We start from the raw sequence: 72089 nt of genomic DNA, 5'->3' as shown, positions 1-72089 counted from the left end.
TGCACTAAGGACAACGACGGTGGTGAGGTGCTCAACCTCGGGGATATCCACGACGAGGGTGAAGGCGGGCTTGTCCTCAGCACCGGCCATGGCTCGTCCAGCTATAGTGACTCTTCTTTTAGCGACAGCTCCAGCAGCGGTGGCTACGACTCGCCACCACGCCGCCACGCCTGCGTCGAGGGTGGCAGCGGGTCGTCTCGTTGCCGTGCCCTAGCAAAGTGCGAGAGGGGTCTGGCTGAGCCCAGGAGAGCGCCATGGTCCCATCCTCGCAAACTTTTGCGGGAGCGCGCGCCACTTTTGTTTCGTTCTTCCTTTTCTTCCTGCATTAAGAGAGATACAAGTATGGGGCCCCGCAGGGGCGTGCAACGAACCATGATTTCCAAGTTGCTATGCTATGTTTATCATTCCTGTGTTGTGTTGCAGCATCGGCATTTTATGTAGATGCTTAGGATTAACTTAGCTTGACGTGCTCGGAGTAGTTTCCGCCTCGTGAGGCACGCACTTCCCAGTACCTGGCAAGGCCTCCTTGGCTTGGGAGGCACCTAGGAACTGCAAAAATTTGTTAGGAAACTCTTATTCTTCCGAGCCCTTCCGAGCCTTGGTCGCAAGCACAACCGGCCATGATCCAGCGCTTTGCATCACGGTACCCGAGGGGCACGGATTGAGAGAGGTGCGCCAGCTTGCGAGCTCGAGCAAGGGTGCCTCACGAAGAACAGGAAAAACGCTCCCGAGGGCACCTGTCCAGCCCCTCGCGAGGCATGCGAGGGAGAGTACGGGTCAAAACAAGGAACCAAGGGCAAAAATGGAGGCGAAAGGAGGTGGAACCAAGCCGGCAATGAACACTAGAAAGCAAATTTTCACTAAAGAGGGGCAAGCCAACTACGGAAAGCAAATGAAAAGCCACGTCTGGCACCTAGTCTAGTCTTCCCACCAGCGCGGAGCTAAGTGCTGCCACTAGGACGTGGGAGGGAGTCCCCGAGGCCCGAGGGCGGCACTCCTGAAACTCTGGGGCGTGTACAGCCCCACTCATTATTATGTGAGAGTGTCACGAGCTGAGACCTTCACAGGCACTGGGCCTTGCTTCAAAGGCGCCGGGCCTTGATTCATGGGTAGAACTTCCGGCGGAGCTGGATGTTCCAGGCGTTCTAGATGGGGACTCTGTCCTGCGTCTCCAAGCGCACGGCACTAGTCCTGGAGACGTGGGCGACCCTAAACGGGCCCTCCCACATGGGTGAAAGCTTATGCACCCCTTCCCTAGAGAGCACCCGCCTTAGGACGAGGTCACCCACCTCAAGCATCCTGGAGCGGACGCTGCGACAGTGATACCGTCGCAACGCCTGCTGGTATCTTGCCGCCCGAAGCGTGGCTTCGCGGCGGCGTTCCTCCCCCGGCACGAGGTCCATCCCCCGCACGTTGTCCTGTTGCACCTCATCAAACGCCAGGACCCGCACAGAGCGAAGCTTGACCTCGTGAGGGAGAACTGCTTCTGTTCCATAGACGAGGAAGAACGAGGTCTAGCCTGTTGGCTTGGTGGCGGTGGTGCGGATGGACCACAGCACAGACTGGAGCTCATCATGCCATCCCCTGCCGCAGGCCTCAAGCTTCTTCTTGAAGGTCCTGGTCTTGAGGCCTCTCAGGACCTCCGCGTTGGCGCGTTTGGCCTGACTATTGCTCCTGGGGTGTGCCACCGAGGCATAGCAGGTCTGCGTTCCAAGGTTAGCACAATATGTCTTGAAGATATTGCTAGTGAATTGCGAGCCGTTGTTGGTGATGATGCGATTAGGGACCCCGAATTGGCTCAGGAGACCCTTGATGAACTTGACCACAGATCCGGGTAGGATGGTGGGGATAGCTTCTACCTCCGCCCATTTGGTGAACTTGTCGATGGCGATGTAAAGGTAGCGGTAGCCCCCAGGAGCTCGAGGGAACAGGCCTAAGATATCAAGCCCCCAGACTGCAAATGGCCACGAGAGCAGGATGGTCTGGAGGCCCTGAGCTAGCTGATGGAACTGCTTGGCGAGGAACTGACAGGCCTCGCAGTACTTCACCAGCTTAGTCGCGTCGTTGAGCGCCGGAGGCCAGTAGAACCCACTGCGGAATGCCTTGCCGACGAGGGTTCGTGAAGGCGAGTGGTGTCCGCAGTCTCCATCGTGTATGTCAGCTAGCAACTCGTTCCCCTGTTCCCTGGAAATACAACGCAAGGAAACGTCATTCGGCCGCTTCCTGTATAACTCACCGTCCTGGATGCAGTACATCGTGGCCTGTTGGGCCACGCGCTTTGCGTCCTCCTCTTTCTCTGGCAGCGTCCCTTGCGTCAGGTATTCCTTGAACTCCTTGGTCCAGCACCCCTCCCGAGGCTCGAGCGCCAAGAGTAGGCGTGCTTCAGAGGTCAGGCCGCAGGACGGGGCTCCCGAGGTAGGTGGTTGGGAGAGCTCCTCCCGAGGCGGCGCCGACCCCGAAAGCGAAGGTGCTGCCGACGATTTGAAGAGACGCTCCTCGAAGATGCCAGGCTCTTGGGGTAGTCGCTTGGATGCTCTTTTTGCGATGTCATCGGCCTCCTTGTTGGTGCCACGGGGCACGTGCTACAATTCTAGACCCAGGAACTGCTTTTCCATTTTGCGTACCTTCGCGAGGTATGCCTCCATGTGCTTGTCCCTCGGTTCGTATACCTTATTGGAGAAGTTGATGAGGAGCTGCGAGTCACCCCTGATGGTGAGGCGCTTTACCCCTAGGGACACCGCAACCTTAAGGCCAACTATGAGGCCTTCGTACTCCATGATGTTGTTGGAGACCTTCTCACCCTACTGGAAGCATAGCTGCACGGCGTAGTAGAGCTTGTCTTAAGTGGGCGAGATGAGCATCGCTCCAGCCCCCACGCCCTAGCGTGCAAACGTGCCATCGAAATACATAGCCCAGTCGTCAAGCGCTTCACTTCCCGGCGAGAGGGCTCGGTCCTCGCCTGCTTCAAGCCTCGGGGCATCAGTCCATTCTGCCATGAAATCGGCGAGCGCAGCTCCCTTGATGACCCTGGTTGTGCTGAACTCCAGCTGGAATGCCTACAGCTCGATGTTCCATTCGGCGACCCTTCCAGTAGCGTTGGGGCTCCTGAGTACCCTCTCCAGCGGGTAGGCAGAGACGACCTTGATTGGATGACCTTGAAAGTAGTGTCATAGCTTATGCGAGGCCACCAAGAGCGTGAACAAGAGCTTCTGAGGCATGGGGTACCGTGCCCTTCCTAAACCGCCACCAGAGCTGCACTGGCTGAGTAAGGAGTGGAGGCAAGGTAGAGCACCAGGGGCTCGAGAGGGTGGGGCGCCACCATCACTGGAGGGCTGGTCAGGTATCTCTTGAGGTCTTGAAACGCTTGGTCAGCCTCCAGGATCCACTCAAATGGGCCCTTTTTCTTCATCAGCTTGAAGAATGGTTGGGTGTCGGTGTCAAAACCGGCGGATCTCGGGTAGGGGGTCCCGAACTGTGCGTCTAATGCTAATGGTAACAAGAGGCGGGGGACACGATGTTTACCCAGGTTTGGGCCCTCTCGATGGAGGTAATACCCTACTTCGTGCTTGATTGATCTTGATGATATGAGTATTACAAGAATTGATCTACCACGAGACCGTAGAGGCTAAACCCTAGAAGATAGCCTATGATTATGATTGTTGTTATCCTACGGACTAAACCCTCTGGTTTATATAGACACCGGAGGGGGCTAGGGTTACACAGAGTCGGTTATAGAGAAGGAAATCTACATATCTGAATTGCCAAGCTTGCCTTCCATGCAAAGGAGAGTCCCACCCAGACACAGGACGAAGTCTTCAATCTTGTATCTTCATAGTCCAACAGTCCGGCCAAAGTATATAGTTCGGCTGTCCGAGGACCCACTAATCCAGGACTCCCTCAGTGGCCCCTGAACCAGGCTTCAATGACGATAAGTCTGGTGCGCAAATTGTCTTCGGCATTGCAAGGCGGGTTCTTCTCCAAATCCAGAGTACCTGTTGTAACGAGTAGTGTCCGGCTTCCCATTAATGTTGCACTCCTCGGCTTCTGTGCCTTAATATGGCTACCTCCACGCGTCGAGCGAATGTGAGAAGTCGGGGCATTTTTACATTTGCCACCCTGACCATGTAAGTAAATCGTCTATTTAAAGAGACGGGGATCCTCAGATCCAAATCACACCATCTTCCCCCCAGCGAGTATCCATCAGAGCGCGCCCAGAAAGATCCATCCCATCATGGCCGGCCGTCGTGGCTCCTCCTCTCGCTCCCGTAGCACTAAGCCAGGCGATTGGGAGAAGTGTTCCGTCCCCCATAGCCGATTGGTAGAGCTGCAGACCCAGGGGTTTCTCCTGCCTGCGTACATGGTCCCCACCCGAGCCGTACTAGCCACTAACAATGGCGGGGAGCAAGTGGAGAGTTTTCCCAACCCGTCCAAGGGGGAGTGGGTATGCCTTGTCCCTTACTTGCTGAGGGGACTCGGATTTCCAATCCATTCATTCCTCCGCGGGCTCCTGGAGTTCTATGGCCTCCAGCTGCATAACTTCACTCCTGCCTCCATACTACACATCACAGGCTACGTTGCGTTCTGTGAGCTATTTCTGGGCTGTGAAGCTCATTTCGAGCTATGGAAGAGGCTATTATGCCTCGTACCCCATACTCAGGAGGGTTCGATATATCAAGTGGGCGGAGCCGAAATAAGGCACATCGCCGGGACCGGATACATGTCCGGTACTCCGAAGAAGACATCCGAAGACTGGCCTTCGGAGTGGTTTTACATGGAGGACGTCCCCCTTCTGGACCCTATTCGGATGGGCCTTCCTGAGTTTGAAAATGCCCCATTGAAGAAACGCCACAGCTGGCGCCCTCGGAGCCCCCAGGAGGAAGACAACAGACAGGTCCTTTACCTGATGGGCAGGATAAAGACGCTGGCCAGATCAGGACTGACTATAATCGAGGTTATGTCAATTTGTATAATGCGGGGGGGGGGGGGGTGCAACCACTTCAGTATCAGGGGAAACCAATGTGACACTTCAATGGAGAAGACGATGCCACCCGCTGCGGTCGTAAAGGTCCAGACTCCGTCGTGGCTCTGGCGAAAATTCCATCCGATTTGTACAAAGGAGAAGAAGAGGACTTCATCTGTATTAAGCCACGAGATGGATTCTCCATGTATAACCCTCCAAGCTGGGTGAGCTACTATCCTTTACTCCAGTCATTCCCGCACTTTTCATCATAAATATTTACCTTTCTAATTCATAGCAGGAGCTGCGAAAAGCTGTGAAGGAGGTCCACAGCCCGTCTCCACAGCTGGAGGACCCTGACCGGGCCCTCGACCCCAGACTCGAAGAGGATCCGGATGTATTTGTGGAGCTCGTTGACAGGACATTCTATCAGCTGAGCTGTGATGGTGCCTTGGTGGCCATCATAGCCGATTACCCAGGCCTACTCCCTACATCACATGTAAGTAAAACCAGAGTCCCAACTTCTGAGAAGGATCCCTTCTTTGCACCTTACCCACTGCACACATGTTGCGTCTTACAGGGAAGGCCAACGGGGCGCCGTGCCGAACCCGCAGTGACTCGTCAACAAGGAGCACCGAAGCCAGGTAGGCTCAAAAGGAAAGCGGTCAGGACTGAGACGCCGTCACAGAGGTACGATTAAAAACCTGCTCCGTGATTATCGTCTTTAAAATATAATAATGTCCTTGGTTCCTGGCAGAAAAAACACTCGCCCGATAGTGTCCGGAGAGCCTACCGGCCATGCCTCCACTAGCCGGACTCCAAAGCCGGACTTAGGGGCAGAGGCTAACGTGGGGACAACGCCGGATGGTCCTCCTACAGACGATGCGGATAGACTGTCTGCTATGAATTCCGAAGTGGAGAACGCCATGAATCACAGGCGTCGCCGGGCCCTACTCCGCGATCCTAGTTTCTACGAAGAGGCGTTCAATGCCTTCAACTCAGGAGAAGCATACATCCGAGCCGCTCAAGATGGACTTGCCAGAGCCACGGACCAGTATGTAAAGGATATACGGGTAAGAAAATCTGATAATTATGTATATCAGTAGCCCCTGAGACTTGAAACAGTTGGCACAACTGATTTAAGGATCTTTGTATGCATAGGTTCTTACGGAGAAAAATACCCAGTTGTCTAAAGAGCTGGAGGAGTGCAAAGCCCAGCTACGGGCCGCAGTTGCCGAAATGGAGGAGTCCAAGAAGGCCCCGTCTGGGAATACTTGTCTGAATCAAAAATAGAATGTAATGACCTGTACCAGCTAGTATTCGGCATGCATGCAAATCTAATAATAGATTCTGCAGACAATCCCGGAGGCAATCCGGAGATCGTATCGGTGGATGAGCAACATGCTCAACAACAGCGAGAGGCTGGTGAGAGCATGCTTACATGGGTTATTCAAGAGAATAATGATCTCGAGGACGCCAAGACCCGGTTGGACGTTGAATTAAAGCATGTTTGGGGCCAGCTTGCAGACTCCATGAAGGAGAATAAGAGGCTTCGACGTGGCATTTTTAGTAAGTGCTCGAACGGACCTTTATACAGTTCGGCAAAGTAACAGGCTAACAGAGTTATGTCTGTAGGTATGCTGATAGGTCATCCCAAAGAGGAGATGCCCGAATCTGCACGCGGTCTTCTGCAAGAACTCTCACAGCTGCACGAACAAGTTCGGCAGGTGATGCAGGGTATCACCCAGGCCTTGTGGCCATCCGCCTCCCTGCCAGGAGGCATGGGGGAGCTTGTAGAGATGCTCAAGGGAGCGCGGCGGTGCTTTTTATTATGGAAGATATCGGCCTGCCGACAAGGTGCAAGGGTAGCCTGGGCCATGGTGAAGACACGATACACCAAGGCTGACCCGAACCACATGGCCGAGGTCGGGCCCGTAGGGTCAGATTGGAAAGAGATCCCCGTTAGTCTGGTATATAACCTGGTAGCATTAGCCGCAAAGTATTCCCAATAGGTTTGTAGGCTAGACAGCCTGTTGGATAGTATAGAATAAGAATTTAGTCAGTCAAAGTGATTGTGTACTTCAGATGACATATTTTGTCCCTAGCCGGATTGTAAATCAGTTGTCATGGCGGACCTTTTCGCTTCAGCCTCTGGACCCGATAGTCTGGAGTGTATTCGAATACCCACTCAGTTATGTAAAACCGGGGTACGCGTGGAAACCAGGTGTAGGGGTCATAAGTGCTTGAACAGACAAGTACCCAACTAGCTATGTTATATTACAAGGATAGTAAGAAATATCTTCCAGGGGGAATAGTTCCGTTAAGGGTTCCTTTCCCTGGGTACGCATGCATTAATGTGCATGTCCGAGCTGCGCATAGAGACACATGATATAAAACATCTGGGGGTTTATATTGTAAGTAGGTAAGAAACATCTTTTGTTCACCGATCGAATATTCCCTTAAGAACGCTAGCTTTCGGCTATACCCAGTCTGACGTACACATCCGGCTGACCCGACAGTAACAATCGCAGAGGTGCTCCCCTTATGCCCTAGCCGAATTAATGGGGACGTAGGGCATAAACACAAGAGCCAGGCAACCCAGCTTGGCCAAAACTTAAGTCATATCGATGCATATAATGGCGAAAAAGGTACATATGGAGAAGTGACGCATATGTGGTGGGCATGAAGCCCAGAAGATAATTATATTAAGCTTCTGTTCAAGAAGCCCCCAGGTATATTGAGCGCGTATAGTGTGGCAGGAGTGTGCGGTCGAAGCACACTTGAAGCTTTTAAGGCTATATATATAAAAAGAAGAAAGAGATAAAGAGGATATAACTTAAAAAAGAAAGACAGAGATAAGGAGACGAACACAGAGTTCGGCACTAGGCATAGAATCTTCGGAGTCTGGCCGCCTTCCATGGGTTCGGCTCGAGTCGATTATCTGATGCATCACGCAGACGGTACGCTCCTCCGGTGAGAACTTTATCAATGATGAAGGGACCCTCCCACTTGGGCTTGAGCTTGTCCTTTTTCTTCTCTGGTAGGCGTAGAACGAGTCGCCAACGTTATAAGTTTTGGCCCCTACTTCTCTGCTTTGATACCTTCGAGCCTATTGCTGATAGAATGCAAAACGGGCCTTTGCGACGTCATGCTCCTCCTCCAGGGCATCTAAACTATCCTACCGATCAAGCTCGACTTCTCTCTCTTCGTACATGCGCACTCGAGGTGAGTCATGGATGATATCACAGGGTAGCACCGCCTCTGCGCCGTACACCATAAATAATGGTGTGTATCCGGTGGTGCGATTCGGCATGGTCCGCAGCCCCCATTGTACGAAGTCGAGGTCCTCGACCCAGTGCGTATCTAATTCCTTCAAGGATCGCACTAGTCTGGGTTTAATGCCGCTCATAATAAGACCATTTGCTCGTTCGACTTGACCGTTTGTTTGGGGATGATAGACAGAGGCATAATCGAGCTTAATGCCCATGTTGCCGCACCAAGTTTCCCCTTATTGGCTGTGAAGTTGGAGCCGTTATCAGTGATGATGCTATGGGGGACACCATAATGGTGTACGACCCCGGATATGAAGTCTATCACTGGTCCGGTTTGGCCGTCTTAACTGGTTTGGCCTCTATCCATTTGGTGAATTTATCTACCATGACCAACAAATATTTTTTTCTTATGGCTTCCTCCTTTAAGGGGTCCAACCATATCGAGCCCCCAGACCGCAAAGGGCCAAGTTATGGGGATTGTTTGGAGAGCAGTAGGTGGCATATGGCTTTGATTTGCAAAAAGCTGGCTACCGACGCAATGTTGGACAAGGTCCTGTGCATCTTCTCGGGCTGTCGGCTAGTAGAAACCTATACGGAAGGCCTTGCTTACAAGGGCCCAAGCTGCGGTGTGATGGCCGCCGAGTCCGGCATGAATTTTGGCCAGTAGCTGCCGTCCCTCCTCTTCGGAGATGCATCTTTGGAGCACTCCGGTCGTGCTTTTCTTATAAAGCTCTCCCTCGTGAACCTTGTAGGCTTTAGAGCACCGCACAATGCAACGCGCCTCATTTTGGTCCTTAGGGAGTTCTTGCCTATTTAGGTAGGCTAAGAAGGGTTCTATCCACGGGGCGATGACAACTGAGGGAGTCCTGGATTAGGGGGTGTCCGAATGGCCGGACTAAGACCTTTGGCCGGACTCCCGAACTATGAAGATACAAGATTGAAGACTCCGTCCCGTGTCCGGATGGGACTTTCCTTGGCATGGAAGGCAAGCTTGGCGATACGATATGAAGATCTCCTCCCATTGTAACCGACTCTGTGTAACCCTAGCCCTCTCCGGTGTCTATATAAACCGGAGAGTTTTAGTCCATAGGACGAACAACAATCATACCATAGGCTAGCTTCTAGGGTTTAGCCTCTCTGATCTCATGGTAGATCTACTCTTGTACTACCCATATCATCAATATTAATCAAGCAGGAGTAGGGTTTTACCTCCATCGAGAGGGCCCGAACCTGCGTAAAAACATCGTGTCCCTTGTCTCCTGTTACCATCCGCCTAGACGCACAGTTCGGGACCCCCTACCCGAGATTCGCCGGTTTTGACACTGACATTGGTGCTTTCATTGAGAGTTCCTCTGTGTCGTCGCCTTTAGGCCCGATGGCTTCTTCGCTCATCAATCGCGATGCGGTCCAGGATGAGCCTTTTCTTCCCGGACAGATCTTCGTATTCGGTGGCTTCGCACTGCGGGCCAACTCGTTTGGTCATCTGGAGCAGATCGAAAGCTACGCCCCTGGCCATCAGGTCAGGTTTGGAAGCTTAAACTACACGACCGACATCCGCGGGGACTTGATCTTCGATGGATTCAAGCCACGACCGGGCGCACCGCACTATCACGATGGGCATGATTTAACTCTCCCGCAGGACAACGCTCAGAGCGTCGCTCAGGTGTCCGCTCCGACCATTAGCTTGGAGCCCACTGCGCTAGTCGGGGATGGACGGTTGGACGCCGCCCCGGAAGCTGCAATCTCTACGGCGATAGAGCCGGATACCAGCCTGGTCCTTCGCAAGGCCCGTGACTCCAAGGTGCCGGACTCCGTATATCCCGCACCTCTTCCGATCAAGCCCGATTGGGCTCCAGTCATGGAGTTCACCGCCGCGGACGTCTTTCAGCACTCGCCTTTTGGCGATATCCTGAATTCACTAAAGTCTCTCTCTTTGTCAGGAGAGCCCTGGCCGAACTACGACCAGCATGGTTGGGATACGGACGACAAAGAAATTTGAGGCCCACCCACCACCCCTTCGTAGCCACTGTCAACGATTTAACCGACATGCTCAACTTTGACTCTGAAGACATCGACAACATGGACGCCGATGAAGGAGACGATCAAGAACCAGCACCTATAGGGAACTGGAAAGCCACCTCGTCATATGACATATACATGGTGGACACCCCTAAAGCGGGGGATGGCGAGCAAAAAAAACGGAGGATGATCCCTCCAAGAAGCAACGCAAGCACCGACGTCAGCAGCGCCGCTCTAGGTCCCGCCAAAGCAAAAACGGCGATGCCGACACCGGAGATAACAACACGCTGGACAGTGCCAAAGATAACCCCCTCCAGCAGGATTCCGTGCAGGAGGACGAAGGAGCCAGCCCTCATGAGAGAGCGGCCGACAGAGAGGTTGAGGACGACAATTATATGCCTCCCTCCGAAGACGAGGCAAGCCTCGACGACGACGAATTCGTCGTGCCAGAGGATCCCGTCGAACAAGAGCATTTCAAACGCAGGCTTGTGGCCACGACAAGCAGCCTCAAGAAGAAACAGCAGCAGCTTAGAGCTGACCAAGACTTGCTAGCCGACAGATGGACCGAAGTCCTGGCGGCCGAAGAGTATAAACTAGAACGCCCCTCCAAGAGCTACCCAAAGCGCAGGCTGCCACCCCAACTTGAGGAGGAAGCAACTAAACCTACATCACCAGCGTATGATGCGCCTGATCGGCCACCCCGTAGCCGCGATAGAGAGGCTTTCAGGCCCCCGACCCAAGCCGCACCCCGGCACCGCTCAAAACATACCAGAGTACGGGGAGATGCAACAGACCTGCGAGACATCTTGGAGAATAAGGCAAGGCAAACAAGATTGATCTACGGATCACATGGGCGCCCCGCTTCACGTGACGCTAACCGTCACGCCGGACATAATAAGTACGGCCCGGCCGAATACAACAGACCAAGCTCATCCGATCTGCGTCGTGATATAGCCCAGTACAGGGGCACCACACACCCACTATGCTTCATAGACGAAGTAATGGACCATCAAATCCCCGAGGGCTTCAAACCCGTAAACATCGAATCATACGATGGCACAACAGATCCCGCGGTATGGATCAAGGATTATCTCCTTCATATCCACATGGCCCGTGGTGATGATCTACACGCCATCAAATACCTCCTGCTCAAGCTTCAAGGACCAGCTCGACATTGGGTTAACAGCCTACCAGCAGAGTCAATTAGTTGTTGGGAGGACCTGGAATCAGCATTCCTTGACAACTTCCAGGGCACTTATGTGTGACCACCAGACGCCGATGACCTAAGCCACATAATCCAGCAGCCAGAGGAATCGGCCAGACAATTCTGGACACGGTTCCTAACCAAGAAAAACCAAATAGTCGACAGTCCGGACGCCGAGGCCCTTGCAGCCTTTAGGCACAACATCCGAGACAAATGGCTTGCCCGGCACCTAGGACAGGAAAAGCCCAAATCTATGGCAGCCCTCACGACACTCATGACCCGCTTTTGTGCGGGTGAAGACAGCTGGCTAGCTCGTAGCAATAACATAACCAAGAGCCCCGGCAATTCGGATACCAAGGACAACAATGGCAGGTCATGTCGCAACAAGCATAAGCGCCGCATCAACGGCGACAATACTGAAGATACGACAGTGAATGCCGGATTCAGAGGCTCTAAACCTGGTCAGCGGAAGAAGCCATTCAAAAGAAACCCTCCGGGCCCATCCAGCTTAGACCGGATACTCGACCGCTCGTGCCAGATACACGACACCCCCGAACAGCCAGCCAATCACACCAACAGGGATTGTTGGGTGTTCAAGCAGGCAGGCAAGTTAAGTGCCGAAACCAGAGACAAGGGGCTACATAGCGATGACGAGGAGGGGCCCCGGCCGCCGAACAACAAAGGACAGAAGGGATTCCCCCCGCAAGTTTGGACGGTGAACATGATATATGCCACCCACATCCTGAAAAGGGAGCGGAAGCGTGCTCTCAAGGACGTCTATGCATTGGAGCAAGTCGCCCCAACGTTCAACCCATAGTCCTCCTGCCCGATCACCTTCGATCGAAGGGACCACCCCACCAGCATCCGTCACGGCGGATTCGCCGCATTGGTCCTAGACCCAATTGTCGACGGATTTCACCTTACCAGAGTCCTAATGGACGGCGGCAGCAGCCTGCACCTACTTTATCAGGACACAGTGCGAAAAATGGGCATCGATCCTTCAAGGATTCAACCCACAAAGACAACCTTCAAAGGCGTCATACTCGGTGTAGAGGCCAGCTGTACAGGCTCGGTTACACTCGAAGTGGTCTTCGGATCCCCGGATAACTTCCGGAGCGAAGAGTTAATCTTCGACATAGTCCCATTCCGCAGCAGCTATCACGCCCTGCTTGGACGAACCGCATTTGCAAAATTCAATGCGGTACCGCACTACGCATATCTCAAGCTCAAGATGCCAGGACCTCGCGGAGTCATCACGGTAAACGGAAACACCGAACGCTCTCTCCGAACGGAGGAGCACATGGCGGCCCTGGCGGCGGAAGTACAGAGTAGCCTCTCAAGGCAGTTCTCCAATCCAGGTGTCAAACGTCCGGACAACATCAAGCGAGCCCGAAGTAACCTACAACAAATCCGGCTGGCACGTTCCGAGCAAGCATAGCAGTGCGGCCCCAACCCCAGCCCCCGCCAAATGGTGATAGAGATACCATGGGCATAAGGGGAGGGGCACAACTACGGCACGCCCAGAATGCGGCTCAACCGCACTAAGGGGCTCCCTATTTCGCTGTTTTCCTTTTTACACACTTTCAGGACCCAACTATTCGGAAGGCCTGTCCGGCAATACACTCGCCGAACACTCGATGCAACAGCCAGGGAGAGAGCAAGCCACGTCGAACGTCCAGGTGGTCTCTATAACGAGCTTAATACCTGTTTTACTTACAATCCCGCAGCTTGCCCCTAGAGGGGAACATGTCAAATAATCCCATCTCTTGCTTATCGCACTCCTTGTACCGTTCTGCTTTCACAGCAGCACTTTTTTAATAAACAATATATAGCTCTTATCTATTATTGTACTTATCTATTTTTTATATACATATATGTTCAGTCATGACATTCTGCAACCGTACACTTTGGTACGGACAATACACCAGGGGCTTAAAACACCCCATAACATGGTGTGAGAAGACCGAACACTCTCATGAGTGCGGCACCCCGAACTTATAGCACTATATGCATCGGCTCTGAATCATGTCTTTGGTCAATAGTTGGGTTTGCCCGGCTCCCATGTTTTGGTACCTTACGTTCCGCAATGTTGGCTAAGGTAGCGCTCGGAGAACTACTGCGATTGTGCCCCAGTTGAGCTGGCTTAACACCTCAGTAGAGAAAGCTAAAACTGACTGTCATGATAGTGCGAGAGACTGGTCGCTGTTCGCGAGGTTTTACGAGTCCTTAAAGACTTATGCCGCTTTGAGCGAGGAACCGGACTTATCCGGCCTAGGCGTGGATAGCGCCCCGAACTCGGTCTTCCGAATACTAGGGGCTTCGCCGAAATTTAAAATTATAGAATTCTATGGCTAAGTGAGAGTGATAAAGCATCATAAGTCCGACGGCCTGGTTCGTTGTGCTGAGCGCCTCCCTAGATGGACCCAAGAATGGGAACAAGAGCGCTCAGGTTTATCCCGAACACCCCAGCACTCGTGGCATGGGGGTCGAAGCCGACGACTTGCATCTCTCAGATTTGATAAACGGCCACACATAAGGTAATATTTTAAATTAACAAGCGTTGCTTAATGCACATGAACAAAGTTTTCAGGTACAGGATAACAAATGCGAGTCTACTAAAAAATTATATCTTTGGAGCACTCATCCGCTATATAGCGGGCACCCTTCAGGACGCCCTTATAATACATCTCGGGCGTACGGTACTCCTTGCCCGGCGGTGGCGCGTCCGTCAAAAGCTTCTCAGCGTCCAGCTTACCCCAGTGCACTTTAGCACGGGCAAGGGCCCGACAGGCACCTTCAATGCAGATGGAGCGCTTGATGACCTCAATCCACGGACAAGCGTCCACCAGCCGCCGCACCAGACCGAAGTAGCTCCCAGGCATGGCTTCCCCAGGCCATAGCTGAACTATGAGGCTCTTCATAGCCTGTTCGGCCACCTTGTGGAGCTCGACCAGCTGCTTCAGCTGGTCGCTCAGGGGCACCGGATGTCCGACCTCAGCATATTGAGACCAGAACACCTTCTCTGTCGAGCTCCTCTCTTCGGCTCGGTAGAATGCGGCAGCATCAGACACACTACGGGGCAGATCAGCAAACGCTCCTGGAGAGCTCCGGATTCGGGTAAGTAACAGATAATTTACTTTTATATTCTTGCTTTGCATAAAGAATGCCTTACCCGCCGCTATCTTCTTCATCGCCTCGATATCCTGAAGGTCCTTCTGGGCTTCGGCCTTAGCGGTCTTGGCACTCTCAAGAGCCAAGGCAAGCTCGGACTCTCGAGTCTTCGAGTCACGCTCCCAACTCTCGTGTTTTTCCACGAGAGCCTGGAGCTCTTGCTGCACCTCCGCCACCTGCGCCTCCTGCTTCTCTCGCTCGGTGCGCTCCAAGGCCGCACTCTTTTCGGCCTTGGAGACCGCCTCCTTCAGGGTCACCACCTCGGTCGTGGCTCCTGCAACATTTACGTTGGTCCTATCATTATTTGCAACCAAGTATTTCTATATACATTTTCAGGCGGTACTATGTACCCTTTTTCTCCTCGAGCTGCTTCTTGGCATGGCCGAGCTCGCTCTTGGACCGCTCGAGGCTTTCCTTCAATGCATTGACCTCCGCAGTTAGTGCGGTAGAGGTTAGCAGCGTAGCCTGCATTCCCATATTGACACATTTCTATTAGACTCCTGCGTATATCTTTTTAGATCCTTAGCTCGGCTTTTCTTTTCGAACACCGAACTGAGCATCAGGGGCTACTGTCTACTGAACCTTCCGAATCACTGCACTCATAATAGCACGGTGCTCCTCATCGATGGAGGCGCCCTTAAGCACCTCCAGCAAATCGTCCGGCACCTCTGGATGGACGGAGGTCGTCGGCGTCGTAGGCTTGCCCTTCTTATGAAGGTGCCGCCTGTCGGACTCTGGAACCATTGATGGTTCCAGAGCAGTGTCCGGCCTGGGTCCGGACTTGGATCCCTCCGGGGCTTTATCCCCTCTGGGCCTGGAGTCCGGGAGGTCGCCTTGAGGCACCCCCGGGACTACCTCCTCCTGGTTTAGTCCCTTTCGGGACTCCACCTCGGCGTCGTTCGTAGGGAGAGGGGAGGACGCCGTCGGAAGTGAAGCGCTATTCACGTCCGACGAACCCAAGGAGCCGCTCGTCGAATCATCGAGCTGAGCCCTAGGCGGCCTGCATGATCATATACGGCATCAGAAAATGCCAAATAATGGAGGGGCATCGCAAGTTATTCGGATAGCTGGACACTTAGGATCATGCCAGGGGCTTGACCCTGGACGACCATTCCTCCCCACCGCCTTCGGCACCGGAGGCGTAGTCCGGTAGAAGGGTTTTCCCCTTCTTGGACCCCCCCGGTTGCCCCAGTGGGGGCGGCCTTTCTTTTCCTTCCTCCCCCCGTCGGAGAAGGAGATGCTTCTTCTTCCTCCTCCTTGTCTTCAGAGGCGGAGGTTGCTTCGGGGTTGTTGGGCGGTGAACCCTACACCTCCAAGCGCTGGGAACTCTTCCGAGTCTCCGTGGCCTTCTTTTTGGCCCTCTTCTCCGGCACCACGTGAGGCGTCGGAATCAGCAGCCCTGTCAATTGGGCGTCCGCTGAGTCTTCTGGTAGGGGAGCCAGACAGATCATCCACCTGAATGTCTTCAGCCAGTCCTATCAAAGGAACAGGAGTTTAGATCCTGCATAGAGTCAAACTATGAAATTCGAGTGTCCCGTAAAGGACTGAAAGTAAGCTTACATCAGAGGCTTGGCGCTCGGCGTAGAATCCGCGATCCTCGGTGACGGGAGGGGAGACCTCGGAGCCTTTGAAAAGCACCTTCCAAGCATCCTCGTGTTTTGTTTCGAAGAGCCGGGACAGAGTCTGGTGCTGGGCCGGGTCGAACTCCCACAAATTGAAGTCACGTCGTTGACACGGGAGGATCCAGCGGAAGAGCATGACCTGGACTATGTTGACAAGCTTGACCTTCTTGGTCACCAGGTCTCGGACGCAGGTTTGGAGTCCTGTCACCTCTTCCGAATTGCCCCACAGCAGGCCCATCTCTTTCCAAGATGTGAGCCATGTGGGGATGCCAGATCAAAATTCAGGGGCCGCTGCCCATTCAAGGTCACGCGGCTCGGTGATATAGAACCACCCCGATTGCCACCCTTTGATGGTTTCCATGAAGGCGCCCTTGAGCCATGTGACGTTGGCCATCTTGCCCATCGTGGATCCTCCGCACTCTGTTTGTCGGCCTTTCACAACCTTCGGCTTGACGCTGAAGATCTTCAGCCATAGGCCAAAGTGAGGCTGGATGCGGAGGAAGGCCTCGCACACGACGATGAACGCCGAGATGTTGAGGATAAAGTTCGGGGCTAGATTGTGGAAGTCCAGTCTGTAGTAGAACATGAGCCCCCGGACGAACGGGTGAAGAGGAAAGCCTAGTCCGCAGAGGAAATGGGGAAGGAACACAACCCTCTCATGGGGCCCGGGGGTGGGGATGAGTTGCCCCCTGTCTGGAAGCCGGTGCGCGATGTCGTCAGACAAGTATCCGACCTTCCTTAGTTTTTTGATTTTCCCCCTCCGTGATGGAGGAGGCCATCCATCTACCTCCCGCTCTGGACATGATTGGAGAAGGTTGAGGTGGGAAGTGTGGGCTTGGGCGTTGGAGCTCGAGCGCACAGGGACGGATAAGCAGAGGAGGAAGAAGGCATGAATGGAAAGGGCGGATTCTTATCCCCTTATATGGGCGGCCGAAACTACGAGCCCCCACCGGCCTAGTAAAACTCGCTTATCTCCCAAGCGCCGTGGTTAATGACACGGTTGGGTTACCCCCGCCCGTATTGATGAGAATCCTGGAATAAGGGGACATGATCTCTGCTTTGACAAGACGTGCTAGGGAAACCGCCTCGCTAAACGCGCTGAGGTGGAATAGTAAAACGATTCGAATGAAGGCCTGGCCGTGACATCGTGCTACGGAATACGTCAGCAGATCCGATTGATGCAAATATTATTCTCTCTACGGTGGAATGTGGAACTTATTTTGCAGATCCGGACACTACCCTGGTGTTCAACATCTTCTATGAAATATTCGGAGGAGGAACCCGCCTTGCAATGCCAAAGACAACCTATGCGCCGGACTCGTCGTCATTGAAGCATGGTTCAGGGGGCTACTGAGGGAGTCCTGCATTAGGGGGTGTCCGGATGGACGGACTAAGACCTTTGGACGGACTCCTGGACTATGAAGATACAAGATTGAAGACTCCGTCCCGTGTATGGATGGGACTTTCCTTGGCGTGGAAGGCAAGCTTGCTCATTACAAGGAGGAATGAGATTGCGTCTTCCTCGCGACAGTCCTTAACCTTGCTCATTACAAGGAGGAATCTGGCCCAGAAGTGATGTACTGTCTCTTGGGGCTCTTGTCTAATGTGGGAAAGAACGCTTATATCTGGGTGGGTGGGTAGATTTAAGTCCAGACCCTGACCCGATCTGAGACCCCGGGGCAGAGGAGCTTCCGAGCTTGGCAGCTTGGGCTCCGGGATGTCGCCCAATATTTCTGGCCCGCTGTCCGATTCTTGGTTCGGAGCTTGGGCCATGTCCTCCCATAGACGGGTATCCGGCTCAGAGAGCTCGGGAATATGGACATAGTTCATCCTCAAAACAGAGGAGGAATCGATGCATTGCTCCTCCACTACCGCTATTTGATGGGTGACCGGCAGAGAGTTAATCTCCCTTTGGTCGGGTTTAAGCCTGATCCGATCATAGTCCGTAGCGACTCCCAGAGCGGCGATGCGATCCAAGAGCTCATTCAGGGAGGAGAGCTCCATTGGATCCTTCTGTTCGGTAAGTTCCAAGCTGACGTGGAGGCTGTTTTTGATGACCTGAGAAGTCATCGTCGGCGTGACGGCCGATCGAGCAGTCATGACGAAGCCGCCTAGTCGGAGAATTTGGCCTAAAGCCAGGGCTCCCCCAGAGGTGATGTTGTCCTTGACAACAAGGCGAGCCATCAAGCCTTACCGTGACGGCACAGTGGAACTCTCAATGAAAGCACCAATGTTGGTGTCAAAACTGGCGGATCTCGGGTAGGGGGTCCCGAACTGTGCATCTAAGGCTAATGGTAACAAGAGGCGGGGGACATGATGTTTACCCAGGTTCGGGCCCTCTCGATGGAGGTAATACCCTACTTCCTGCTTGATTGATCTTGATGATATGAGTATTACAAGAGTTGATCTACCACGAGATCATAGAGGCTAAACCCTAGAAGCTAGCCTATGATTATGATTGTTGTTGTCCTACGGACTAAAACCTCGGTTTATATAGACACCGGAGGGGGCTAGGGTTACACAGAGTCGGTTACGGAGAAGGAAATCTACATATCCGAATTGCCAAGCTTGCCTTCCACGCAAGGGAGAGTCCCACCCGGACACAGGACGAAGTCTTCAATCTTGTACCTTCATCGTCCAACAATCCGGCCAAAGTATATAGTCCGGCTGTCTGAGGACCCCCTAATCCAGGACTCCCTCATTGGGCGCGCTCTCCCAGCTTGAAGATGAAGCGCCCTAGAGAAGTCACGCAGCCGGCAATCTTATGCATCTCCTTGAGGGTTTGCGGTGGGCTCATGTCTTCTATCGCCTTGACCTTCTCCGGGTTGGCCTCGATCCCCCTGTGGGACACAAGGAAGCCCAACAGCTTGCTGGAAGGGATACCAAACATGCACTTCTCCGGGTTGAGCCGCAAGTCCACCTGGCGCAGGCTCGCGAAGGTCTCCTCCAGGTCCTGAATCAAAGTTCTCTCCTCCCGAGACATTACCACACTATCGTCGACATAGGCTTCAACGTTCCTCCCGAGCTGCTGACCCAGGGCGATGTGCATCAGCCATTGGAAGGTCGCCCTGCATTGCGTAGCCCGAACGACATGCATGTGTAGCAGTACACCCCGCACGGGGTTAGGAAGGTCGTCTTCTCCACATCATCTACCACCATCTTGATCTGATGGTAGCCTAAGAACACATCCAGGAAGCATAACAGGTCACACTCGACGGTGGAGTCAATGATCAGGTTGATGCGTGGAAGTGGGAACGGATCTTGGGGACATGCCTTGTTGAGGTTGGTGAAGTCGACACACATGCGCTCCTTCCCACCTTTCTTTGGCATGACGACGGGGTTCACCAGCAACTCGGTGTACCGAACCTCGCGAATGACACATGCCGCCTCCAGCTTGCGGGTTTCCTAGATGATGAAGGACTGCTTCTCCGTGGACTGTCGCCGCGTTTCTGCTTCACAGGGCGCACATTGGGGCACACCCTCAAGTGATGATTGATCACACCTCTTGGGACCCCTACCAGCTGCTTGGGTTACCATGCAAATACTTCCTTGTTTGCACGCAAGAACTTCACCAACGCCTCCTCTTGATCCGGGTCGAGGTTGGCAGCTATGGTGAAGGTGGCTCTAGAGAACCCATCTTCCTCGACCGGCACCTGCTTGGTCTCTACCTGATCTTGAGTGAACAACTGCTTCTTCTTAGCTGGTGCAGCCTCCTTGACTCCGGAGGTGACCTCGTCGGTCGGTCGTGCCGCTGCGGCGGTTTTGAGGGCAAGCCTGAGCGCTACCAGGGCTTCCTTGGTATCTCCAACTACGGTGAGGACGTCCTTGCTCCCGGGCATCTTCATGAGGTTGTAGGCTAGATGGGTTGCTGCCATAAACTGAGCCAGAGCTGGGTATCCGAGGATAGCATTGTACGGGATGCCAATACGGGCGATGTCAAAGTCGATCAACTCAGTGCGATAGTTGTCGCGGGTGCCGAAGGTCACTGGAAGATGGATCTGCCCCACGGGGCTGGCGGAGCCACCGCCGACCCCTGAGAAGGGCTTGCTAGGGCGGAGCCACTCGAGCGGCACGTGAAGGAGGCTAAAAGCCTCCACAGAGAGCATGTTGAGGCTGCCGCCGCCGTTGATGAGGGTCTTAGTGACAGCTACGCTGCAGATGGTGGGCATGCAAAGCATTGGGAGCACGACCAAGCCGACGGTGGTGACAGGGTGATCCCCCGAGTCGAAGGTCAGGTCGGCCTTGGGCGCCGCCCAACCCGGGGGAGATCCCCGCCGCGCGGAAGCGGCGCCGATCTGGCGAAGGAACAACTTGGTGTGATGGCCCGAGGGCGGCGCTTGCGAGCCGCCGAGGAGGGCCGCAACGGCGGGGGGCGCCGGTGCCACAAAGCGTGCAGTGAAGAGGTTGCACAGGTCCTCCCAAGATGCCACCATAGATCTTGGGAGGTTGAGCAGCCAGGCGCGCAGTGCACCAATGAGGGCCATGGGAAGCCAATTGCCCATGACCTTGTCGTAGCCCCCATCCTTCAGGACGGCCTCTTCATACGCCAGCAGGAAGGCCGACGGGTCCGTCGCGCCGTCGTAGCGCGGCGGCATCTCTGGCTTGAACTTGGGTGGCCACTGCACCCGCCGCAAGGCGGGGTCTAAGGCTCGGAGCCCTCGGGCCCCACCACGGGCATCCGTCATCGCAGCCGGAAGAGCAATGCCGACCATGGGGGCAAGGTGCGGTGATGGCGGAGTGTGGATCGACGGAGGGAAGGCTTCGGCGCACCCCTACCTGGTGCGCCAAATGTAGGATTTCGGGCTCCGGCAAAACCCTTGGGGTTCGAACACTGGGGTGCGCATGAAGATCTCTCCTCCCTTAGCGCTCTCCCTCACCGTGATCTCAAGGCTGAGCACGTCGAACTCACAGGACAAAGGGACACAAGATTTAAACTGGTTCGGGCCACCAATGTGGTGTAATACCCTACTCCAGTGTGGTGTGGTGGATTGCCTCTTGGGCTAAGGGAGAACTAGTACAAGGCAGGAACAGCCTCCTGAGAAGATGTGCTCTTGTGCTCGGTGAGCTGGTGAGGGGATGAGGATGATCCGAATCCCTCTGTCCCTGGCTATGGTGGTGGCTAGTCCTATTTATAGAGGCCCTGGTCCTCTTCCCAAATATTGAGCGGGAAGGGATCCAACAACAGCCAACTTTGAAGGGGGACAGGTAGTACAAGCTATCCTAACAAAAGTAGTCTTCGCCTACCAAAGGCTCTAGTGGTGACGCCGTCCTCCATGGTGACCTCTGTCCTGGCGCCCCACTGGTCCTGGTCTTGTTGCACTGATATGGAAACCTTTGCCTAATGCCTCGGGACTCCTCGCCTGTGCTTGCCTCTTTAGCACCAAAGAGGAAACGAGGACACTGTGTGCGCTGGCGCACGCCTGGCCCCGGTCGTCATGGCTTACATTACAGGAGCCTCGTGAGGTGCCCCTTGCCTTGATCTCGCTGCCCCTCGCGAGCCAGCCTGGTGAGGCCGCACCCGAGGAGGTCTTGCATCATCCGCCTTGCAAGGCTTGGCCTCTCGTGAGGGTCTTGAGTGTTTGCTGGTGAAGATGGGTCGTATAGGGCCGCTGGTGGAGCCATGCCGTGGGCCGTAGGTAGGCAAGTCTAGGGACCCCCTTTCCCAGGATGCCGACACTTTAAGTTTGTAGTATTAACGTACAATGTGAGTAAGAGCATCCTTTGAGGGCTTTGTGCGTTGATTAGCATGTGTGCCCATGTGCATTTTTTGCATTAAAGATTAGAAGATCACAAAACACATGGTTTCTATGCCATACATGTCTGCATTTTCTTGCGTTAATGACCCATAAGTCAGTTACCTGTGCGATGTTTCCTAATAAACCAGGCGTACATTAACCGTAAAAATCAAGTACACGTGTACATTTTTTTGGAGATGGGATCTGCCAACTTTATTTTTTCTCGCACACGAGTATTTTACGCGCTTCGTCTGCGTTGTGTGTTTCCCCCACCCAATTTTCAAGTTTCGCACCGAAATTTTCATTAGACGCGCGATATCAGAATTTATTCCTCCAACCACATCCCCTTCCCCTTAGCATCCCCCCTCCCTTGCGCCTCCCCCTACCGGCATATCAAACTGCCACTGCCGCAACCACAGCTTCAACCACATCTACGTTCTGCTCGGATCCAGTCAGGTAACCCACCGATCTCTATCACGTCCCTGGCCTGATTGCTTAAATGGCGCCTCTGAAACATCCTCATGCCTCCAAATCCCCCCCGCCAGGAGCTGATGGAGGTCCATGGCGTGATGGCCGCTGTGCGTGTTGACCCGGAGGAACACCTCGCCTCCGCTGCCGCCGCCGACATGGTGCAGGCTCTGGCCCAGATGAAGTCCCCCAGCGGCTACCCCCCAGGACTTAACAGGTAAGATCTGACCAGCTAAATCTTACCAATACCACTTGCAACGGCTATGATTTGTACGGTTGATGTATTAAGCATGTTCGTGCGTTGTTTATTCCAGTACTGCACACTGTGTGATGTTCAAATATTACCGTGTCCAGCTCAATTTCACCAATACCAGCAACAAACTTACAATACATGACTTAGGATATCACTAGAGATGCTGCCCATTTGCTATTTTTAGTGGATGCTAACCCTGTTGTACTTAACATGCCTGTCCATGTACTTACGCAGGGTCATAACGTTCGATGCTTTTGTTTGCCGTCGAGGTGAGCAGCATCCCATGTATTACAGTATTTTACATAATTTTTGCAATTGTAGTTTAACTTCTACCATTTACTGGTTGCCTGTAGGTACACATGTTAGTGGCACTAATCCACGTTTCGACCCGGAGGAACATCTTGCCTCCGCTATCGCTGACTTTGGGCGAGCTTTGGCCAAGATGAAGTGCCCCAGCAACTACCTCTCAGGACTTACCAAGTATGTACTCACCAGTTCAATCTTACCAATACCAGTTGCAATTAATGGCTATGTTCTGTACGGTCAATGTATTAAGCATGTTCTAGCAAACATGCCTAACACGTTTTTGCTACTTTCCCTACCTTTTTATATACATCTGGGCCATTCTCTGCTCTGGCAGCACCTGCCTTGTGATGTTTAACTATGCCAATTGCATTTTTATCAATACCGGTTTCAATGTCTATTAAGCCTGTTGCAATTAACAGTTGAATCCATTTTTAAACAGTTGTATTTAAATGGCTACAAACGTACAAAACATGACTTAGGATGATGTTAATCCTGTTGCAATTAACAGTTGTATCCATTTTTTAATCTTTCCATTTGCAACCATGCTACTCTCTGCAATGAAGATATACTAGAGATGCTGCCCCATTTGCTATTTTTGCTGGATGCTAACCCTATAGTACTTAACATGCTTGTCCATGTACTTACGCAGGGTCATAACAACCAATGCTGTTGTTTGCCGTCAAGGTTAGCTGCATCCCATGTCTTACAGTATTTCACATCATTTGTGCAATTGCAGTTTAACTTCTACCATTTACTGGTTGCCTGTAGGTACACATTTCGGTGGCATTGATCCATGCTTCGACCCGGAGGAACAGCTCGCCACCCCCGTCGTTGACTTTGGGCGGGCTCTGGCCAAGATGAAGTGCCCTAGCAACTACCTCTCAAGACTTACCAAGTATGTACCCACCAGTTCAATCTTACCAATACCAGTTGCAATTAATGGCTATGTTTTGTACTGTCGATGTATTAAGCATGTTGTAGTAAACATGCCTAACACGTTTGAGTTATTTTCCTTACCTTTTTATAGACAACTGGGGCATTATCTGCTCTGGCAGCACCTGCCATGTGATGTTTAACTCTGCCAATTGCATTGGTTTCAATGGCCATTAAGCCTGTTGCAATTAACAGTTGTATCCATTTTTAAAGTGTTGTATTTCAATGGCTACAAACTTACAAAACATGAATTAGGATGTTGTTAAGCCTGTCGCAATTAATAGTTGTATCCATTTTTTAATCCATCTCTTTGCTACCGTGCTACTCTTTCGAAATGAAGATATCACTACAGATGCTACCATTTTATTACCATTTGCTATTTTTTGGTGGATGTTAACCCTGTTGTAGTTAACATTGGCTTTCCATGTACTTACATAGGGCTACAATGGGTGATGCTGTTGTTTGCCGTCGAGGTTAGCTGCATTCCATGTCTTATACACCATACATTCCTAAATATAAGTATTTTTAGAGATTCCAATATAGACTACATAAGGAGCAAAATGAGTGAATCTAGATTCTAATCTAAACTATATCTATAATTCTATATAGATCCGTATGTAGTTCATATTGAAATCTCGAAAAAAATACTTGTACTTAGGAACATGGGTAGTTGTATTTTACATCATTTGTGCAATCTCAATTTAGCTTCTAACATTTACTGGTTGCTTGTAGGTACATATATGAGCAGTATTGATCCATGCTTTGATCCCTTTTACGTATGGGGCAATGAGATATTCATGAACAAGCGTCAAGTGAGGAAACTAAGAAAGATTATTAGGCGAAAGAAACGGGTGATTGGAATTAAGCTCTTTATTTACACTTTGTCGAAGACAACAGTGAACTTTAGGATGGTAAGTAATGTGTTGCCTTTTCCACCTGCCCACAACAAGTTACTATATGAGACCTCACTATCTGATATTTTTCTCTTTTCAGTGGTTTCCGAAGCTATTTACTGATGATTACCTTGCAAACTACATGACCGGAGTGGAGGCAACTAAGGTTAAAGTATATAATTCATGCTACCATGATAATGCTCTAGAAGTCTTCCTGAAGGCGGTGAAGGATGGGCGGGCGATCATCACAAGGGGTTGGACAAAAGTGGTTCGTGCCTATGGCATGCAGGAAGGCACATTAAGGGCATTCCGCTTCTTCAACACTATCGGCAGTCAAAATGATTTACACTTTTCTCTTCGCCTTACCGCCTTTAAATATTGTGGTTCATCGTAGTTAATTGCTGCCTAATCCTGTAATTACTAAACATATTGTACTGGCAATTTTATTTATGGATTCGTTGTTGAACCATTGTGCTGAGAATTTGAATTGCACGTTTCGTATTTCAAAATTTCCAATTAGAATAATAAATTACAAGCAAAAATAAGAAGAGAACAGACGGTCATGGAACTTTGCAAACTGTTCTGGCAGTAAAAGCGCTTGTGATGGATAGCCCAATGCCACAAACTTTTCTACATCAAATCATGTGTGATGTAGTTAATGAAAGCAAACAGTTAACCAAGGCAGAGCGTGTGTGATAGTTACACCTTTCACACATGAGCGTATACATAAAACTGTGTGGGATGTACATCCGAACGGAAATGTTTTCCCTGGATTGACTGTGTTGGATGTACATAAGAACGGAACAATATTCCTTGGATTGACTGTGTGTGATATACATACGGACGGAAATGTTTTTCTGGGATTCACCGTGTGGGATGTACATACCTACGGAAATGATTTTCTCGGATTACCATGTGGGATGTACATACCTGCGGAAATGATTGAGTTTTGATGCCTCGCCCGATCGCACACGGCCCCAGCCTGGGTCCCAGGAGGGCCTATCCCCGATGATTTTTGGGTCATGTGGGAAGGACACCCTATCGCACACACTCACTTGGCGACGGTTCCAAATGCCATCATGGAAAGGGGTTAAAAATCAGTTGTTTAGGACCGACGCGTACTAGTGCCAAGCACTGGCCGACTTCCTCGTCGACTGGGCCGAGACCCAGTACCTGCCATCAGCTCCTGACTCCACTCATTAGCGGATGCACTTTGATGTCTCGAAGATGCGCACCGGCTTAGGAGTCGGCATCGTCCTCACCTCTCCCAAAGGCGACAAGCTCAGATACACATGGCAAATTCACTTTGCCGCCTCCAACAATGTGGCCGAGTATGAGGCGCTAGTACACGGACTCCGGCTGGCCAAAGAGATCGGCATCCGCCGGGTCTTGTGCTACGACGACTCAGACTTGGTGGTCCAATAGTCGTCTGGCGACTAGGATGCCAAGGATGCAAATATGGCGAGCTACCGCTTCCTCGTCTAGCAGATTAGCGGATACTTTGACTGGTGTGAGTTCCTTCACGTGCCACAGAACGACAACGAGCAAGCCGGTGCCCTGGCACAGATCGGCTCCACCCGCCAAGCAATACCAGCCGGCGTGTCCCTTCAGTGCCTCCGCAAGACATCTATCAAGCGTTCTCCAGAATCAGAATCCATCTTCGTGTCGACTGCTCCCAAAGCAGTCAGATCTAACTCGGGGACTCCAACAGCCGGCTCGGGGACTTCGGCAGGCGGCACGGGGACTGCAGCAGTCGCACTCGGCTCGGGGACTTCAAACCCCAGCTCGGGGGCTGCAGCAGCCAGCCTGGGGACTTCACTAGGCAGCCCGGGGGCTGCAGCAGTCACACCCGGCCCGGGGACTTCAGAACTCGGCCCAGGGGCTGCAACAGTCGGCCCGGGGACTTCAACAATGCAGCAAGCGGTGGCCGACTCCACCCTGCCGCCTCCCAACCCAGCCGCCCTAGTCTTAGTGGTTGTTATGACAGTGGACGAAGTCGAAGCACCACCATGGGCGCAGCCCATCCTCAACTTCCTGGTGAGCGGAGAGCTACCAGCTGACGAAATCTTGGCCAAGCAAGTGCAACATCGGGCGGGAGCATACTCGATAGTAAACAGAGAGCTTGTCAGGCGCAGCGTGACCGGTATCTTCCAGCACTGCCCTGAGCCAAAGAAAGGCAAGGCAATCCTCATAGACATCCACCAAGGCGAGTGACTCCACCACGTGGCCTCCAGATCCCTTGTCGCCACAGCTTTCTGCCATGGTTTCTTCTGGTTAACTGCTTTGGAGGATGCCAAGGATTTGGTCAAGAAATGCAAGGGGTGCCAGAAATTCAGTTCCAAGCAACATCTGTCGGCCTCTGCACTAAAGACCACCCCCCTTACTTGGCCTTTTGCCGTGTGGGGGCTGGACATGGTGGGCTCATTCAAGACAGCACGCGGCGGCATGACTCATCTGCTTGTCGTTGTGGACAAATTCACCAAGTGGATTGAAGCAAGACCAATCAAGAAGCTGAATGGCCCGACTGCTGTGACCTACATCGCAGATATCACCATCCGGTATGGTATACCAGACAACATCATCACTGACAATGGCACAAACTTTGCCAAAGGCGCCTTGGCCCGTTTTTGTGTGACTCAGGGCATTCGACTAGACTTAGCATCCGTTGCCCATCCGCAGTCAAACGGCCAGGTCGAGCGAGCAAACTACATCATCTTGTCTGGCATCAAGCCCTGGCTGGTCGAGCCACTAGAGCACTCGACCAACTGCTGGATCGATGAACTGCCTGTCATCCTCTGGAGCCTCCGCACCACGCCAAACAAAGCAACTGGCTTCACTCCCTTCTTCCTCGCGTACGGGGCCGAGGTCGTCATCCCAACTGACATTGAGTTTGACTCACCTCGCATCACCATGTACACGAAGGCGGAGGCGAAGGAAGCACGAGAAGATGGCGTCGATCTGCTGGAAGAGGGCCGGCTGTTGGCACTCAGCCGGTCCACCATCTACCAACAGAGCCTGCGCCGCTACCACAATCGGAAGGTCAAGCCAAGATCCTTCCAAGAGGGGGGACCTTGTGCTCCGACTGATCTAGTGAATAGTCGTCCAGCACAAGCTCTTGGCCCCTTGTGAAGGCCCCTTCATCATCAGCAAAGCCTTGGGCAATGACTCCTACTACCTGATCAATGCACATAAGCCCAGGGCACACAAGAGGGATGATTCCGGCAAGGAAACAGAGCACCCATGGAACGCAAATCTCCTCCGAAGGTTTTACAGTTGAAGCAGTATGTAACATGCTACCTTTTGTATTAAGCGCAAAGACATCGGGACCCTCGAGGAGCACTCGGGGGCTACCCTTTTTATCCATATGATAAGTTTTATGCCTCTGAATGCGTGATTTTATTCCCTTACCCGGCACCGGGTTTGACCAGTCGGCCCGGGGGTTTGTCACCTTGTACTATGTTGATGCTACCTGCAGTCGGACAAGTAGTGTGCCGACATCTAAAGCCCTCTCTTGCCATAAGCCGCAGCTCGCAGAGCAACTGCCCAGCTAGCGAGAGCTAAAGGCGGGAAATGGTGTCCACATGAAAAATGGCTAAGGAAAAAGCATCTACATAGGCCAAGCCGGCTCCTCGCCTCACCGTCTGGCTGCTGAGCAGCTGGACGGCTGGCTTCTCACTTAACTTGCTACGTTCTAAGCGGCCAAAGTGCTCGTCTTCCCAAAATGGCCAAGTACCTAACCCAGCCACAGACCGCAGAGCGGCTGCCTGGCTGGAAGGCGGAAGCCAAGGGAAGGCGGCAAAGGAAAATGCCAAAAGAACAAGAGAAGCAAGAAAAGTAGAACCCGGCGAAGCACAACTTGTGCGAATAAAGTTAATTTACATAAGAAAAAGCCCCTCGACCAGCTTTCAAGGAGTTTGAATACACCCACATCGGGTGGAATTGCGTAAATATAACATATGTGTCCAAAAGATTACAAGAACAGGAAAGAAAGATAACTTGGCTACCTAGGCCAGAGGAGCAGTAGCCGGATCTAAGGGGTCGGCAGAGGTTGAGGCACCGAGTGGTGGAACGGCCATTTGGTTGGTCTCGGCCTGGTCGGCACCAGCAGCAGTTGGCTTGCCGGCACATGGCTCGTTGGTCGAGACTTGGTCGGGCTGAGGCCGGCCATGAGGGAGAACTCTATAAGAAAAGCACAACCGGAGTCCTTCAAAGGTGTATCTCCGAAGAGGAAGGGCGAGACCTTCTGGCTGAAATTCACGCCAGACTAGGTGGACACCACGCCGCAGCCCGGGCCCTTGTAGGAAAGGCATTCCGTACATGATTTTATTGGCCGACGGCCCGGGCAGATGCTCAGGACTTAGTCCAAAGATGCGTCGGTTGTCAGCTCTTTGCTAATCAGAGCCATATGCCACCCACCGCCCTCAAAACTATACCCATTACCTGGCCGTTCGCGGTGTGGGGGCTTGACATGGTTGGACCACTTAAAGGGGGAACCCACAAGCAGAGATACCTATTGGTCATGGTGGATAAATTCACCAAATGGATAGAGGCCAAGCCAGTTAAAACGGCAGAGTCCGGACCAGTGATAGACTTCAAATCCGGGGTAGTACACCGTTACGGTGTCCCCTATAGCATCATCACTGATAACGGCACGAACTTCATGGCTAACGAGGTTAAATCATGGTGCAAAAATATGGGCATCAAGCTCGATTACGCTTCAGTCTATCATCCTCAAACCAACGGTCAAGTGGAACGAGCAAATGGTCTAATAATGAGCGGCATCAAACCCAGACTAGTGCGGTCCCTTACGAAATCTGACACGCACTGGGTAGAGGAGCTCGACTTCGTGCTCTGGGGGCTGCGGACAATGCCTAACCGTACTACCAGATTCACACCATTTTTTATGGTATACGGTGCAGAAGCAGTTTTGCCCTGCGACATAATTCATGACTCACCTCGAGTGCGCATGTACGAAGAAAGAGAAGCTGAGTTGGATCGGCAGGACAGCTTGGACGCATTGGAGGAAGAACGCGATGTCGCCAAGGCTTGTTCCGCATTCTATCAGCAGCAGGCTCGAAGATACCAAAGCAGAGAAGTACGGGCCAAGACCTACAACGTTGGCGAACTGGTTCTACGCCTGCCGGACAAGAAAAAGGACAAGCTCAGGCCCAAATGGGAAGGCCCCTTCATCATTGATCAAGTCCTGACCGGCGGAGCGTACCGTCTACGACATGCATCGGATAACCGACTCGAGCCGAACCCATGGAACGCAGCCCGCCTCCAAAGATTCTATGCCTAGCGCCGGACTAAGAGTTCGTCCCTTTCCCCCCGTCCAAATTTTTTTACTTCAGCTGCCTTTTGTTTATCTTTTTCTTCTCAACCCTATTCATCCAAGCCTTAAAGGGCCTACTTGCGCAACATTCGCGCGCAATTGATGTGCTATCCGCACTCATTATACCTGGGGGCTTCTTTACCAGAAGCTTAATTATAAGGGCTTCATGCCCAGCACATGTGTCAAGCCTCCACATGTACCTTTTATTCACCATTATATGCATTGATATGACTTAAGTTTTGGCCAAGCTGGGTTGCCTGGCTCCTGTGCTTACCCCTATGTTCCCGATTGTTCGGCTAGGAGGTAAAGGGAGCACCTCTGCGATTGTTACTGCCGGTCAGCCGGATGTGTACCTCAGACTGGGTGAAGCCGAAAGCTAGCGTTCTTAAGGGAATATTCGGTCAGTGACTTAAAAGATGATTTCTTATCTACTTATTTATCTGCCCCCAGATGTTTTTCTGCTTTTTTCGCAGTCCGGACATGCACTTTAGGGCATGCCACCCCCAGAGGAAAGGAACCCTTAATGGAACTATTCTCCCTGGAAGATGTTTCTTACTACCCATGTAATATAACATAACTAGTTAGGCACTTGTCTGATAAAGCACTAATGACCCCTACGCCTGGTCTCCATGCATACCCTGGTTGTTTCATAACCGAGAAGGTATTCGGACACACTCCGGACTCTAGGGTCCCGAGGTCGAAGCGAAAAGGTCGACAAAGACAAACGATCTACAATCCGGCTAGAAGGCATTTTACATGTCATTTTATAATACATTGTCAAATCGACTGATTGTATTCTTCCTCAATCCCGTCTAACAGGCTGTCTAATTTACAGTCCTGTTGGGAAAATTTAGCGGCCAACTCTACTTGGCCGTATACTAAACTCACAGGGATCTCCTTCCCATCGGGCCCCATAGGCCCGACTTCGGCCATGTGGTTGGGATCCGCCTTCTTGTACCGCGTCTTTACCATGGCCCAGGCCTCCCTGGCACCTTGGCGGCAGGCTGAAATCTTCCATAAATGGAAGCGCCGCCGCACTCCCTGAAGCTTCTCCGCAAGCTCCCCAAGACCCTTGGGTAAGGAGAAGGCTGGCCATAAAAGCCTGGATAACGCCGCTCATTGCCTGCCGAACTCGTTCGATCAGTTGCAACAATTCGGGAAGTTGGTCACCCGTTGATACGGGCATCTCCTCCGCAGGGCGACTTGTGAGCATACCTGCAGACATATTCTGTTAAATTGACTTCCTCGCTGAACTCTTCTTTTCAAAGGAGTTCGCTCAAGCACTTACTATAGATGCCGCGACGAAGCCGCTGATTCTCCTTAACGGAGCCTGACAGCTCGGCCCGAACGCCTTTCAGCTCTTCTCCAAGCTAGGCATGGGAATCCTGTAGCTTGTTCCTTTCATGCTGCACTTTATGCAGCACCCTCTCGCCGGCCTTTAGTTGGCGCAGAAGTTCTTGCCTGTATGGATCTTGTCCGGCAGCACCTGCAACGTCATTTTTTAGACTTATGCACAGGCCAAATGCTACTTATCTTTCTACAATAATGCGTTACCAGGAGAGGTCCCTGTGTTTCCTCCTGTGCCAGAGAGTGCGGCCTCAAGTTGGGCCTTGCACTCTTGCAGCTCCTGAGACAGTTGGGTATTCTTCTCGGTAAGATCCTACGTTTCATATGATCCTTAAATCAGTTAATATAACTACTTTAAGTCTCGGGGGCTACTGGCATATACAACTATTAAATTCTCTTACCCGTATGTCTTTTACATACTGCTCCGTGGCTCTGGTAAAACCATCTTGAGCAGCACGAAGGTGCGCGTCCCCCGCGTTAAAGGCATTCAACGCCTCGGGGGAGAAGCACGCGTCACAAAATACTGTCCGGCGGCGCCTGTGATTCAGGGCACTCTCCACCTCAGACTTGGTGGCGGATAGTCTGTCGGCATCCTCCGTCGGAGGAACGTCCGGCTCGCGCCTTGCGCTCGCCTCCCCCTCCACACCAGGTGCTGGAGCCTGGCTGGTAGAGCTTGGATTGGCAACCTCCACGCCCGCAGTCCGGCGGACGCTTTTTTCCCTACAAAACTCATGAGCACTCAAACGCTTCCTGGGAACGTTGCTCTAAATAATGAATTGTGAGCTACACCTTTGCGGCGACGTGTCAGTCCGCGCCACGCTCCTCTTCCACCTACTGGTCCGGACTGGCCTTTGTTGGCCAGCCACCGCGGGCTCGGCTTCTCGCCCTAGGGGCGCCTCCTGCACAGCGCCATCGTATAGGGTGGTCAGAAATAAGCAAGGAAGGAATGACGGTGTCAGGACTTCGGTCGCAATCACCTGGGAAGCCGGATATAGTCCGGGATAGTCGGCTGTGATGGCGACTAAAGCATTGTCCATGCTGAGCTGGTGGAACACCCCGTCGATTAGCTCCACCATTATGTCCAGATCCTCTTCGGAGGCCGGATCCCGGGATCTCTCACAATATAAGAAACTCAAGTTTTGAAAAGTATGGGTCGGGCACGCAGAGTGTTCGCTTACCCAAGGCCGGGGATTGTTCATGGAGAACCCATTCAACGGGTTCGTCCGAAGGAAATCCTCCTTCTCCCCCTTGTACAGGCCGGACAGGATCGTCACTAGATCTTTGACCGAATCCGGACCTTTGCGGCCATGACGGGTGGCATCGTCCTCCCCGTTGAAATCCCACATGGGGTGGCCCCTGTATTGTAGTGGCTGCACCCCCCGCATAATGCATGTTGCCATGACACCAATCATGGTCAACCCGGCATGGGCCAGTAACCTTATTCGGCCCATCAAATAATGGACGCTCTTGTTTTCCTCCAGTTGGGGGCTCCACGGACGCCAACTAAGGCGTTTCTTTAGAGGAGCATTGCTGAACTCCGGGAGGCCGATCCAAACAGGGTCCGGCAGCGGAGCGTCTTCTATATAAAACCATTCCGAAGGCCAGTCTTCGGACGCCTTCTTAGGGGTTCCGGATGGATATCCGGTCCCGGCAATGTGCCATATTTCGGCGCCGCCCACTTGATATATGGACCCCTCGTGAGAGCGGTGTACAAGACAGAACAACCTCTTCCACAGCATGAAATGGGGCTTGACGCCCAGGAATAGCTCACAAAGAGCTACGTAACCCGCAATATGCAGGATTGAGGCGGGCGTGAGGTGATGAAGCTGGAGTCCGTAGAACTCCAGGAGCCCGCGGAGGAATGGATGTATAGCAAATCCGAGCCCCCTTATCAGATAGGGGACGAAGCATACCCGCTCCCCTTTGTTGGGATTTGGGGTAGCCTTCGCTTGCTTTCCACCTTTGTAGGTGGCCAGCCCGGCTCGAACCGGAACCATGAAGGCCGGAGGGAGATATCCCCCCGCTTGGAGCTTCACCAGCTCGTTGTGCGGAACAGAGCATCTCCTCCAATCTCCTGGCAAAGGGCTGGGAGCACGAGAAGAGGAGCCGCGTTGACGGTCCATGATGGAATGGATTCTTGGTCGAAAGCGCTCCGATGAGTATTTGCAGGAGGAAGATGGTGATTTGGATCTGGATTCTTGCATCCCTTATAGGCAGATTATTTGCACAACTAGGGGGTAAAACATAAAAGACACCCTGGCTTTTCACATTCTCGAGACGCGTGGAAGAAGGCCATTATTGGGCGTGGAAGCCAAGACGAGCAACATTGATGAGGAAGCCGGACACTGTTCGGCAGGTACGTGGAACTTGAAGGAGAACCCGCCTTGCAACGCCGAAGACTACACACATGCTGGACTTATCGTCATTGAAGCCTGGTTCGGGGGCTACTGAGGGAGTCCCGAATTAGGGGGTGTCCGGATAGCCGGACTACCATCATCAGCCGAACTATCATCGGCCGGACTATCATCATCGACCGGACTCCAAGACTATGAAGATACAAGATTGAAGACTTCGCCCCGTGTCCGGATGGGACTTTCCTTGGCGTGGAAGGCAAGCTTGGCGATACGGATATGTAGATCTCCTACCATTGTAACCGACTCTATGTAACCCTGGCCCTCTCCGGTGTCTATATAAACCGGATGGCTCTAGTCCGAAGGACAACGACAACAACAATCATACCATAGGCTAGCTTCTAGGGTTTAGCCTCCTTCATCTCGTGGTAGATCCACTCTTGTAAACATCCACAATATCAATATCAATCAAGCAGGACGTAGGGTTTTACCTCCATCAAGAGGGCCCGAACCTGGGTAAAACATCGTGCCCCTTGTCTCCTGTTACCATCCGCCTAGACGCACAGTTCGGGACCCCCTACCCGAGATCCGCCGGTTTTGACACCGACAGGCGGCCTCCCGGGAGGCCGTCGCCTAGCAAGCAGCCCCTCGCTCCCTTGAAGTTAGCACCTCATTACAATGACGAGATGGGGCGTGGCCACAGTGCAGCCTGCCACCCCCGGATCCAGGGCGGAATGTGGCCACAGTGCAGCGTACTAGGTGGACATCCCTTGCCCATCGCATCACTATTCCACGCAGCCCGTGACATCATCCATGGCGGAGGGAGCCATGCTCCCACGACGGGCTATCGGTACGGCCTGCAGGCGGCGGGCCCTACCTATTTGTGAGAAGCCAGAAGGCGGCGAGCTCTGACCAGTCGGCGCATGGGGAGGCCGACTCCTAGTAGGCGGCCCTCCCCCTCCCTTGGAGTCTATGCGCCATTAACCAGAAGAGACGGGGAATGGCTACAGTGAACGCCCACTAGGCGATGATACTGTAGCCATGCTCTCCCCAAAAAAGCACACATCATTAGTAGCACGACTACAGTACTAAGCAGCCGGCAGGACCTACAAGCGGCGGGTGCAGCCTGTCGGCCAAGTACAAGACAGCCGGGAGGACCCACCAGGTGGCAGGCCCCAGCAGCTGGCGGAGAAGCTGGCGACCAGGGACACTAACAGCCGGGCCCTACACCTGGCCGGATTACCATTGTACCCCTAGGGGTAGGCCTATATAAACCCCCCAGGTCACTCATTCAAAGGGTTCGGAACCTCATAGAGAGAGTGGAGTAAGGGCTAGCCTTGTTCTTCTTCCTCCTCTAGCCAAAATAGCTCAAGGAGCAAGCTTGTAGCTACCTTGTTGAGACAGTGATCATGCGGAGACCCCGCAGAGCAGGACTAGGGTTGTTATCTCCTAGGAGAGCCCCGAACCTGGGTAAGATGCGTCGCCTTACGTGTTTACGCCTCATCCCGTTTCCAGGCACCGGCGACGTATTTTTGTCCCCCTCCATGATAAGCCACCCCCTGGCATATGTCGCTAGATATCCCCGACAAGGAAATATTTAATGCACAATTGACAAAATGGTTAGATGTCAAAAGCTTTAATCCACCTCTCGTGAAAAAGACAATTTCCGCCGATTTAGTAGGAAGCGGGTCAAATTTGAACTGCATCTGCCTTCTAGTTTTCTCATGATTTTTTTCCAAAAATCATTTATAGGTACAAAAGTATCTATTTAATCAGAGATACACCAAAAAAATTCCAAGATTCAACCACTAGCTAGGAATGGTCATGCCTGCCGTTTTGACCGCATTTTGAAACGGGCATAAAAATTTCAAAAAAAAAATAAAATATTTGGAAAACCTTCGCATTGTGTGATTATATATGACCAAGTTACCAGGAAAAACAATAAACTTGTAATACAGTAATTATTTTTAAAAAGTGTTCTCAGAAACGAGTTATCATGTATGAAGATCAATGTCTTTCAAGCCAAATGATCAATCTTGTGGTCACATTCATGCAATAGTTTGTTCATATAATATTATATTGTGCACAAGGGTGCATCTTGGAATGGCAAACAATGTTGCCTAAGGAAGTTTTCATTTTCTTTGAACGAAAAAAAAATCATTTTCCATTTTTCAAGTGCCAAAATGAGTTTTTTGTGAAGGACCTACCATATATTTGTTGTAAATTGTACCAAATAAATTTTATAAAATGCTAGGCCGTATTTAATTCACAATTGGCCAAATTGTTAGGTGTCAAAAGCTTTGACCCGCCTCTCATGAAAAAGACAAATTTCCGCCGATTTAGTAGGAAGCGGGTCAAATTTGAACTTCAGCTACCTCATAGTTTGCTCTTTATTTTTTTTCCAAAAATCATTTGTAGGTATATAAGTATCTATTTAATCACAGAAACACCAAAAAATTTCCAAGATTCAACCACTAGCTAGGAACGGTCATGCCTGCCGTTTTGACCACATTTTGAAACGGGCATAGAAAATTTAAAAAACAATCAAAAAATTGGAAAACCCATGCATTGTGTCATTATATGTGACCAAGTTACCAGAAAAAATAATAAACATGTAATATGGCAATTCTTAAAAAAAAGTGTTCTCAGAAACGAGTTATCATGTATGAAGATCAATGGCTTTCAAGCCAAATGATCAATCTTATGTCCACATTCATGGCATAGTTTGTTCAAATGATCTAATATTGCACAAAGGTGCATCTTGGAATGGCAAACAATGTTGCCCAAGGAATTTTTTATTTTCTTTGGACGGATATTTCATTTTCCATTTTTCGAGTGCCCAAAATGACTTTTTTTGTGAAGGACCTACCATATATTTGCTACAAAAATTGTACCAAATCAATTTTATAAAATACTAGGACATATTTAAAGCACAATTGACCAAATGGTTAGGTGTCAAAAGCTTTGATCCACCTCTCGTGAAAAAGACAAATTTCCGCTGATTTAGTAGGAAGCGGGTCAAATTTGAACTGCACCTGCCTTATAGTTTGCTCTTTATCTTTTCCAAAAATCATTTCTAGGTACATAAGTATCTACTTAATCAGAAATACATGGTTTGGTGGCAATACGTCAAGGTTTGGATGGTGGCCGAGGGCCCCAACTCCAGAGCGCGTAAACTCGCATGTCCGTCGCGTGGTCACCATGTGATCGTGGCATTCCCACGCGTTCTGGGCGGCCTAGGCATGTCTAGTGGGTTCGGCACTCCCCAGTAGGTGTTCAGAATAAGAAGGCAATAGAAGAATCTCATGAGGAGACTGAGGTAAGCTCAAACATGAATTAGCAGCCAAGTGTTTGATTAGTGGTTGGGAAAATGCACATGGCCAATGGGCCTGAGTATTGGTCGAGGATGATCATCTACTAAGGACACCATCATGAAAAATTTGCAGCTCAAATAGAGGAGCCTAGATGTCACTTGCTTTGCAAATTACCACACTATACAAAAATATGAATGTTGAAGCTGGACTCAAATGAATGAATGGATTGATCTGAATTTTGGAGGAGGATGATGATTTGGGCATATGAAGGCACTGTAAAAATTTCATACCATTTGGATAAATAAAAAAGGTAATTCCTTCACATTTCTCTCCACTGAACAAAAATTGGGAAAAATATCATGGAAAATTGACTAGATTAAAGGAACAATTGTATTGGTGCCCCTAGTTGGGTCACGCTCGACTGATTTGCCCCTAGTTTTTCAATAATTGCGGTTTTGCCCAGCTCACTTGACTCACCTTGTGTTTTTTCCCTTCCGGGGCGGTTCCGACCAATGAGCAGTCGCCACGTGGCGAACCGTGATTGGTCGGAACCGCCCCAAAAGGGCAAAAACACAAGGCGAGTGAAGTGAGCTGGGCAAAACCGCAATTGTTGAAAAACTAGGGGCAAATCAGTCGAGCGTGACCCAACTAGGGGCACGAATGCAAAAATCCCTAGATTAAATGAGCTAAAATTTGGTGGAGGGATCTTCCATGGGTAGGGTCATGTCCTGGTAAATTTCCAGCAATTGTAAATTAACATAAAATATAGTTGCTTCACAAGCTGAAAATATTACCAGAAACAAAGATTGGGTGGTGAGCTCACATGGATCGTTAGATGGGGCTTAAATTTTGTGGAGAGCTATGATTTGGGAAAATAGAAGATGTGGCAAAAATTCAACTTATTAGGATATGCCTAGCTAGTACTTCCTTCACAACGGTTCTAGCTGAACAAAAACTTTGGAAATTTGCTGAGGAAGATTTACTAGGCAAATGGAGCTGAATTTTGTCCTGAGGAAATGATTTGGATAGTAAAGAATGCACAATTGTTTTGGGGAATTTTGAGAATGACAGAAATATAGGTTGCTTCATAGGGGAAAAAATTGACACATAGGCAAAACTGACGAGGTGCACCTAGTCACAGCAATGCGCCACAATTTACAAGGCTATGACCATCTATATTGGTCGTGATCAGCTAAAAATAAGGCAGCGGACCAGTGCTACGACCATTTTGTGAAGTTAATTATGAACTTTTTGACCAAAATGGTCATTATGGTTTAGGGTCTGGAGCCCCCCGGACAGCTTATGACCAATTGGTCTCAAATGTTCGTACATTTACGACCAATTCTTCAAGGGTCACTGACAGAAGGTCACAAGTTGACATATTTCTTGTAGTGTCCCTAGAAGCATCGGTTATTCCATTATATTAGATATCAAGTATTTAATTTTTCTTAAGAGGATGATCAGGCAAAGCATTAAGCAATTGGAGAAGCCTCCCCCAAGCTTGTGGGAGACTCTCTTCTTCAATTTGCACAAAGTTAAATATTTTCCTGTAAGGTAACTTGTTTCTTATGAGCAGGAAAATATTTTTTAGAGAAGTAATAAATCACATCCTTGGGACTAGGCACACAACCAGGAGCAAGAGTATTGTACCATATCTTAGCATCACCCTTTAATGAGAATGGAAATAACTTGAGAATATACTAGTAGCGAATTTTCTCGTCATGAGCAAATAGGGTGGCTATATCATTTAACTTAGTAAGATGTGCCACAACAGTTTCATTTTCATAGCCATGGAAAAGATCAAATTCAACCAGAGTAATTAACTCTCGGTCGACAGAGAATTCATAATCCTTATCAGTAACAAAGATAGGTGAACTAGCAAACTTAGGATCACATTTCATTCTAGCATTCAAGGATTTTTCTTTCAATTTGCATAATAATTTCTAAAGATCATTTCTATCATTGCAAGCAAGAAAGTCTCTAGCTATCTCCTTATCCATAACATAACCTTCAGGTATCTTAGGCATTTCAAATCTAGGAGAGCTAGGTCTAATAGGTGTGAAAGTGCTAGTTATCGACTAGAGGGGGGTGAATAGGTGATTTTTACGGAAGTCTTCAAAGCACAAGGTCTTTGAAGACAAACAGTAGAAATGAACCTATAGATATGCAGCAGAAGGTAGACTACACTAGACTATCCATAGTCAATCAAGCAATTAAGTGAAAGCACGAAGACTATCAGTAGCTAGGTAGTATGGATCAGGATGGAAGACAGTATGAAGCCAAACAGTAAACAGTCTTCACACAGTGAAGTCAATCAGATCACACAGACAAGCAAAGACTTCATGAAGACAAATTGTAAAGTAGAGGGAAGTGAAGGATAGAACCAGTTGCTTGGTGAAGACAAGGATTTGGTAGACCAGTTCCAGTTGATGTGACAACTATACGTCTGGTTAGGGAGGCTGGGATTTAACTCAGAAGACCGCCTCTTCACCTTATTCCCCTTGAGCTAAGGACACCCAGTCCTCGCCCAATCACTCTAGTAAGTCTTCAAGGTAGGCTTACAAACCTTCACAGACTTCATTCACTGGCAATCCACAATGGCTCTTGGATGCTCAGAACATGACGCATAACCGGCTGGAGGATTCACAGTCCTCAAGTGTAACAAGTCTTCAGGTCACGCGTACAGAAAGACTTCAGTGATGCCTAACACTCTTTGGCTCTAGGTGTTTTGGGCTTAGTCCTCGCAAGGATCTCTCTCTCAAATGCTTCGGAGGCGGGTTGCTCTCAAACGACAAAATCCATGCACTCACTCTGAGAAGCCACCAATTTATGGTGTAGGGGGTGGGCTATTTATAGCCAGGAGGCAACCGGACCTGATTTGTCCGAAATGACCCTAGGTCACTAAGGAACCAACACGTGTCCAACAATCGTATTTCAAACACACGCGGCAGCTTGACTTGGGCTACAAGTAAAGCTGACGCATCCAGCTCAGGATAAGATTTGCTCTCATTGTCTTTGCTCGAAGAATGGTTGAGCATCACTTTAGTCACTCTGACTTTGTTCACTTGTACCCCACTTAACAGTAGGTGGTTCCTATGACTCAACAAAGAAGAAAAGGAAACTACGAAACAACTATGTCTTTGCACTCCATAGTCTTCATATGAATGTCTTCTCATGTCATAATCTTCATCGTGAATGTCTTCACGAACCACCATTGTCTTCAATGTCTACACACATTTTTAGGGGTCATCTCTGGTAGGTAAACCAAATCAACAAGGCACTACTACCTGTGTTATCTTGCAATTCTCACAAACACATTAGTCCCACAACCAAGTTTGTCGCCAATACTCCAAAACCAACTAGGGGTGGCACTAGATGCACTTACAATCTCCACCTTTTTGGTGACTGGTGTCAAATTGGTTGACATTTTCAACGGGGATAAAAGTATGTGAAAGTTAAGGATTGAGGTATTGTCTTCATAAGTGGCAAAAGGCTCCCCCTAAAGATGTGCATGTAAGTAGTTTGTGTTTGTATGCAAATGCACATGGCAGGTTTTACTTTGTGGAGATCCTCTTCAACTTATGAAGACAATTCATCATGCATATACGTATAATGAAGATAAATGACATGCACAATGAAAAATGGACGTCTGCAGAATGACTTCATGCGGAATTTATCATCACATCACAAAGTGGCAGAAAAAATGAAGTAGACAACCATCAAGTTTAAGTGTTACAACTCAAAAACCAAATTGTTTCAAAAGACGAGAGTTGAAACGACTTAGCAAAAATAAATGCAACCACCCATATGGACCCGCTTGAAGACTATCAACTCATATGCTTCTCCCCTTTTGTCAGTAATGACCAAAAAGGTTTGAAGACATAGAGTGTATACTCGTTCCCAGTTGGAGTAGATGATGGAGCAGGGTCGTCGTTGGAGTTTGGTGGTGCAGACGGGCCTAGTGCAGAATCCAGATGCAGTGCAGCCATGGTTGGTGAAGTGGCATCGTCTTCTTCATCGACGACTCTGGCAACAACAGTTGTAGCCGAAGATGAATACTCAAAATCTTCAATTGAGGGAGTGCATTTTGAGGAGGTCTGGAGTCAAACTTGAAGTGCTCAGTGAAGCCCTCTGCATGCAGATCATCTTCAGAACATAGCAGTGTAAGGATCTTCCAGGACAGCCGACAGGCTTCATGGGCTACAAATGTGTTCTTGGTGGCCAAGTTACGGATGCGATTGACATCGACCAAGAGGCTCTACATCTGACGCTTCAGCCAGTCATGATGCTTATCTTGCTTCTGATGCAATGCCACCAGAAGCTCTCGGTCACTGAGTACACGAGGATGCTTCTGAGGCCTTTGTGCAATTGTACTTGCAGTGGCTTCAGTGTTAGCACGATGTGGCACTCTCATGTTTCCAGCCAGAGGATAAGCAGGTGTTGCAGCATTGGGGACAAGAACTCCTTTAATAGGTTGCGTGAAGCTTTGAAATTCAACATTCTGAAGATGTAGTGGCTTCTTAACGGGCTCGGGGTAGATGGCTTCAATAGAAAGATCAACTTCAGGCAGAAAAACCATATGGTTGTGCGCTGAGGGCTGATAGTCAATGGTGGAATGAAGCTTAATCAAGCGCATCACCCGTGGAGCATAGAACTTCAGACCAAACAGATCAATCCCAGAAGCAGCAAGTTGTCTGATGAAGAAATCCTAGGTGTTGAATATAATGCCATTGATGATATGGAATACCAAAGTCTTCATGGTGCCTTCAAGTTTAGCTTCAGAAGAATGTCCCTTGATGGGCCATAGAGTACACCTTAGAATATGGTACACTGTGCGTGGCAAGTACTCGAGGTCCTTCACAAGGAATTCCTTTGGATATTCAGCGTCTTGAGGCAATGGCTTCATCATACTAAGAATTAATTGGCCCATGTCTGGCCATGGCTTCTGAAAGATACTCTACAGCTCATTCTGATGAAGCTGACAACCAGTTTCGTATAACTCACCTGGAGTGGGCAGGGAAGTAAGCTCGATGATACCCTAAGCTTTGGCTTCGTGATGTACATCACTTGTCATCCACTCAAGGATCCAAGTCTTCGGATCCCTGTTGTAGCCTCACATGTGGTGAGTAGCATAGAACTGTAGCAGAAGCTCCTCATTCCAGTGTTCTTTGTCAGTCACAAACGGCAGAAGACCAATGTCCCGAAAACAGTCAAGAGCTTCCTCAAGACATGGCAGCCCAGCCATAGCATCACAGTCCAGACGTTGGTGCGGATAAACCCGGTCCTGGTTGTAGAGGATGTACGAGTAATAGCTTCACTGTTGATGCCTCTAGAATCTGTCTGAGGAGATCTTAGGCTTCGTGTAAGGGTTCTTGGTGCTGTCAAAGAATGTATTATCCTCTCTGAAGCTGAGCACGCTGAAAGAACCCTGTGTAGTTGTAGCACTTGGAAGTCTTGGTAGTCTAGGCTTGGGCTTCTGAACTTGTGGCATCTGCTCCACATGATAGTCATACTGTGGTCCGGGAGCAGTGGGTGGAACCATAATAGGCCATCTGACTGGGACAAGCACCTTCATGATTGAATGCCTGTTCAATGGTGTGTGGACTTGGGGGAGGAACAACGTCACTGGAGTTGATCGATCGCACAATGGTGTCAGGGGTAGCATTGCCTTCAGGCTCCACAATGTCTTCAGCCATGACTGTCTCATTGGCTTCAGTGGCGTTGTTGGTGGTAGCCTCAGGATTTTCAACCTCCATCTGTTTAGGGACTGGAGGTTTGGGCACAATCACATTCTCCTCGAGAATGACTTGATCACTTGCTGGGAGTGTGGCTCCTCTTTCTTCTTCTTTTTCTTCTTCGGCTGATGCAGCTGGAATGTCTTCAGCAGTCTTGGCTTCAGACCCTGAGGCAGTCATAGAAGGAGTGGCTTCAGGAAACACTTGACGTGCTGCTGATCTAGTGTGTTGTGTTTCTTCTTTTGGAATGTCTGACAGGGAGACCTGTGGCTTGAGGCCTTTGCGAAGCCTGGGAAACACTGGCGACGCCTTTGGAGAAGGGGTGGTCTTGTACATGTAGTTGTCATCATCAAGCACTGATGAGGTGACTTGAGCAGGTGGAGTACGGGGTGTCTCATCTTGCACTAGGGTTTCTTGTTGTTGTAGCTCTGCCCATGAGTCATCTTGAGCAACTGGCGTCAGAGGACGACCTGAAGGAAATATGCCCTAGGGGCAATAATAAAGTTGTTATTTATATTTCCTTATATCATGATAAACGTTTATTATTCATGCTAGAATTGTATTAACCGGAAACTTAGTACATGTGTGAATACATAGACAAACAAAGTGTCCCTAGTATGCCTGTACTAGACTAGCTGGTTAATCAAAGATGGTTAAGTTTCCTAGCCATAGACATGTGTTGTCATTTGATGAACGGGATCACATCATTAGAGAATGATGTGATGGACAAGACCCATCTGTTAGCTTAGTGATCGTTTAGTTTATTGCTATTGCTTTCTTCATGACTTATACATGTTCCTATGACTATGAGATTATGCAACTCCCGAATACTGGAGGAACACTTAGTGTGATATCAAACATGACAACATAACTGGGTGATTATAAAGATGCTCTACAGGTGTCTCTGATGGTGTTTGTTGAGTTGGCTAGTGATATTCTCCAAAAGCCCTCAACCACTTTCTCATATCCACATATGTCCCAAACCAAAAGTCAAACTCGGCCCCACCGATTTGATCTATTTGGCGTGATAATCCCCAAGTGCACGGAATCATCGTAGCAATTCCCAATGGTGGAAGTGATAAGTATGGAGTGTCGAACCCACAAGGAGCTAAAGGTACGATCAATATTCTCTCAAGTCCTATCTGCCACTGATACGACTCTACGTGCATTGAACCTTTGCTTCCAACTATAAACGAGAAATAAAACTATGTTGTGGGTATGAAGAGGATAAATTTGCATGGTATTGGAGAGCTAAAATATAAAAGTAGGTGTTGTTATCATAAAGTTAGAATATATTACTAAATATTATAAATAGCGAGTGCGGAATAATGATGGATCGATGTGCAGAATTATCCTAGGCAATTGTTAATAAGATCGGTAGTTGTCATTGCAATTTCATATGAGGGAGAGGCATAAGCTAACATACTTTCTATTCTTGGATCATATGCACTTATGATTGGAACTCTAGCAAGCATCCGCAACTACTAAAGATCATTAAGGTAAAACCCAACCATAGCATTAAAGTATCAAGTCCCCTTTATCCCATACGCCATGACCCACTTATCCGTGTTTATGCTTCTATCACTCAAGCAACACAGACAGTAAGTAAACCATGGATATATTGCAACACCCTACAGCGGGAATCCCTCACGCTTGCGTGACACGGAGGGCACAATAGGACAGCACCAAAATAAAACATACAACTCATACCAATCTAGATCATCAATCAACCCAAAGACAAAGGATATCTACTCAAACATCATAGGGTGGCAACACATCATTGGATCATAATATGTGGCATAAAGCACCATGTTCAAGTAGGGATTACAGCGGGGTGCGGGAGAGTGGACCGCATAAAAGAGCTGAGGATGGTGATGATGATGGTGATGTTGATGAAGACGATCACCACAGCGATGATTCCCCTCCCGATGGCACTCCGGCGCCACCGAGAGAGAGGAGGGGAGGTTCTCCCCCTTGTGCTTCCTCCTCCATGGCCTCCCCCCAAGTTGGGGAGAGGTTCTCCCTCTGGTTCTTGGCCTTCATGGCGATGATGGCCCCTCTGAGATCCTTCCCCATGGCCTCCGGTGATGATGGCCCTCTCCGACAGGGTGCTAGACAAGCCCTAGATTGATTTCTCGTGGCTACAGAGGCTTGCGGGGGAGGAACTTCTGATCTAGGTTTTTTTCTGGGGGTTTCTGTATTTATAGGAATTTTGTTGTCGGTTTCATGTCAGGGGGGTCTCCGAGTCGTCCACGAGATAGAGGGCACGCCCAAGCGGGTAGGGCGCACCCTCCACCCTCGCGGACGGCTCGGGACTCTTCTGGTCCATCTCCGATGCTCCCTGGGCTTCTTCTGGTCCATAAAAAATCATGAAAAATTGGCACGTCAATTGGACTCTGTTTGGTATTCCTTTTCTGTAAAACTCAAAAACAAGGAAAAAACAGAAACTGACACTAGGCTCTAGGTTAATAGGTTAGTCCCAAAATCATATAAAATAGCATATAAATGCATATAAAACATCTAAGATGGATAATATAATAGCATGAATACTTCATAAATTATAGATATGTTGGAGACGTATCAAGCATCCCCAAGCTTAATTCCTGCTTGTCCTCGAGTAGGTAAATGATAAAAGAAATAATGTATGAAGTGTGAATTCTAGCAGGTGCACAAGTTTGATCAATGATAATTTCAATCACCTTTTATAGCATCATTATATGTCATAACAGTAGCTCATCTCATAAAACTTGTCATGATCAAGTAACAAGCTATTCACATGTTAAAGTATAGATCATAAACTTTCTTGAAAACTAACAAACCGTGCTCTTAGTCATCAAACAATTGCAATTCATCTTATTTTCAGGAAGGGTATATGTAAGAGCTTTGATTCAGCAAACTCCACATACTTAACTATCATTTAATCTTTCACAATTGTTAACACTCACGTGATATTTGTGGGTTCAAAGTTTTAATCGGACACAAAGAAAGATAGGGGCTTATAGTTTCGCCTCCCAACCTTTTACCTCAAGTGTAATGTCAACAATAATACTTTATGAAAACCTACATCCAAGTGGATATATATCCGGATCGTTCCAACACAAAGTGCTTGACAAAGGGTAAAGTGTAAAAAGGAAAGGTGGAGATCACCATGACTCTTGTATAAGGTAAAAGACAAAAATAAAAGATAGGCCCTTCGCAGAGGGAAGTAGAGGTTGTCATGTTCTTTTATGGTTGGATGCACAAAATCTTAATGCAAAAGAACGTCACTTTGTATTGCCACTTATGATAGGGACCTTTATTATGAAGTCTGTTGCTTTTATTTCTTCCATATCACAAGCTCGTATAAAGCTTATTTTCTCCACACTAATAGATCATACATATTTAGAGAGCAATTTTTATTGCTTGCAACAATGACAACTTACTTGAAGGATCTTACTCAATCCATAGGTAGATATGGTGGACTCTCATGGAAAAATTGGTTTAAGCTATGTTTGGAAGCACAAGTAGTATTTCTACTTGGTGCAAAGAATTTGGCTAGTATGCGAGGGAAAGGCAAGGTCAACATGTTGGATGATCCAAGACAATCTAACTTTCTGATTATAGGAAAACATAACCCATTAAGCTGTCTTCCTTGTCCAACATCAACTTTTTAGCATGTCATATTTTAATGAGTGCTCAAAATTACAAAAGATGTCCAAGATAGTATATTTATATGTGAAATCTCTCTTCCTTCAATATTCTTTCATGAATTGTTCAAGTGACCAATTCTGCGTTTGCTAACTTTCAATAAGTTTACTACCTATACTTATTATGTGTGAAGTCATTACTCCCCATGTTATAAGCATATGAAACGTACATAAATTCAGATTTATGATATTCAATTCATTCAACCATTTACTCATAGGATATACGTGAAGCACGTGAGTAAATGACAAACTACTCCAGAAAGATAAGTGAAGAACACTGAGTAGTCAAATAATTAACTAGCCATGGGATAATTATTTTTCATTCAAGATTTCAGATCCAATGATTTTATTCAAACAGCAAGTAAAATTTAAAATACGCTCCAAGCAAAACACATATCATGCGACGAATAAAAATATAGCTCCGAGTAAGGTATACCGATAGTTTTGAAGACGAAAGAGGGGATGCCTTTTGGGGCATCCCCAAGCTTAGGCACTTTATTCTTCCTTGAATATTACCTTGGGGTGCCTTGGGAATCCCCAAGCTTAGGGTCTTTCCACTCCTTATTCTCCTCATATTGATATCTCACCCAAAGCTTGAAAACTTCAATCACACAAAACTTAACGGAACTTCATGAGATATGTTAGTATGATAAAGAGTAACCATTAACTTTTGTACTATCAAAGACAAGGTTTATAATTGTTCTCACACAATGTCTATTGTACCATATCATTTCTACAATTTATATTGAGAAACATAAGCCATAGAAACTAGAAAACAAGCAAACTATGCAATGAAAACCGAATCTATCCGAAACAGAACAGTATGTAATGATCTGAACAGCAACCATACTTTTGCTACTCAAACAATTATTAAATAAATTGGTGGACATGAGGAATTTGTCTATTAATCTTCTTCAAAAAGAATCAACTCAAAAGCACTCTTATGTAAATAATGACAGCTAATCTCGTGAGCGCAAAGTTTCTATTTTTTAAAGCAAGATCACATTAACTTTCACCCAAGTCTTCCCAAAGGTCTTGCTTGGCACTTTATTGAAACAAGAGATATACAACATGATTACTACAGTAGCTTAATCATGTAAACATACAAAAACAGTAAGGGTAAATATTGGGTTGTCTCCCAACAAGCGCTTTTCATTAATGCCTTTTAGCTAGCATGATGATTTCAATGATGCTCTCATAAAAGATAAGAACTGAAACATAAAGAGAGCATCATGAAGAATATGGATAGTACATTTAAATCCAACCCACTTCCTATGCCTATGGATTTTGTGAGCACACAATTTATGGGAACAAGAATCAACTAGCATAGGAAGATAAAACAAGTATAACTTCAAAACTTCTACAAGCATGTATTCCTCCCTCATAATAATTTTCAGTAGCATCATGAATGAGTTCAACAATATAACCATCACATAAAGCATTATTTTCATGACCAACAAGCATAGAAATTTTACTACTCTCCACATAAGCAAAATTCTTTTCATTCGGAATAGTGGGAGCAAACACAACAAAATAACTGTCATGTGAGGCATAATCCAATTGAAAATTAAAATCATGATGACAAGTTTCATGGTTAACATTATTCTTTATAGCATACATGTCATCACAATAATTATCATATATATCAACTTTGTTCTCATAATCAATTGGAACCTCTTCCGAAATAGCAGAATCATTACTAACTAAAGTTAACACTCTTCCAAATCCACTTTCATAAATATCACACTATGATTCAACACCCTCCAAAATAGTGGGATCACTAATTCCTAAACTTGACACTCTTCCAAACCCACTTTAGATGATAGTATTATTCATACTCCAAAAGATATAAGTGAAGTTCATGGATGTCGGTGTTCTGGAAATGGGGGTACACAGACTTGCCTGCCTGCGGCCTGCGGCGTGGCTCAAGGAGTGGCCCAGTACGGCCCATCTTCATCAACACAAGCTCAAGACCCTCGTGAGGGGCCAAGCCTCGCGGGGCGGACAACATGAAGCTTCCTCAGGCACGGCCTCATCAGGCTGGCTCGCGAGGAGGCGGAGAGATCAAGGCGGGGTACCTCACGAGGTGCCCGTGACGCAAGCCATGACGACCCAAGCCAGGCGGGCGCTAGGCGGGCGCTGGACTGTGCAGAGTCCTTGTTTCCTCTTTGGTGCAAAGGGAGGAAGCGCAGGCAAGAGTATCAAGCAAAGGCAACCATTTCGGTGCAACAAGACTAAAACCAGCAGAACGACAGGATGGAGGTCATCGTGGAGCCCAAGCCGGCGTCACCGCCAGAGTCTTTGGCAAGCGAGGACCGACTTTAGTCAGGATAAGTGTACTAGATGTTCTCCTTCAAAATGGCCAATTGTTGGCGCCCTTCCCACTCAATATTTGGGAAGAGGCCCAGGGCCTCGCTCTATAAATAGGGCTAGCCACCATAGTATAGATGCATCTGGAGATCGAGCAGTTGAACCCTAGCCAAAACCACCAACACAAGAACGCCCCTCATGAGGCAGTTCTTCCTTGTATTGTTCATCATCAGCCCCTGAGGCAATCCACCACACCACAAACTAGAGTAGGGTATTACACCACAATGGTGGCTCGAACTAGTATAAACCTCGTGTCCCTTGTGTTGTTCTTCGTGTAGTTTAGATCCTTGCGAGGCGACGAGACCCAGGTAGGTAGGAGGTGCGATCTCCACGTGCACCCTAGAGTTCGAACCTAGAGGGTCTGCCGGAACCCGAAATCCGACAATGGAGCATTCTACAATTAATATAGACTAACCAATATCCAAGCTCAAAATATATAAGTGAAGCACACAAAGCATTCTATACAACCATACTCAAAAGATTTAAGTGAAGCACGAAGAGAATTCTATAAGATCATTTAAGGGCTATCTCATACTAGCATGGTTCCTAAATAAAAAGAAAAACACAAAGGACACAAATCATGAGAACGAAACAAAAACCGAGGTATACTGATAATTGTTGAAGAAGAAAGATGGGATGCCAACCGGGGCATCCCCAAGCTTAGATGCTTGAGTATCCTTGAAATATTTACTTGGAGTGCCTTGGCATCCCCAAGCTTGAACTCTTGCCTCTCTTTATTCTTCTCACATTGGTAACTCCTCGTTCTTCGAACACTTCATCCATACAAAAACTTAACAAAAACTTTGTGAGATCTGTTAGTATAATAAAGAAAATCACTACCTTTAGGTACTGTTGAAAACTCATTCCAATTTAATATTAGAACTTTATCTACTGTATTCCAACTTCACCATGGTTCATACCCCCCGATACTGTCGAGGAAACTGATCCACGAGCACCTATGGGACCGGCGGACCGAGCCCCTTTCGGTTCGGCGGGGGGCAGAGATCGCACGAAAAGCAGATCGAGGCAGAGCACACGAGCAGTTTACCCAGCTTCGGAGCTCTCCGGAGAGATAATACTCCTACTACTGCTTGTTTGATTGTATTGTGTTCTTGCTCCAGAGAGATAAATGTTTTTCTAGCTTCGAAATGATCCGAACCCCCCCCCCTACGTTGCGCATGGGCCTCCTTTTATATGCTCAAGGGGTCACCGACAGGTGGCAATGCAAAGAAGGGTAAAAATGTAAAAAGAGTTGCGGTTGGTACAGCTACCTGCACAGTGTATCCTACCTAACCCTGACGGCATGGGACAAAGGCATTGAATGCCCGTCTGCGTCGCCCAAACAGTGCAGAAAAGGACTGTCAGGGGCGCCACCGTTCGCCACGATGGCGATCTTGTCAGCGTCGCATGCCACCGCACACCGCTGGCTGCACAGCCTCCTCCCACGCGCGCCTGGAAAAGCCCCAGGGTGACACGTTGGTGGATGTGCTGGAGCGCGGGTACAGGGTGGCTACCTGCCGCGGCAAGCGTCTTGCCGCGGTCGTCGTCTTGTCGCGCCCGGAAGCTTGTCGCTCACCAGGCCTTGAGATGCCTTGGTTGGTTTTCCCGGCAAGCTCCTCTTGCCGGGGCCTTGTCGCCTTGCCGGGACGCATGGCGCGTTGTGGCAAGTTCCTTGGGATGCCTTGGTTGTCCTTCCCGGCAAGCTCCTCTTGCCGGGGCCTTGTCTCTTGGCTTGAATACTTTGTTCTTGAATGGTTCCAAAGGGACCACGGAGGACCTTGGCAGTCGCGCGGCAAGCCTTGCCGCGGGGTGCTGCAACTGCCCGTGCACAAGTTCGGGATACTAGGGTACCCCTATTCTAGTACACCGACAGGAGCCCCCGGGCCTGGGCCACACACGGTGCCGAGCGCTGTTGGGCCAGGCCCAAAACAGGGCACGGGCACGCGCGGCCCGGTTAACGCCGAATCTTACTCTTTATCCACCGCGCCCTTCCCCAATGGCACGCGTTGAATGCGGCATCGTGGGAGAGATCGTGGGTGGTTTCTTTATTCGGGAGGGCGAAACGTTTGCCCCCTCCCTCTTTATAAGCAGGGGAAACAGGGGCAGTTTCCCCACTTCGCCGGTTGTTACTCCTTCCTCGAAAATCTCCGCCGCTCCCTCCTTCTTCTCAAAGCCGAAAGAGAGCAGCGCTCCGCCCCCCATTGCCACCGGCGCCACCAACACCGTCGATCTCCCCCGCCACCTCCGCCATGGCTCCGAAAGACGACAAGGGGAAGGGCGTGAAGTCAGCCGACGCGCAGCGGCTCACGGCGCTGCAAAAGGAGCGGGCCATCTTCCCCCCTCAGCTTGACGCGAAGGAGCTGAGGGAGTACTACTACCTTTTCTGGTCGACGGAGACGCGAGGGCATCCGCGCACGAAGGTACTCCCGGCCAGCGCTTCGAGATTAGCTCCGAACGGGTACCCCTTCTTCGCGTTGTTCTTCTACTGCGGGCTCTGCCCGCCCTTTTCTGAATTCTTCTGTGACATCATGAACACCTACGGGTTCTGCCTCCTTGACTTCACCCCCAATGCCGTTCTGACCATGGCAGTTTTCGCACATCTGTGCGAAAACTTTGTCGGAGTCCACCCAAACGTAGCCCTCTTCCGCCACTTCTTCATGCCCCGGGTCGAGAGAGGAGAGCCCCTTGCCGGAGGAATCGCTTGGATCTCGAGAACTGGCAAGAAGGACGCCTATCTGGAGGGAGAGCTCCGCAGCAAATGGGAAGAGTGGAGGGCAGAGTGGTGCTGGATCGTCGAGGAGAACCCGCAGCCTTTCATCGCCCTGCGCCAAGCCCCAGTAGTGCGCGGTAATGATTGGAGCAATGTGGCCCCGGAGGACGACAGGCTGAAGATTGCCGTCACCCGGATCCTTCGCCTCAGGCTTGCCGGGCTCACTGTAGGCGTAGTTGGCGCAGACTTTCTTTGCCGCCGCATCGCCCCCCCTGCAGGAGAGGAGGAGACCAGCCTGGGAGTTCCAAAACTCGGCGGATATCATGAGGCTGCGCCCGGGCCTCAATTTCAACTTCACGGTCTTGGAATTGGACGCGATGCTTCTGGAGCTGTTCAAGCGCGACCCTCAGCAACCATTCATGTTGCCGCGGGATGTCGTTCCGCTGTGCAACAATTCTTCACTTGACCGCATCCGCGCGATGATGCCGTTGTGCGACTTGCACGGAATCGTCCCGACTTGGCAAGAGCCCGCCGACGACGTCGTGCGGGGTTTCTTTGACGGCTTGGTCGAAGTGCCGGTCCGCGCTGACGAACAGAAGAGCCTCACCCGCGACACCACCGATGCGGAGATGCAGCGCATCGCCACCAGGCTGGAAGAGGCGGCGGCAGCTGCCGCCGCGGGTGAGTTTGGATTCATCGTGGAGGAGGCTGAGGCAGCGGAGGCGGCAAGCCTTGCCGAGCGCGAGGAGTTTGCCGGCGAGGAAGGGCTTGCCGGGCCTGAAGATGAGCCGAGCGAGCCCGCCGAGGGCGCGGGCGACCCGTTGCAGATCGACTCCTCCTCCTCCCCACCTTCAGCCAGCTCGCCGCAAGCGGAGCCCCCAGCCCCACCAAGAAGGCGTCTCCGCAGGGCCGGGGACGTGGCAGGGCGGCAGACGAGCCAACAGCCGTCGCAGTGCACAACGCGCTCGGCCGCGGCAAGCACTGTTGCCGCGGGAGCACCTCACGCCGCTGCGGCAACCGGAGCGGGGTCTTCCCGGTCCACCGCACCTACTCCTGCCAAGCGGGCAAGGGAGCCTACTCCTCCGCCTCGGCGCACTGGAGGCGAGCGGACTTCGATCTCTCCGCGCTCAGCTCCGACGACGAAGAAGAAGAGTAAGATCCCTTTGTTGTATTTGTAATTCTTCGATTTTTGCTGTCTTTGTCTTGTATCTGATTTGCTTTACTCTGAACTCATTCCTTTTCAGGACTTTGGCCCAGAGAGCGGAAAAGAGAGCCAAGACCCCGGTGATTGTCATCGAGGACGACCCCACCACGACGACAAAGGACATGTCCGAGACCACCTTGTCGGACCCGGCAATCATTCCTCAAAGCAGCCCCCAGCGCAGCCCTCCACGTAAGTACATAGTTTACTTCCTGCTTTCAGGCGTGCGCGGGTGCTCTTCTTTTGCTGATATCTATCTGTTGGTTTGTGTAGGAGCAGAGCAGCCTCACCAGGAGGGCCCGGAGGCCGCTCCCGAAGTGCTATCTGCTTCGACTACGCCGCTGAGGGAGAATTCCTCGGCAAGGGAGCGTTCCCCGGCAAGGGAGAACTCTCCGGCAAGGGAGAATTCTCCGGCAAGGGGCAGTTCTCCGGCAAGGGACAGCGCCAGTGATCCTCCGGTGGTGGAGACCACGATTGCAGATCCCAGCATAGGTACCCCTTTTGCTTGAGAAGTTCCCTTGAGTTCTTCTTCTTCTGATTTTCTTTTTGAACATTCGCTTGACTTCTCTCCCTTCTTCGGTCGTCAGATCCACCTGCCACGGAGCCAATGGAAACCGAGGCCGCCGGTGAGGAGAACGCATGCGGCAACAATGACGACGCCGCCGCCACCGAAGAAGAGGCCGGTGCCGATGATCCCGCCGGCAAAGAGGCCGCCAAGGCTGCCGCCGCGGAAGCTGGCGAGGAATCTAGCGATCGCACTGACGGCCCCGAGGCCGCAGGAGCGTCAGGCGCTGCACCGACCGCCGATCCCTCTACCGCTGCCGCAGCGCCGGGCTCCGTAGAGCCCCAGCCCGGCGCCTACTTGAAGGCCGGCGATGGCATCTTCATCAAGCTCCCCTGGGCGTCGAGCTCCAGGGCGCCGGTCAAAGGAGAAACCTTTGACGAAGAGGTGCTTGCCTCCACTGGGCTGGCGCTTGTCGACGCGCCAAGCAGCAGCAGCGACGAGCCTGAGGAGGAGCGGCTGCTGCGGAAGCTGCTGTCTCTTTACCGCGCCCGCCAAGCCAAACTGGCGTCCCGAGAGGCGCTTGTCGCGAAGGCGGGGGTGGATATTGAGAAGCGCGTAGAAGAGCTCCGGGGTCTCAGGCAGGAGGCTCTCCGGTCCCTGGAGGAGGAGCGGGAGCAACTTCTCGAGGAGCGGAAAGCCTTCCTCCTCGAGAAGGCTGAAGCCGAAGAGAAGCAACGGCTTGTCGCTGAAAACCTATTTTCACAGGAAGGAGAGTTGGCGCAGCGCAAGGTGAACCTTGACAGCCACGAGGAGGAGCTCGCCGTGCGGGAGCTAGCGATTGGCGGGGCTCTCAAGGAGGCAAAGGACGCTGCCACAGCTGCCGAGGCCGCCAAGAAGGAGCTGGAGGCGAAAGTAGCGCAGCTGGAAGCCGATCTCAGGGCGAGCGGCTAGGAGCTTGTCGCGCTCAAGCGCGAGCGCGAGAAGGATGCTGCCGCTCATGGTGAGCTGCAGGGTCTTCTAGCTGAGAGGGGCAAGGAGCTCAGCGCCGCCAAGGACTCCCACGCGGATCTTGAACTGAAGTTGGCCACCTTGACCCAGACGCTGGATGGAGCCAGGGAGCAGGAGGTGACATTGAAGGAAAAGATCAATGCCGTCGAGGCGCTGCTGACGAACGCCGCTGCCGCCCATGATGCTTTCCGGGAGACTGTGGAGCACTGGACCGAGGGTCTTGTGGATGCCGCTGCAGCCATCGACGGGGAGCTGGCGCAACTGGGGATGGAGGATTTTGGGTATCCTTCCGACGAGAATCTCCAACCCAGCGCCAAGCTCAGCCTATTCTTCAAAGGCGTGGCGACGGCTCTCCAGCAACTCCGGGAGAAGATCCCAAAGCAGCTGGCCGACGAGTCGCGCAGGATTTGCGCGGGGCTCTCCAGAAGGTGCTAATGAAGGTGGCCTTCCGCAACCCAGGCCTCAACTTCACCAACGTCCTCAAGTCCTTGCCGCCGGATGCTGACATGGAAGCACTCAAGGCCCTTGTCGCACCCATCGTGGACAAGGTGAGCGGGATCAAGAGGGTTGAGGGCAATCGCGTAGATTAGGTCGCCCTTCTCTTCTTTTTGTTTGTCGCCGCTGGTCATGTCATGAGAACATTCTGTTAGAGCTGCGACAAGTTATCTTGTAATATAACTCTGTTTTGGGTAGAGATTTGCTATGTTATTTCCTTTACTTGATTCCTTGCTTTGTATGTTTCTGCCCTACGCTTTTAGGGAACTTGCCGGCGCAGGCACCTTTGCCGCGAGCGCTGAGTGCGGAACGTCAGCAGCCTGCTGGCGGCGCCGCCACCGACAAGAAACCTTGTCGCAACTAGTCGCAGCTCACTTAAATTGTTGAGCGGACTCGAAACAAAGTAAGGGCGCAACTAGCTATGAGTTGGTTCCTCCGCGCACAGGTTTTCCATACAAAGTACGGTCGTTCGAGGAAGATAACTTAAAAATTAAAATTGATTGCTCAAACTTTGGCAACTTAGCTTTTTTGTCGCTTTCTTTCCGGTAAGCTTGCTCGGACGATGCTTGGCCCACACCATTATCTTCTCCTCCCCCCGGGCAAACTTGTGTGCGAGGGAACCTTCTTTTTTTTGAGAAAAAGAAAGAAGAGAAAATAAAGATACGGTGCCTTATGGCTCGTTATTACTTACCGGGGTAGGTGCTGCACAAAGTGTTAGATAAAGCATGCAAATATAAAGTAAAAAGCATGAAATTAACAAGATGTGCGGAGCACATGAGCTTTACTTATGCACGGGGTCTGCGCCCGGCTTTGTACAAAGGATTACATGCAACATCGGCAAGACTTGTACAAAAGGTGGTTCCCCCGCGCCCTATGGGTAAAACTTACGGAGATGCTCAATGTTCCAGGAGTTGCTCACCGGAATGCCATCTTTGGTCTCAAGGCAGACAGCGCCAGGCCTAGTGACTCGTTTCACCCGGTAAGGGCCTTCCCACTTTGGCGTCAACTTGTTGGAATTCTTGGCGGACTGAACGCGCCGAAGAACAAGGTCGCCTTCCTCGAAACTTCTGGCATTAACTTTGCGGCTATGGTAGCGGCGCAAAGTTTGCTGGTATCGAGCAGCTCGTACAACAACCTAAAGATGGTCTTCCTCAAGGAGCAGCGCGTCATCTTGTCGCAGCTGCTCTTGCTCAAGCTCATCATAAGCGAGCACTCGAGGTGACCCGTATACAAGTTCTGTGGGGAGAACTACCTCTGGTCCATAGACTAGAGCGAAAGGTGTCTTGCCAGTGGCTCGATTTGGCGTCGTTCTGATCGACCAAAGAACCACCGGCAGCTCCTCGATCCAGTTCTTTCCGCACTTGTGCAGCCTGTCGAAAGTTTTGGTCTTGAGCCCGCGCAGCACTTCAGCATTTGCCCTCTCTACTTGACCGTTGCTTCTCGGATGAGCAACAGAAGCGAAGCAGACCTTGGCGCCAAGATCTTGGACGTACTGCATGAAGGTGCGGCTCGTGAATTGCGTGCCGTTGTCGGTGATGATCCTATTAGGGATCCCGAAACGGCAAACAATTGACCTGAAGAACTTGACTGCTGACTGTGTTGTCACCTTCCTCACTGCTTCCACTTCCGGCCACTTTGTGAACTTGTCGATTGCAATGTACAAGTACTCAAAGCCCCCGACAGCTCGGGGAAAGGGGCCGAGGATGTCGAGCCCCCAGACCGAAAATGGCCAGGATAAAGGGATCGTCTGGAGAGCTTGAGCTGGCTGGTGTATCTGCTTGGAATGGAACTGGCATGCTTCACACTTGGTTACTTGCGCAGTTGCATCCTGGAGGGTTGTCGGCCAAAAGAAACCTTGCCGGAACGCTTTGCCGGCAAGTGCTCTTGCGCCAACGTGGTGACCACATATGCCTCCATGTATCTCTGCCAACAGCTTTTGTCCTTCTTCCCGGTGAATACACTTCAATTTCACACCGTTGAGTCTTCTTTTGTACAGTGTGTTGTCAACAAACTGGTACATACTTGACTGCCGGGCTACTCCTTCCGCTTCTTCTTGCCCTTCGGGAAGTTCTTCCGTCTGAAGGAAATGGACAATCTGCTGTGCCCATGCTGGAGCTTGCGGCTCGACAACAAGGACTAAAGGCACATCTGCTACTGCGGGAACATCCGCTTCTACGGCAAGAACCTGCGGCTCTGCCGGAGCTTGATGTTCCTCGGCAAGCTTGCCGGCGCAAAACTTGTCGGGAGCGTCTGATTCAACGGTACAAACCCTAGGGCTCGCTGGAGCAGACTGCTCCTCAGCATCCTTGGCGTTGATCTTGAGGACTTTCTTGGCGGCGGCTTCGGGGAGCTCTGCCGGAAAGTAGTCTCCAAAAATCAACTTTCTCTTCTTGCTCTGTCCAGTTGATGGTGTTACGGACGGTTGAGTCAGCTTGAGCACAAAGATCCCTGGTTCCACAGGTAACTTAAGTGCGGCGCACTTTGACAGGCCATCAGCAATGTCGTTCTAAGCTCTTGGAACATGTTCCATCTGCAGGCCATCAAAGTGTTCTTCTAGCTTCCTCGCTTCATCAACGTAAGCTTCCATCAACGGACTCTGATAATTCTTGTTCACTTGGCAGACGACAAGCTGTGATTCACCCCTGACAATGAGCTTCTTGATCCCAAGGTCTGCCGCGATCCTGAGACCGGCAAGCAAACCTTCGTATTCTGCGGTATTGTTTGTTGCTTGCTCCTTGGGAAAGTGCATCTGGACCACATACTTGAGGTGCTCTCCGGTGGGTGCAACAAGTAGCACGCCCGCACCGGCGCCTTGTAGCGAGAAGGCGCCGTCAAAGTACATCAGCCACTCTTTGCTTGCTTCCTTGACGGGGATGCTCGTCTCTGGAATTTCTTCATCTGGCGTTGGCGTCCACTCTGCTATGAACTCTGCCAATGCTCTGCTTTGGATAGTTGAAGTGCTTTCAAACTTGAGGCCAAAGCTTGACAGTTCCAGTGCCCACTCAACAATCCTGCCTGTTGCTTCTGGATTTTGCAGTATCCTCTTCAACGGAAAGCGAGTGACAACTGTGATCTCATGTGCTTGGAAGTAATGGCGCAGCTTTCTCGAGGCCATGAGAAGGCCGAAAAGCAATTTCTGCACACCAGAGTACCTTGACCGAGCCCCCTGCAGAAGGGAACTGACAAAGTAAACTGGGCGCTGCACCATTCTCTTCTGCATCTCCTTACGCGCCTGCGTAGATCCATCCTTGTCGGGACCAGAGCTTGTCGGTGAAGTTCCTTGCTTGTCGCTGGATGCACTTGCCGTGGTTGCCGGCTCGTCATCCGTCTCCCTCTCCACCACTAACGCAGCACTAACCACTTGATTGGTTGCCGCTATATATAGCAGCAACTTCTCTTGTGGCTTAGGTGCGACAAGTGTCGGAGTGGAGGACAGGTATCTCTTCAAGTCCTGCAGCGCAGCCTCCGCTTCCGGAGTCCATTTCATTGGACCTGCCTTTTTCAATATTTTGAAAAACGGCAGGGCACGCTCAGCAGACCTAGAGATAAACCTGCTAAGAGCAGCCACGCAACCGGCAAGTCTTCGTACATCCTTGACGCGCTTTGGTGCTTCAATCTACTCAATGGCCTTGATCTTGTCGGGATTGGCTTCAATCCCCCGCTGAGACACGAAGAACCCGAGAAGCTTGCCGGAGGGGACCCCAAACACACACTTCTCGGGGTTAAGCTTGAGGTTGATCTTGCGCAAATTCGCAAAGGTTTCATCTAAATCTTGGATCAGTGTTGCTTTGTCCTTGCTCTTGACCACTATGTCATCCATGTAGGCTTCCACATTTCTGTGCATTTGCGGCTCAAAAGCGTGATGGACAACCCTTGCAAATGTTGAACCAGCATTCTTTAAACCGAAAGGCATCCGTACGAAACAGTACGTGCCACACGGGGTGATGAATGCGGTCTTCTCCTCATCCTCTTCTGCCATGAAGATCTGATGGTATCCTGAGTATGCATCAAGAAATGAAAGCAAATCACGTCCGGCCGTGGAGTCAACAATCTGGTCGATGCGCGGCAAGGGAAATGGGTCTTTGGGACAAGCTTTATTAATATCGGTAAAGTCGATACAAAGCCTCCATTTCCCGTTTGCCTTGTGCATGACTACAGGATTGGCCAACCACGTAGGATGGAGCACTCCTTTGACAAGGTCTGCTGCTTCCAACTTCTTGATTTCTTCTGCAATGAATTCTTGGCGCTCCACTGCTTGTTTCCTGACTTTTTGCTTGACGGGCCGCGCATGAGGACAGACGGCAAGATGGTGCTCGATTACTTTCCTGGGAACACCGGGGATGTCAGACGGTTGCCATGCAAACACGTCGACGTTCGCCCGCAGGAAAGCAACGAGCGCGCCTTCCTATTTAGGATCGAGAGTGGCACTGATGGTGAAAGTACCACCAGTGCCGTCCTCCTTGGCGGACACCTTCTTGGTCTCTGGTGGAGCTACCATTGTCTTCTTAACTTGCCGGTGGAGCTCGATGGTGCATCCTCGATGGTAGCGCAGCACTCTGAAGAGGTGCGCTTGCCGGAGTGGGCGTCAGAGCTCTTGCCGGACTTGGTCTTCTTCTTCACCCCGGGAGCTTCAATGGCAAGTGACTTGCGATCTGTTGCGGCTGCTGCTTCCCGGTAGATCTTGTCGGCGCAGATAAGGGCATCCTTCTTGTCGCCAGGGACAGAGATGACACTTATCGGGCCTGGCATCTTCAGTATGTTGTATGCATAATGAGAGGCCGCCATGAACTTGGCGAGTGCTGGACGGCCAAGTATCCCATTGTAGGGCAATGGGAAGTCAGCAACGTCAAAAGTGACCCTCTCAGTCCTGAAGTTCAACTCGCTGCCAAATGTTACCGGCAACGTGATCTTTCCCTTCGGCTTGCTCCTCCCCGGATTGATTCCTTGGAATGTGCCGGTCTCTTCGAGCTCGCTATTAGGGATCTGGAGTTTCTGGAGTACCGCGGAGGAGATCAGGTTCAAGCCAGCCCCGCCGTCAACTAACATCTTTGTGACCTTGAGGTTGCGGATAGTTGGGGAAACCAACATCGGCAAGCACCCGACCGCAGTTATGTGATCAGGGTGGTCCTCAATATCAAAGATGATAGGCGTGCTGGACCATTTCAGAGGTTTGCGTGACTCGATGGGTGGTTCTGCCGCATTGACTTCCCGCACCCATTGCTTGAGCTGGCTGTGTGAAGTATGCAGAGAAGCACCGCCGTCAACGCACAGGACCTCTGTGGCTTTCTGGAACTCCTGCTCATCGGTCTCGTCATCATCCATATCTTCATCGTCGTCGTCATCTTCATCCTTGTCGCGGACATGGGGAGGTCTGTCTCCTTGCCGCTGCTTGGCCTTGCCACGGCGTCCTCCTCGGCCGGGACGTTTCTGGCCGGATCCTCCAGCACCTTCCTGGGCCTTCTCCTTGTCACGTCGCTCGTATTCAGCCTTTTGCTGTTCAACAAGCTGCTCGACTTTCTTGCAGCTCTGGAGATCATGGCCCTTGGTACGGTGGATCTTGCAGTATTGCTTGTTGGTGCCGTCTTGCTTGTCGGCGACCGGTACAGCTGCGGCAACCTCCTTGCCGGAGCTACCAGCTTTGGCTTCCTTGCCGGACTGCTCAACGACTAGCACCTCTTTGCCTTTCTTCTTTCTGTTGTTCCGCCGCCGGTTTTTCCTTGCCGGGGCAGTTTCCTCACTATCAGATCCTCCTGCTCCTACATCCTCTCCGGGGAGTTTCCTCCCTTCCTCTGCACGTGCACATTTGTCGGCCAGGGCATATAGCTCACTGACGTCTCTGATTTTGCACATCGCCATCTCCTCCCGCATCCTGCGGTTTCGCACGTTCTGATGGAACGCGCTGATCACCGCGGCAGGGTGGACATCTGGGATGTTATGCTGTACGCGGCTGAATCTCTGAATGTACTTGCGCAGGGGCTCTCCTTCCTTCTGGGCGAGCAGATGAAGGTCGCTCTCTTTGCCATGAGGCTTGTGGCCGCCTGTAAAGGCGCCGACAAACTGATGGCACAAGTCAGCCCAGGAGGATATGGAGTTGTCTGGCAAGTTCATGAGCCAGGATCTGACATTGGGCTTGAGCACCAGCGGGAAGTAGTTGGCAGGGATCTTGTCGTCTCGCCCCCCAGCAGCTTGCACCGCAATGGTGTAGTGCTGAGGAACTCTGATGGATGCGACTTGCCGTCGTACCTCTCGGGTACATCTGGCTTGAAATTCTTCGTGCTGGGCCACTGGACTTGCCGCAGCTCACGAGTGAACGCAGGGCAACCTACCGCGTACGGCAAGTCGCCTGGTTCCCCTGGCACATGCATGTCAACAGAGGGCCCAACGCGCTTGTCGGATTGACGTCGCGCTTCTCTTCGGCGCTCGATGCGAGTACGAGCATCTTCTTGCTGTCGTTCATGAAGAACTTGGCGTTGATCGCGACGAGCTCGTGGATCTGATGACGCGGTGGAGTCGCTGTCGAGGTGGATCCGACGAGTCGGCGATCTTGGCCTTCAGGGTGGAGAGTGCATGGTGGTTGCACCCCCACCGGTTTCGTCGCCACCGGCTCGTGCCTGGCGGTCCTGCCGCGGCCGCGATGTAGCCGCGGAGTGTCACCGTTGGCGAAGCCAATGAGACTCTGAATGGTGGCCCTCCATTGGTCGATCTTGTCTTCTGCAGGAGGGTAATCCAGGAGCAGCTGAGCTCGCGCCAAAGCTTCTGCTGGAGTGGTGGGCGGCAGTGGCGAACGGTGCGAGGAGCGGGATATGCTCGGACTTCTAACTACATTAGAAGGAGCAGCATCCTGTCCAGGCGACCGTGCCTCGCTCGGGCCAGCATGTTGGCGTGCATGCTGGTCTTGAGCACCCCGAGATCCACCAGCTCGATCTTGTTCCAACGAACGTATGGTACTACGGATACCATGACGTTGTCGGTCTTGCGCCTCCTGAGATGGGCGCGGGACATGCACGGACGCCGAGGTTTGCGCGGCCTTGTCCTTGGACCTGGCAGCGTTGTGAGCTTCCTCGTCGATGTCCATTCTTCCGCCGGCGTCCACCCCACCACCCGCTTGCTCCGGTGGTGGTGGAAGTGATGTGGACGGAGCAGGTGCCGCCGAAGTTTTCTTCTTCGGTGGCATATCGATGAAGAAAATGAAGATCTAGCTCGTGTGAACGCCGGATCAGGATCACACAATCTCGACGCCCCCTACCTGGCGCGCCAAAGATGTCGGGGAAACTGATCCACGAGCACCTATGGGACTGGCGGACCGAGCCCCTTTCGGTTCGGCGGGGGGCGGAGATCGCACGAAGAGCAGATCGAGGCGGAGCACACGAGCAGTTTACCCAGCTTCGGAGCTCTCCGGAGAGATAATACTCCTACTGCTGCTTGTTTGATTGTATTGTGTTCTTGCTCCAGAGAGCTAAGTGTTTTTCTGGCTTCGAAGTGATCCGAACCCCCCCTACGTTGTGCATGGGCCTCCTTTTATATGCTCAAGGGGTCACCGACAGGTGGCAATGCAGAGAAGGGTAAAAATGTAAAAAGAGTTGCGGTTTGTACAGCTACCTGCACAGTGTATCCTACGTAACCCTGATGGCAGGGGACAAAGGCATTGAATGCCCGTCTGCGTCACCCAAACAGTGCAGAAAAGGACCGTCAGGGGCGCCACCGTTCGCCACGATGGCGATCTTGTCAGCGTCGCATGCCACCGCACACCGCTGGCTGCACAGCCTCCTTCCACGCGCGCCTGGAAAAGCCCCATGGCGACACGTTGGTGGATGTGTTGGAGCGCGGGTACATGGTGGCTACCTGCCGCGGCAAGCGTCTTGCCGCGGTCGTAGTCTTGTCGCGCCCGGAAGCTTGTCGCTCACCAGGCCTTGAGATGCCTTGGTTGGTTTTCCCGGCAAGCTCCTCTTGCCGGGGCCTTGTCGCCTTGCCGGGACGCGTGGATCGTCGTGGCAAGCTTGGGATGCCTTGGTTGGCCTTCCCGGCAAGCTCCTCTTGCCGGGGCCTTGTCTCCTTGGCTTGAATACTTTGTTCTTGAATGGTTCCAAAGGGACCACGGAGGACCTTGGCGGTTGCCCGACAAGCATTGCCGCGGGATGCTGCAACTGCCCGTGCACAAGTTCGGGATACTAGGGTACCCCTATTCTAGTACACCGACAGATACTACCCATGGATTCATCAAAATAAGCAAACAACACGTGAAAAACAGAATCTGTCAAAAACAGGACAATCCGTAGTAATCTGGGAATTTAGTAAACTTCTGTAACTCCAAAAAAACTAAAAAAATATTAAAATTTAAAAACTTTGTACAAAAGTAATGTGCAAAAAGTTTTAGAGCCATTTGACTTTCCAGTAAAAAAAATAAAATCACGCGCTAAAGCCAAAGTTTCTGTTTTTGTACTGCACATAGTAAACAAGCAATCTAATCATCCTAAAACCAAAGCTTGGCACATTATATTTATAATACAATGGATATATACAAGGGGATAATTATTTTCAGAGAAGCTTCCATGAAATTTTTTACATTGTTTCCATGAGCATGAACACAAGTGCTCAAGGTCGACCCTCACTTCTTCAATGCATAGCCTTCCAATCACTTCTCTTATTGAAAAAAATTAGGCATGAGAGGCAAGTAATTTTTTTTGTATTTTCATTCTTTTAATTTTTTTTGTATGTTTCACCCACAACTAAACAGAAACAAAAAGGAAAAACAAAATCTACTTAGTGAAGAAAGCAAACAAGCACACACCAGAATATCAACCCCACGCTATTGCTCCCCGGCAACGGCGCCAGAAAAGAGCTTGATAATCCCCAAGTGCAGGGAATCATCATAGCAATTTCCAATGGTGAAAGTGATAAGTATGGAGTGTCAAACCAACAAGGAGCTAAAGGTAAGATCAATATTCTCTCAAGTCCTATCTGCCACTGATACGACTCTATGTGCACCGAACGTTTGCTTCCAACTAGAAACGAGAAATAAAACTACGTTGTGGGTATGAAGAGGATAACTTTGCATGGTATCGGAGAGCTAAAATATAAAAGTAGGTGCTGTTATCATAAAGTTAGAATATATTACTAAATATTATAAATAGCGAGTGTGGAATAATGATGGATGGGTATGCGGAAATCCTAGGCAATTATTAACAAGATCGGTATTCGTCATTGCAATTTCATATGAGGGAGAGGCATAAGCTTACATACCTTGTTTTCTTGGATCATATGCACATATGATTGGAACTCTAGCAAGCATCGGCAACTACTAAAGATCATTAAGGTAAAACCCAACCATAGCATTAAAGTATCAAGTCCCCTTTATCCCATACGTCGTGACCCACTTATACGTGTTTATGCTTCCGTCACTCAAGCAACGCGGACAATAAGTAAACCATGGACATATTGCAACACCCTACAGCGGGAATCCCTCACGCTTGCGCGACATGGAGGGCACAATAGGACAGCACCAAAATAAAACATACAACTCGTACCAACCTAGATCATCAATCAACCCAAAGACAAAGGATATCTACTCAGAACATCATAGGATGGCAACACATCATTGGATCATAATATGTGGCATAAAGCACCATGTTCAAGTAGGGATTATAGCGGGGTGCGGGAGAGTGGACCACGTAAAAGAGATGAGGATGGTGATGATGATGGTGATGTTGATGAAGACGATCACCGTGGCGATGATTCCCCTCCCGATGGCACTCCGGCGGCACCGAGAGAGAGGAGGACAGGTTCTCCCCCTTGTGCTTCATCCATGGCATCCCCCCTAGATGGGGAGAGGTTCTCCCTCTGGTCCTTGGCCTTCATGACGATGATGACCCCTCCGAGATCCTTCCCCATGGCCTCCGGTGATGATGGCCCTCTCCGGCAGGGTACCAGAGAGGGCCTAGATTGATTTCTCATGGCTACAGAGGCTTGCGGCGACGGAACTTCCGATCTAGGTTTCTTTCTGGGGGTTTCTGTATTTATAGGAATTTTTGGCGTCGGTTTCACATCAGGGGGGTCTCCGAATCGTCCACGAGATAGGGGGGCGCTCCCAGGGGGGTAGGGCGCGCCCTCCACCCTTGTGGACGGCTCGGGACTCTTCTGGTCCATCTCCGATGCTCTGTGGGCTTCTTCTGGTCCATAAAAAATCATCAAAAATTGGCACGTCAGTTGGACTCCGTTTGGTATTCCTTTTTTGTAAAACTCAAAAACAAGGAAAAAACAGAAACTGGCGGGCTCTAGGTTAATAGGTTAGTCCCAAAAATCATATAAAATAGCATATAAATGCATATAAAACATCTAAGATGGATAATATAATAGCATGAATACTTCATAAATTATAGATACGTTGGAGACTTATCACGGCGCCACCGAGTTCACTTGACATAGCCACTGCCAGAAACCCTAGTCACTTCGATCTCACCGATAGGGATCTCGGTCTCACCAAGATGGGATTGCAAACTCTCTGTTTCCCTTCGTAACGTTTTAGTCTACCCGAGATGAGCGACCGGTCCCACCGAATTCGCAATGCAAACTCTTTGTTTCCATTTCGTACCATTTCGGTCTCACCGAAATGAGCGAATCAGTCCCACCGAGTTTGCCTGACCAACTCTTTAGTTAGATTATTACCAAAATCGGTCCCACCGAGTTTGTGTAATCGGTCTCACCGAGATTATGTTATGCCCTAACCCTAATGAAATCGGTTCCACCGAGTTGACATGTCGGTCCCACCAAAAATCCTAACGTTCACATTTTGAACTAAATCGGTCCGACCGAGTTTCATGATTCGGTCCCACCAAGTTTGGTAAATTGTGTGTAACGGTTAGATTTTTTGTGGAGGCTATATATACCCCTCCACCCTATCTTCATTCGTGGAGAAAGCCATCAGATCATGCCTACACTTCCTACATTCATTTTCTGAGAGAGAACCACCTACTCATGTGTTGAGACCAAGCTATTCCATTCCAACCACATAAATCTTGATCTCTAGCCTTCCCCAAGTTGCTTTCCAGTCAAATCATCTTTCCACCAAATCCAAATCTGTGAGAGAGAGTTGAGTGTTGGGGAGACTATCATTTGAAGCACAAGAGCAAGGAGCTCATCATCACAACACCATCTATTACCTTTGGGAGAGTGGTGTCTCCTAGATTGGTTAGGTGTCACTTGGGAGCCTCCGTCAAGATTGTGGAGTTGCACCAAGGAGTTTGTACAGGCAAGGAGATCGCCTACTTCGAAATATCCGTGTCTACATTGCGTTTGCTCCCTTAAACTCCTCCCCTCTACCTTCTTGTGCAATGTCTTTACATTCCGCTGCTATACTCTTAGAATTGCATGTGTAGGTTGATTGCTTGACTTGTGCAAAGTTGTTAAAATCTGCGAAGACTTAAAATTCAGAAAAGGCTAGATTTTTATTTGGTCAAGTAGTCTAATCACCCCCCTCTAGACATACTTTTGATCCTACATGTGTTATAGAAGCTACGGTCTCCATTTGCCTTGATTTCCATAGCTTTTGGTGATCATAGCCTTGGTTTCACAACCTAGGAGAGTATGGCATCTAGCGAGGGAAATTACCACCGTAGAGGTCCTTACTTTGATGGTACTAATTTTGCTAGTTGGAAGCATAAGATGAAAATGCATATTCTTGGACATAACCCCACCGTCTGAGCTATTGTGTGTATTGGCTTGCAAGGTGAATTCTCTGATGGGAGAGAACCAAACCGTGAAGCTTCCGCGGAAGAGTTGAAGATGTTGCAATACAATGCTCAAGCTTGCGATATCCTCTTCAATGGATTCTGCCCCGAAGAATTCAACAAAATCAGCCGTCTTGAGCATGCAAAGGAAATTTGGGATACCTTGATTGATATGCATGAAGGTACCAACTCCATCAAGGAATCCAAATTGGATGTGCTTCAAAGTCAGCTTGACAAGTTCAAATTCAAGGATGGTGAAGGTGTCGTTGAAATGTACTCTAGGCTTGCTCTCATCACAAATGAGATTGTCAGCTTAGGAAGTGAAGAGATGACCGATAGATTCATCATCAAGAAGATCCTAAGAGCCTTGGATGGAAAATATGATGTCATGTGCACATTGATCCAAATGATGCCCAACTACAAAGATCTCAAGCCTACGGAAGTCATTGGAAGAATTGTTGCTCATGAGATGTCACTCAAAGGATAAGGAAGAGCTTCACAACAAGTCAAGTGGTTCTTACAAAGCCTCATGTGATGCTCCTACATCATCAAGTGAGAAACAAACCTTCAATGAGGAATTGAGCTTGATGGTGAAAATTTTCAACAAGTTCTACAAGAGTAGAAGCAAGGAAAGAAGTTCCAAGTTAAGGTCCTACAATGACAAAAGATCTTCGAGTCGTGAACACAATTGCTACAATTGTGGAAGACCCAGACACTACTCCAATGAGTGTATGGCTCCCTACAAAAGAAGAGAAGATTCACTTAAAAGAAGAGTAGAAGAGAAGAATCACCACCAAGAGAGAGAAGGAGTAGAGATGATCGTTATGAAAGAAGAACCTCCCGGAGAAGCAAGGACTGGGAAAGGAAGGACAAATATCAAAGAGCTACACAAAACAAAGACATCAAGCTCACGTTGGTGAATGGGTATCTGGCTCTGACTCCGACCGTCACTCCGAAAGAAGTTATCACTCCGACTCCGAATATACTCAAGATGAAGGTGTTGCCGGTCTAGCACTTGTGTCAACCAACTCATATGACATATTTGACTCACCAAATGAAGGAATTGGAAGATGCTTCATGGCTAAAGGCCCAAAGGTATCACACCCTGAGTATGTTGATTTAAATAGTGGTGAAGATGATTTGCTAGGTGATGATGATTTACTTGTTGACAACTCTAGTTATGAAAACTATGATGAACTTGCTATTAATCATGATAATCAAGATAAAATGAATGAAGATGATAAGAAGGAGATTGAGCGTCTAACTAAAGAACTAAACACTCTTAAGTTAGCTCATGAAACTACCTTGGAGGATCATCGAGAACTTTTAAAGACTCATGAGAAGTTACGCTTTGAAAAGCTCAACCTTGAGCAAGAGCATGGGTTCTTAAAAGCAATCAATGATGATCTTCACAAGAAAAGTTCTTCTTACATTGCCAAGCGTTTACTCTTGTCTACTTACATGCCACAAGTTAAATCTAGCAACAAGAACAAGAAATATTCTTCTTCTAGTAGTAACAATAATCATGCTAAATCCAATTTTGTTGCTTCCCGTAGTTCTCTTGATTCCACTAACAATTCTCTTAGCCAAGTTATACTTGAGCAACAAAATAGCTTACTGAAGGGAATTATAGAGAAAGGTGTTTACAAGAGCCTTGCCGGAAGTAAGCAATTTGAGGAAATTGTACGCAAGCAAGGAAGGCACCGAAAGAATCAAGGTGTTGGTTTTGAACGAAAATTCAATGCCAATGGAGTTGAGTGGGAAGAAGATCAATACCCCAAGACAAAGTTTGTCCCTCAACAAGAGAAGTATAATCCTACTTCCTTTCGAGGGACACAAGCTCAAGATGATCTTCCACCACAAGACCACAAGCAGAAAGGCAAGGATAAGCTTCAAGAGGAGATTGATGCATTTGAAGAAGCTCCTAAGGCCTTGGTCAAGTGGGTTCCCAAGAGTACATCAAGTTCTACTTCATCAAGTACGACTAAAACCCCAAGGATTCCCATCAAGATGATGTGGATCCCGAAGAAGAAGAACTTGAGAGTTCTTGAGGGTGACTCCGCAAACATACTTCACTCATATCATTTTGGCGAGGACAAGTGCAAACAACTTCCACATCTTGAACTAGTTCAAGGAGTCACAAACCCTCTTGTTGGTAAGACAAGGGACAAGGTAACCTAATGCTTTCATGGACATCATCTTGTGTGAACATCACTCTATGTCTATGGATATCCTTGTTTGTTCCTTGTGGGACTAACCCATGTAGGTATTGAAAGTGCAACTCACTCCAATGTACTGCTCCAAATGATCTTCATCAATATTGAGCGTCTACATCTTCAACATCTACATGAAGTCATCATCGACAAAACCCAAGGTTAGTTCATCACTCTTAGGGGGGTATCACATCTAGGGGAGCTTTACTCTAATCAATTGAGCTAAAGCAACTCTAGTGGTGTGAACACAACAATGCTTTATGTAAAAGTGGTAACCCCACTTGTGCCTAAACCATGAGTATGACCTATGATCAAATGTTCTCATTTGACTCCTAAGTCAATATACTCATATATAGATGACCTAGTCATTGAAAATTGCTTGATAGGTGCTAGAGTGTTTGTGCATGCTTTCCACATATTTCATTTGTCATTTTATTGTGTGAGCATGTTGGATGCATATTTTACTCATTCGAGGACATCCATTTATTGCTTTGATTGTTTGGCTTTTTCTATTTTTGCCAAATGGATGGACAAGAATGCCTAAGAACCTCCTCTAGCTATCTATGCTTTTCTCGTCTCAAACTCTATTCTTGCTACATCACAAAGTTTGATCAAGTCAGATTCAAACTACTCTGTGTGAGGAGCACTCAGAGTCCCCGATTCATCATAGACTTAAACTTCCAAAACCTCTTTGTGCATTTCAGTATGACCGAGTCATCTAGTTTGGTCACACCGAGTTCACTGAGTTGATCTAGGTTTTCAATCTCGGTGCAACCGATTTGAACTTTTCGGTCACACCGAGTTGCAGTAACTGCTTGCGATTCTGCATCTCGGTGCCACCAAGTTGTTCCACTCAGCCACACTGACAGGGTCGGGATATATGTACCCACGGGTGAGACTTTCAAAATTTCTTCAAACTCCTCAGCCCGCGGATATCCTGCTCTGCCGCCTCGGGTCTCCGGATCGTCTCCTCCTTGCCAGCAACCTCCCGCCGCTGGTCTCCGTCGCTGTCAACGGATTTCTACCCCACCGTTGCCGCCGTAGCGAACTCATCGCCGAATTAGGGTATGAGTCCGACCCCTTGTGCTCTCTTTTTACCTCCGATTCCAATCACAAGGTCAATGCCATGTTCTTTACCACATATGAGATCAGTCTATCCAGAGAATAAATCATCTAAATTAGATTTTATTCGAAAATTTAGGGTTAGGTTTCCGCCGAACTCATCTCTGACCGACCGAGTTGTAGAAATCGGTCTCACCGATTTGGCCTAGGCCATAGCACTTGCAGTTCTTGGTCCGACCGAAACTTGCAAATTGGTGTGACCGAGTTCAACTCTCTGTGAAACCCTAGCAATCTCGGAGTCACCGAACTGTGACTCGGTCTGACCGAGTTCACTAGTTTAGACTCCAAAAGTTGCTTCGGTGTCACCGAGTTTAACAAATCGGTAGCTCCGAAATGCTTCCTGTGGAGAACTAAAACTAAGTTTTTGACTCATCTGTTTTGCAAAAAATTTGCACTTTGTGATGCTCATCTACTCTACCTCATCTCTATCTATTCACAGGGTCTGCTGTCAGTTTGCTTGTGAAGATGTCTGACCAGAGTGATAGCCAGAACAAATCTGAAGAGCAAGTGCAAATGAGTGAGGGCACTAGTCCCTCTAGCAGCTATGATGAGGGAAGCAGGAGCACTCCAAGAAATTTGCCGAAGGAAGCCACTAGAACAAGGAAGAAGAGAACCTCAGACTCTAAGCATGAGGACTATGTGGCTGTTGAGGATGAGGCCACCTCATGGAAGAAAGTGCTAAAGAAAGAGTATGGCACTACTACTACAACAAAACCAGGTATGCACACGAAAGCACCTGCCAAGAGAGTGCCAACATCCAAGCCTAGGAAAGCAGCCTTGGAAGAAACAATGGAGTTCACTCTTGAACCCAAAGAAGCTGGAGAAGGCAAGAAGAGGAAGGAGAGGGTCAGGAAGACCATTGCCAGAGTCATTGGCAAGCCCTCCATGATGAGATATCCATCTGCTGATGAAGAGGTAGATGAAGAGGATGTTGAACTAGCACCCAAGACCCAAAAGCTTATGGGAGACGCTATCAAGTCAGGGGCTGCAACATCTAAGCCCAAAACTGCTCCCAAAGATGTTGTTCAAACCACCAAGTCTGCACCCAAGAGAAGCACCAGAAACATCCCAGCTGAAGAGAAGAAAAAGGCCCCAGTGCCTGAAGTTGAAGAAGAAGATAATGAATCTCAAGTGCTGAGAAAGCTCAAACCAAAGATTCCAGACCACAGTGACACTCATCCAGTAGCAGAGGACATGAACATCAGGAAGGATGCAGGTCTGAGACTTTGGAGGAAGAATGATCCTTATACTGTGAGGAGAAGAACTACAATTGATTACAGGTTCCACACCAGAGAATAACAAGACTTCTATGAGACTATTTTGCTTGACAAGAAGCCAATGATCTGTGACATGAGATGGGTTGATTGGGAATACATTAAAGAGAATTAAGATCACTACCCAGGATTCTATGATAGCTTCAAAGCTTGTGGAGTTGACAAGTTCGTTGGACAGAAGCTCACCAAATGGAATGATGAGCTAATCATGCAATTCTACTCCACTGCCATTTCTATCCAGATGGGAGGATAGTATGGATGTCTAATGGTACAAGGTACCAGCCAACTGTTGATGAATGGGCCAAGTTAATCAATGCCCCAGAAGAGCATGAGGATGATTTTGATGTGTATGCCAAGAAGAAGAAAGACCACAACTCAATGGCAAATATGTACAAGGAGATCCCAGACAAAGCATTGGAGAAACACAAACTTGGATCTGTACACTATTTGTTGTCTGGTCTGCCTACTATCAACACTATCTTAAGGCATACTCTGCTACCCAAGTTTGGAGATCACAAGATGATTAGAGGACACTCCATCAACTTGTTGATGCTATTTGATGTGCCTCAGAAGTTAAAGGTCATGCGTCTGATTATAGAGACAGTCAAGAGGACAACTGCTGACCAGAAAAGATCTTGTGGGTATGCTCCACACATTTAGGTGCTCATCAACTCAAAGATGGGCACTGTCACTTACTTTCTTGACAAGGAGCATTTACCTCTGTATCTAGAATTTTAAGACAACACGGTTGTAATGAATGAGAATGAACCTTCTTCAATGCAAGCACAAGAGAAGAGAGCAAAAGCATAGGCAAAAAAACCTGCAAAGATGCCAAGTGCTGAAGAGGCATCTCAAGTGTTCCTGAAGAGC

The sequence above is a fragment of the Triticum aestivum genome, chromosome 7B (genome assembly GCF_018294505.1).
Source record: "Triticum aestivum cultivar Chinese Spring chromosome 7B, IWGSC CS RefSeq v2.1, whole genome shotgun sequence".
NCBI classification, from domain to species: domain Eukaryota; kingdom Viridiplantae; phylum Streptophyta; class Magnoliopsida; order Poales; family Poaceae; genus Triticum; species Triticum aestivum.
This window is presented reverse-complemented; position numbering follows the sequence as displayed.